Raw genomic sequence first — 72,089 nt, forward strand, 5'->3', positions numbered from 1 at the left:
TGAAACAACGGTAAACATTTTATTCTGTAAACTATATACATATAAACATTCTCCTTTTCATGCCCAGCTCCATTTTAACATACTTTGGAAGTCAAATACTCTGTAACAAAAAGAATATTAACAAGCATTAGTTGTGACCTAAGTAAATGCACTCATTTGCTGAAGTACAACCATGTATGTGTCGTTGTAGTGTCTCTGTTTGTGGTGTTTTGTGTTCTTTTAGTGTTTTTCTATAGTCTCTTTGCATATAAGGACTTTATCGCATCGGCGGAGGTCCTCCTCGTCCTCGTCCTCGGCCCGGTCCTGGAGGAAGCCCACGGCCGACCCCAGGCAATGGTCCTGGACCCCTGGGGCCCGGTGGGCGGGTCACAGGCCCTCGAGGATTTGCAGCAGCCAATGACACGTCCCTCTGAAGATTTACTCCTCTCCCAGTGGCTGCCGTCCCAGCTTTCCCCGTCACCTTTGGTGATTTACCGGGAGGGGCTTGCTTAGCTGGATTTTCTGAAATTCAAAGAGAAACAAACAAGTAAACCAAACAAAAAAGGTGTTAGTCTGCATTGTAGGAGTGTAACAATGCGTCAGTGTTGCATCAGTTTTGGAATGTTAGAATTGATAATAATAATATTCAGTATAGTTACGATACACATATATGTAAACATTGGATGAGCGGGTGTCCACAAACTTTTGGCCATATGGTGTAGATTATTTAATGATTTGCAAATCATCGAATTCTGTTTTTGTTTACATTTTGCACAGCGTCCTAACATTTATGGAGACAGGGTTGTAGTTGGTCCACTGTGAATTCAGTTCAAGTATTTTATGTTAAAAGGGATTTTCTCCCATTTTTCAAAAAGATCTGCATAGTTAAATGGTTAAGATGTAAACGAAGTCTTTCAGAGTAGTTTGCTCTGCTCCATTCTGGAGAAAGTGAAGGAACTGGTGATAGGAACTGAAGAGTTTAAAGCCTACATGTTTTAGCCCCCCTAAATGTTATTTAGCCCCCCTCGTCTATAGTTCTAAATCATCTATAGTTTATTCACATTCACAATATATTGTAATAGCAGGGCGCGACCTGGGGGAGGCGCTGCTGCTGCTCTAATGCAGCAATGCCTCTGCTGTAACGTTCAGCCAATCATATCAGTCCTCCCACGTTGTGAGCCAATCATATCAGACATCATACGTCGTAAGCCAATCATATCAGCCCGGGGCCGGGTCTCTGTTTATGCCCAACCACGCTGAAGACGGATTTTGGCTAAAAGCTCACTAAAATAAACGTTAGACTTCATTCAAAAGCTACAATATACAGAGTGAAACAGTGAATATATCCACTTACAACATGGATTTGTGGACAATTAGGGTCAGTATAGCTGGATATTTGTTTTACTTGGTTGCTTGTGAACTCTAGCCAGATAACTTTAGTTAAGTTTGGGTTTAAGTGAGGTAAACAAAGAGGCTAGGCTAACAGTAACGTTAGCTAACTAGCTCACAAGCTAACTAGTTTAACCTCGCTTCATAGTGAGAGTGAACGAACGAGAGGGACATAAGTAACGTTAATGACAGCTCCTTATATCTGCTTTTAGATTTCTCCTCAATATTTGGATCTACACCAGTTATGTGTCATAAATTGTTGTTTACAGTAAATTAATGTCAGTGAAAAGGACGAGGCTGGAGTTTCTTCCTTTTCACTCGATTCTTGTTTGAATTTCCCGCTGAGGCGCCAGAATGAAACAGCGTTTAAGGTGGAAAATTCAAACTGAAGCTGATTCAGCTTTGTGTGAAAAGGTCATTATACCAGTTTTATATCCCTCCATTCCTCACCCTGCAGATGGAAATTAACAGGCAGCAGCTCCATCGAAGGCCAGTCAGATGAGATGTTTACCAGTTAAAACAAAAAAGTTAAATTGATTGAACATTATTTTTCTGAGTTCTTGTAAATCTGACTGAATAAATTGAATGTATTATTACACACAGAAAGAGAGAGGGAGAGAGAGAGAAGCTGCAGGAGCAGATCTGATGAAGGTAAGTGATCACGAAGAAAGTGAGAGAGAGTCGTATAAGCTTTCAGTTAACATTAAACACTGAATTTAATTTAACTGAGAAAATATAATATTTGTCAATGACCATGAAATTCTGTCACCCAGCTCATTAAACATGCCTACAAAGCATCATTATGGTCTTTCTGATTGAACCAACTGAGACTGAACTGATCTGTTATCTGATCAGAGATACTTTAGTACCTTTGCCTGACCTGTGCCTGTTGTAAGTGGATAGATATAGTTTGTTTGTCATACTAGCTGTGTGCTTAATACAAACTATGAAGAGACAGATCTACTGTGTCCCAATTTGACCACATAACCATTTTTTTTTATATACTTAACACGGCTGATGTACTTGATATTTTCTGGTTGTTGCTACTCTGAAAGTGCATTATAAACATTTTGGGGCCATTAAAATAATTTTCTTAAGGGCATGATGCCCCCTGACCCCCCTGCTTAGCCCCTTGTCTATGAACCTCCAGTGAGGCCCCTGAGTGAGGCATTGTTTTACGATAGTTTAAACGATTTTGGCCTAAAACATACTTTTTAAAAATGTATTTATGGTGGGGAGATACATGCAGGCCATTATAAGGCAAAATAAGTGCCTAAAGAAAACTTATTTTTTACAGATTTATCGCTATTTTACCATTTTATCGTCAACATTACATGTAAAAACTCAGAAGACAAGTGTAGGTTTACTGGTGGTTTTGGATCGTAAATAAAATGGCTATATTTGTGTCGCACACATTGTGACCCCACAGTTCCTACCACCACCACTGCAAAGAATTTTTTTACCTACAGTTAACCATTTTACATCAGTGCACTTTAAATGACTTTGTTTTACATTTCAACGACCAAAGCATTACTGCATTTTTTTTACTTAATCTCTATCTGGAGCATCAGCCCACTGTCTTCTATTATAAGTACGTTTTGAGTCAATGGTTCTCAGTTCTTTTCTAAGCACCAATATTATGTCCATGATAATCGACTATATATGATGGTATGTGATGGGTAGAGATTGGCTTAGAAAAATATGGAGTGTTCCTTTGAATGACAAAAGCAGAGGTGGGGCTGCTGACCTGGTTCCTCTGCAGCAGGCGGTGGAATTAGAGATTTATTGGGCAGAAGATCCTCCAGATCCTTCATCACCTGGTTAGTGCTGTCTTTATTGTTCCTCCTGTTCTTCTCTTCATCTCTTTGCTAAAAACAAATAAGATGGAGATGTAGCTGGAGGATTTCAACAGATATGTTGTTTTTCTGTCTTTAATAACCGCTAACTATTAACCGTTAAAGTTGGAGAATCAGATTGATGCAATATTTCTTACAGCAAATGTAGTTAATCAGCCCCATCATGGATAAAATGCAGGCTTTTTTACCACCATTTCTGAAGTGTTTTTAAGTTCTCCATCTGATGGAAAGCATACTCTTTCATTGTAATCAGTGTTTAATCCATACCAGCTGCACTAGATGCCTGTCAAAACATTTTTCTTTCTTTATCTTTATTTTGTGTGCATAAGTAAAGCATAAACTCCATACAGATCCAGTAAAATCACATGCTTTCACTTTTTATAGTGGTTTAAACTGTATTTGAAATATTAAGTTACTAAAATGTTGGGTCTTGGTGGCAAAGCAGCTCCTGCGCTGTACTAACAGTGTGTGGAAACTACTGTTATGAAAAGGCTTTTATCTGAAATGAATAGCAATAAAAAATAAAAAAATTCTGTGATTTCATTGCATCGTTGCTAAATTACAGGCAAATTATACTGCCCATTGGCACTCATAGAATGCCTCTCAGCTAATCACATTGTGGTTGGAACTAACTCTGGTATAATTTTGACCTAAAAAGCCAAAGGACAAAATTCATGCTTCAAGATGGCCACTAACCACATAAGCAAGTCTATTTGAGATCACTTAACAACTTAACAATTATGTGATGATTTAGGTCTGCGGTTTGCACAGCGCTAACCTGCTGGCTGTAAGCTTTCGTTAGGCTACTTTTTAGCTACATTAGCATCATAGTTCCAGAGTAAAACTATAAAAGACACCAAACATGTCCTTGCTGATTGACTGCATTTGGGATAAGAATGCAAATAGTGTGGGGTATTATGACAGTATTTATAATTATTGTGATTATACACAATCATTTTTGACAGTATTTTAAAACTTAATAAACTTCAGAAAAACAAAGTAAACAAAATAAAAATGTCTTGAAGTATTGTGATATTATATTTTTGTCATATCGCCAACCCCTAGAAATAGTGTACACTGGATTTTTTTTGTTGAACTATACTTTTAATTAAAAGCAACAGTTCCAGAGTGGTAGAATATAACATAAAAATATAAACTATATAGACTGTATGTAACATAGACTAAAGATAAACTCCACCAACATACAATATAATATATACAATATAATGGTGGAATGTACCATAAAAAATAAAGACATTGGTTCATTATGAATGGAAGTGGTGTGTTTCTAAGCATATGACATGGTTCAGAAGTGGTATGCACCATTTGTATCTTCCTCTTCAAATCCATGTTGGCTTTCTGGTATGCCTTTGAGACTGTATTCAGGTAGTAAATAGCTAGCCTGCAAAAAAGAGACCATAACCAATTTCTGAATTTTTTCATAATTATACAATGTTAATTTAATTTCTGATATCTATACCATAATCTACACAACATTTTATGCTAATCTACTTTGTTAGTTTGATAGTTATGCTAACATACTTTGCTACTTTGCACAGAGCACAGAGGGTACTTGCACTAATCACTCACACCATGAGAAGCACGATGGATATGATGAGTCCTGGGTTGGACGCGTAGGTGAAGATGTTGGCCATAAACGGAGGAAGGTTCTGAATCGTCTCTATGACCACATCATACATCTTCTCTCTCCCACTGTGAATAAAGCATAAAGCATAGTCAATGAACTGCGTCACTTTAGAATGGTCAAGCTAGCCATAAACTTGAGCAAAGCAAATTATTGGTCATAGGTCATAAACATGATTTATTCATCATAAGTCTTGAATACATAGAGGCCAGCCTCCTGTAAGCTTTAGGTTTTTGCCTGACTGTGACATATGCTTTCCTGATGTTTGCTGATATATAGAGGAATCTATTTTTCTGTCGACTCATGCAGTGTTTCCTGTGCAACTGGCTGCCATACAGCCCCAAAGTATAATAGGTCCAACCCCATGGTTAACAGTTGGCAAGGTGTTCTTTTCATCAAATGCTGTATAGTATAATAATTCATTTGAAAACAAGCACAATCTGGCCTTAATGTTGCAGATGAAAAATGTTTAGTTGATATTTTGTAGGGCCCATTTGGCTGCAGACCTCTAACAATGTTTATCAGTACACAGAATTACCCAGATGGAATGGTTACTAGCTGAGGTAGATAATAATTTGTAAGTTTGTATGTGTGCGAGTGTGACCTGAAGGGTCCGCAGTCGAAAGACGGGGACATGGTCATCATGGTGTAGACCACGGGCATCAGACTGAGGAAAAGTACAAGCAGCAGGATGCCCATGTAGAAGTTGTTGGAGCGTGACGCCTTGAACACTCTCTCATGAGGGACGTTACTGCTCATCACAGCCCAGCACTGCAAGTACATGGAGGTTACCAGACGCAGAATGTTTATACCCATCAGCCCTGGAGCATAGAATGTGCCCATCCTGAAAAACAAAACGCATTATTTTAAACAGATGGTTTGGACAAAAATCAAATTTACACCATCCTGCTTATACTCTAAAGGTAGCCGATCGGCCAAGACATGTTTGATGACTGAAAGTGTCCTTAGTTTTGCACTGGAACAACGAGGCTAATGTTGCCAACAACATTATACCATGGCATTGTGCAACTGCATTCCTAAATCATCACACGTTTGCTTCAAAACTACTCAGATCAGAGTGGCAGGTGGGCTATGGAATTACCAATCCATAGTCCAGAAGGAAGACCTAATCTCAGCCTTTGCATCCCTCCGTTTGCTGCACTTCCTGGCTTTGACAGAAACTTGGAGGTCCACAAACTCTGTTGAGATATACAACATGTGCCTCTTACTGTGTGTGATTGGTGGATTCATGTGTCCGTCCATTTTGTGTGAAACTGACCAATGGACACTTAAGAGATCACTAAGGACTGACCCATCACGCCGGAAATCCCTCATTCTTTAGTCAGGTGACATCGAAGACACTGTGAACTGGCGTGCAAAGAATTTACAGCCAGTAAAATTGCTGCAGTGGTTTAGAAAGCAGCGCCAAAGATAACAGAGCATTTTGATATGAAACATATGGATATCATGTACTTTGTAAGTACCTTTTAAGGTGAATTTAAGTAGATATGTTAAAATTGAGAAAAAAGCTTCTAGATCTCAGAGGATAAACTTCTCCCATTCTCTGAGAACGACTGGCAGGGGTGGTGGCACAAGTTTGCTTCTATCTACAGTGTGGGATTTCACTCTATTCTCATTCTCTCATCTTTCAGTTTTCTCTTTTCGGTGCATGCTGTTACTGTATTTTTCCCACTACATTTCACATCGTCATTTATCGCCCTATTTGTTTTCTAGGTAACTTCCTAAATGAGCTAGACATTCTTCAGAGTCTCTTTCTGATCAGTGACGCCCCACTCATTCTCCTCTGTGACTTCAGCCTTCCTTCAGACAAGCTGCAGTCATCCTGCCTCCTTCCACTGTTATCATCCTTTGGCCTTAGTCTCAACACAATAAGCAGGCAACATTATGGACCTGACCTTCAGCAGACTTACCCCTGCGCTGGATTTCACAATAACCTCCCTTTGCTGCTCAGATCATCACTTTCTCTCTTTCACACTCTCCCTCCCTGGACTTCCTGTCCATGTCACCCCTTCATGCTCTTCCTTCACTCACCGCAGCCTGCACTCCATCCCCCCCCCTCGTCTCTCACCTTTCCCCACCCTGACTCATTTTTCTCTCTTTCCCTGGATACAGCCACATATACTTTTCTTTCTTCATGTTCATCCGCATTTAACCTTCTTTGTACTCTCTCCTCCAGGCCAGCAAGATCTTTGCCACTTGCCCCTGGCTGACGGGTGTGCTGTGCAGCACTTGAAGTTCATCTTTGGTGAACTTTGGCATATGAATTTGACCAGTAGCCCAGTTGCTTTGGTTTCATCAATCTCTGAACACTGTTGGATGGAAGTACATTTACAGATGTACAGATTTACAGATGCAAACGTACTTCTATACAAAGATAGAAGTACACTTACAGAAGTACTTATCCAGAGTGACTCACAGTTTGATCATTTTACACAGGTAGGCAAAGGTAGTGTTAGGAGTCTTGCCCAAGGACTCATATTGGTATATGGTGTAGGGTGTTTGCCCAGGCAGGGGATGGAACCCCAGTCTACAGCGTAGAAGGCTGAGGTGGTACCCACTACACTATACCAACCCCAAGCAGCAACCTGAGAGAACTACGACTAATAGAAGGTGGAGGAAATCCCAGCTTGACTCCGATCTTTACTCCTACTAATCTCTCAAATGATTTGTCACCTTCTTTGAGGAAAAGGTCCGCAAGTCTTTTTCCACTTTCTCCTCTCCCTCCGTTAGTCCTCATCCTCTTGCTCTTAATTCCCCAACCTGTTTTTCTTCTCTTTCCACTGATGATGTTCTACAGCTACTCAAATCTAGCAGTCCAAGCTGGATCCCATCCCATCTGCACTGCTCCAGTCAATCTCCATTGACCTACTGCCCTTCATCACTTTCATCATAAACAGCTCCTTGTCATCAGGTAATGTTCCAGCAAGCTTGCTAGGGTGGTACCCATCCTGAAGAAGCCCATGTTTTACACCTCCAGTGTTGGCAGCTACCAACCAGTACCACTCCTTTCTTTCCTCTCAAAAATTCTTGGCTTTTAACCAGAACACTACAGAAACTGCTCTCATAGCAGTGACTAAGAAGGCCCAGGAAACAGGATCAGCCAGTCATTGGTTATGAGCCTTCAGCATGGTCAACCACAAGACCCTCCTGTGTGTTCATCTTTGTAGACAATAATACATCATAAATTGTCAGAAACTACATAAACAATCCCACTTAAGATTACTTAACAACTCGATAACAGTTTGAGGCACAATTTAGGCAGTTAGCACAATCGGTTTCATTACTTATTAACTACATTAGCAGCCTCATAGCTCCAGTGCAAAACTTAAGTAAAAGCAAACTTCAGACAGCAAATATGTCTTGGGGAAAGGCAGAAAACTGAGTGAAAGTATTTTTTTTTTATCAGTGAAAAACTGCAAATTTAGATGAAGTTTCTAATTCTCACCAGATCATTCCCTGGTTGAAAATAAGCCCAAGTACGTTCCCACTGATGTCAAACTCTGCATATGAGGGCTGTAAGAAAAAAGACACTCATTGTTTAATGGACAGCAGAATGGGCTATGGTAAAAGATTATCTCTCTATTTCACCAGTAATCAATAAAATGTGAAATGACAGACACTTCATGACTCACAATATTTAAATACGCACAAGGCAGTAAAATACTCCCAAGAGAGATTACATGCTGTACCATGCGATGGAAATATTAGCATGGTTGTAGAACATTGTGTGACTACATTAGCATTTTATCAGTCTAATAGCAACAGAAAGAAGAGCAATGTGTTGTGGTAAATGATACTCAGCTTGTGCTCTCTCTCTCTCTCTCTCTCTCTCTCTCTCTCTCTCTCTCTCTCTCTCTCTCTCTCTCTGTAATTAAGTGACCTGAGTGGTGTCCAGTGTCTTTGTGTTGCTCTGGTTGTTATGTATCACCTATCACGCCAGGGTGACGTGTTAGCTGTGAAGGAATGAGCTGTATATGTACTGAGGGCAACAGGATAGCACGGTAAACATAATATGGTATACTAGTGTTTGTAGTACATAATACAGTAGAATACGTAGTTAAGTTCTTCACAAAGCACTTTGCTTTTGTACCTGATGAAGTACTACTGTACAAAAAAGGAGCTTAGATACTTAATTTAGTACTTTAGTACTTTATAATAAAGTACTAAAGTTAGAGACCATGCTTTTGTTTGGCCAAAGAATTTCACAAAAGCCTCAACAATTAAGCATAATCTAACATTTTTCAGTATTTATTGTGTCCATCCTTTGCCTTTATTACAGCTCTCTGTTGTTGTCAGGAGACTTGCTTTCAGTTTTTCAAAGAAATCTGCAGGGATATTTTCCACACCTCCAAAGTTCAATCTTATAAGTTGGATTCATTTTCTAGTAATCACAATTCAGATCAGCTCATTTACAAATTTAGACTCAACAGTCCTTAAAACCTTTCTCCACAAGTCCAATTTTGTTGTTTTACTGCAAATGTTCTTCTTTGTCTGTCTCCTTTTCTCAGTTACACGACAGCTACACATCCTTTCAGATTCATAGCATTGAGTTGTCTTGTGACAGTAGAAGGATGGACAGAAACATCACTGGATTTTTTCTGATCTGAAGCATGATTTTCTCCTCTCTCTCTCAAAGATGAAATCCATAAGTACTATTCGCACTGTTCAGAAACAGTTTGTTTTTTTGTTTTTAAAATTTGTTAATGGAGCTTAGTCTGTTCAGCTCTGGAAGTGTTGGAAATTGATAGCTTGAAACCAAACAAGCTATTTTCCAGTCAATTCTAACAGTAGTTATGGTGTATCTGTCACCTGCATCTTCTATTACATCTCATAGTATTAATGACAATCACAAGAATAGTGGGGACTCACAAAGCCGGCCTCCAGGTCCCAGCACCAGCAGTAATTGAGGAAACGCACGATTAGCGCTCTCATGAAGTCTCCAATCAGGATGGTCAGATATGTTACCTCAATATCTGACACCGTAAGCTTCACAAACTCCTAAAAGCAGTAAGAGAAATGTAAAAATTATTATATGAATGAATTTTGTTACTTTATGTACACAACAATCACTTGCACAATACAGTGTTTAAATACTGTAATGGAAAGTATCCCATGCATTTTCAGAATGAGATGTTAATAAATTATGTAAAATAATACACTGAAATTGCAATACACAGTGTTCTGTATCTGTAATTTTATTATAACTTAATTCATTCTTTTTTATTTTAAAGAAAAAAAAAGAAGAAAAATTGATAATTGTGGCATGTGTAAATGTTCAAACATTCTGCTAAGGCAGTTTTTGAAGCCAGCCAAGAGTCTTTCTACTATTTTAGATTTTCTTCCACTTCTTGTTCTGTGATATTCTTGGGCCATTTTGCATCTACAGAACACTTAAGATCTAATTGCAGACTTTTATAAATGTTCAAGTTAGGGTACTCTGAAGTAGTTCACAGGTATGTTACAGATTTTGAGCTAATTTCTTCTCTGTGTTACATTTGTTTCAAGAATTTGCTGATATTTAATGGAATCCATTCTTCCATTGACCCATGCAGTGTTTTCTGTGCCCCTGGCTGCCATGCAACCCCTAAGCATAATAGATCCACCTCCATGCTTAACAGATGGCAAGGTGTTCTTTTCATCAAATGCTGCTCCTTTTTTTTTCTCTAAACATACCTTTAGTGTTTGTGGCCAAAGAGTTCTATTTTAACTTCATCAGTTCTCAGCACTTCTTTCTCAACTGCCTCTGGCTTATCTAGATGTTTTGCATACTTCAGACATAGACATGAGGTTACAGGTAAGGTTTCTTTCTGATGTCTATGCATATTATGTTTTTGCAAGCAACACAGCACAGCAGAACGGTACCTTCCAACAGGTCCTTTGCTGTCATATGGGGGTTTTGCTTTACCTTTCTGGCCAGCATTTGAGCAGTTCTATCTTAGAGTTTTCTTGGTCTTACAGATCTTGCTTTGACTTCCACAGTTCCCCTTAACTGCCATTTCTTAATGACATTTGTGAGCTGGACACACTACGACATACTTTTATAGCCTTCCTCTGCTTTGTAGGCATCAGTCAGCTGCTTAGAGGAGTTCATGGTTGTTAGCATAAGTTTGAAAAGTCAGAGAATTTTTTATGCTTTGGCATCGATGCTGCTTGACCTGCCAAACCGATCCTAATGAAGCAATTGAGGCATAACGAGTCAATTAAGTTCTGAGACTACTTACAGTTGGAACTAAAAACATTTGTAGTTTGTTCTTTTTTAAATTTTTTAAGGTAATCAAATATAAAGTAACTTCGCATTAACAAACTAATACATCTGTGCACTAAATTGTGGATGGATTGAAACATTTTTTATATTACTAATTTAAATGTATTATGAGAAACAGTGTTTACAAAATCAGATTTCAGTACAATATAGTATTTGATAAAATGTGTTAAACATGTTGGAAGACATTTTGTGGCTCATGAAGTGGGCATAGCTAAGGGTCAGAATAAGCATTATTACAATGATTTTAAACTTTTATCTTTATAAATAGTTTTTTCAAATGTTTGCAAGGATCTTGCATGTTTTTACTATTATTTCCAGCATCTAAAACTGTTTTTTGTTTTAATATGTGATTAATATACAGATGTTAATGCAAAACATGTGTGCACCATAACAATAAAAGCCTGGTAGTGATGGTACCCACAATGCCCACTTCAGTCTCCCAGCAGGGTCCCCTGATGACATCAGCAGGGGCTATCTCTGGCGGGGGGATGTTCTCTGTCACATTGTGATACAGTGTGTAGTTAGCGTAGTACTGGTTCAAAGCCCAGATGGTTTCATTCTTTATCACCTTCTCCTTCTCCAACTGTGAAAGTAAAGCAGCAAAAATGCAGTGGGTTTTTAAACAAACAAACAAAATATGTATTTTAAAACTGATGATGCCTCAATGTCTTGACATTAGGTGACAGCCTACTGCTGACAGTCATTATCTAACCTAATCCAGCACCATAATAACAAGACTGCGTACATATCAATAAGAACACAGGCGTCATTTAAATCTGACCGACACTCCAACACCCTTCACTATAAAGCAGGCTTCTGCTTGCTACAGACACAACTTTATACCCCAGTGAAGACCACATAACTGAGTTGAAATCAGACAGCTAAAAAAATAAGTTGTGCAACAAAGTTAAGGAAAACAACACCAGAAGACATAACCTAAATCATCAATAATCATAAGCTGAAGCATACTGTCATTGCAGGCATGAAAAATGCTTAAGGATCATTGGCTCTCGCTTTTACAGGAGCCTCTTTTGGCCATATTTGGAGATCCAAATTCTAAATATATCAATAGGAAATAATGTACCTGTCTGAAGATCTGAAAGAGCACATGAGCTAATGGTAAGTAGTGATTTATTTGGGTATATTTAAAGCAATTTTTTGTCTATTCAGGCCTCTCTGGCCAGCCCAGGTAGAGGGGGCTTGAAGCCTTCTCAAGATGGGGCTAAGCCCATCCATGCCCCACCTAGACGCCAGGCCTGAATCAACCATATTTTTGCTAAACATTTTATTAATTAGCACTTTTTTCATTTTTCATGCTAGCAGTAGTAAACAGACTTTACATGGTTTCAAAAGGGGGAGCTATTCGATTGAAGTATTTCATACCTTCTCATTAACATCATCAATGAGGGCAAACAGGAATGTATAAAGGTTTCCCAGAAAGAGGGCGAAGATGCGGGCCAGCTGCCACTTCAGGGCGATGCGGGGGTGATAATCCTCCAGCTCTGCGATGGTCTCAAACAGAGGCGGACAAACCAAGCCCAACAGTGACATCACAAACTCCACCTGAGGGTGAAGAACTCTTTTAGCAAAGACATCTACTCATTCATAAAAAGACAAAAATTACAAAATTACACAATTACAGAGAAGGAATTAAGTCAATCAATCAAAAATATATCAACAAAGTAAAAAATATGTTACTAATAAAAGCTGTTAATAATATTCAATAAAGAATGTACTCAGTTTTGGCCCAAATACAATTCTAATAGAAAAAAAAATTATATTTCACTATTTTGTAACTCACCAGCCACATTGGTGTATTCTGTGTAATTTTAAGACTCCTGAATACCGTCGTATGCAAAACTTTAAACACCCCTGGTTAAATTACATATTTTGTTGATGTCATTTTTCCGAATATTTTAGGGCACAACTTTTATTTGCTGAATTTAACATATTAAATTTAACATATTAAAAAACAGCATGAAATATAAATGTGCCATTACTTTTGCACAGGCTACATTTGATGTTTTTTTTTTTCCTCATTCCCATATGTTAAATTGAACAAATAAAAAGTAACTATTTTAAAATGTGACAAAGTGCATGCTCCGTAGAGAATGTGTTAACTTATTCTTACTTGAATAAAAACATGAATAAAACATGTCATTTGACCAGGAGCAGATAAACTTGGACATGACTGTATAAATTGAATAATATAAATCATTCAATAAATCATAGCATCATTCATTTGTCTCTTTTAGAACAAGAGTAACAATAAAAAGAGTTACCTCATTTTTCTGATACCAGGATAACTGACTGCTGTCCAGTTTAGCATAGTCTTGCGATCTTTTCACTACAAAGTAGATAAGATATCCACTGCCTCCAAGACTGCATGTGATCAGCACGTTAGCGAGGACGCGCAGAAACCTCCTCAAGTGAATGTTCTCGTCCTTCTGATTCTCCTGCTCGTCCACTATTGATTCCTGTTGGCACAGAGTCAAAGGTCAGACAACGTCTGCCAATAATTAAAACTAGTACTGCAAAAACAGTGACTAAAGGATTTCTTTTTTTTTTCCTGAGAGTGTCGCAGGTAATTGTTGTTTAATGCATACTTGTTCATTTCATTTTCAGTCAAAATGGCCATGAAGTACAAATTATTTATTTTTTCAGGAGATGTTTCTGAGATTAGATATAAGATAATCCACTTATATACAGATGGAAAAGTCATAGGAAAATAAGTGAAAAAACAGGAGTTTCCAAAATAGGAGTCCAGAAAATTGGACTCCTAACAACCACCTGCAAGACCTGGCAGACCACCAAAACTGTCCTCATCAGATAAACAGCACTAAAAGCTTTCATCTTTGAGAGAGAAGAGAAAATCAAGTTCCACTTTTGCTTCAGATCTGAAAAAATCCACAGGTATTTCTGTCCATTCTTTCACATCCTTCCTGTGAGAAGACAAGTCAACGCTATGGGTCTGAAAGGTTGTGTAGCTATCAAGAAGCTGCTACTGAGGATGAGAAAAAGCCCAAAAATAGAAGATCAAAACAAAGAAGCTGCTGGTGTTTCCAGACTTTAAGAACTGTAAAGTGTCACACCTCCCTTCAGCCCTGTAGTCTCTGACACTTCCACTGTCAACCGCCTCCCGAACTCCAACTCCCAGAATCCCTCTGGAGATCACGAGTCACCTACAACCAAAGCCTATTTAAACTGTTTCATTTCTGGCTTTGCAAAGTATTGCCAGTTTCACTGAGCATACCCAAGAGTTTATCTCATGTCTAGTTGCCTGTGTTTTAACCTGCTTTGTTTCCTGGTATCTGTTTATGGATTTATTCTCTGTTCTTGTGCTTATCAGTTTTTTGACCCCTTTTTGTCCCTGATCACTCTTTTGATGTCTGTGTGATTGTCATTAGTTGTTGGTTTTGACCTTGACCTGTTTTACAGCCATGACTTTGGATAGCCCTTTTATTAAAGCCTCAACTCTGAGCACCTGATGAGTTCTGTTGCATTACAGAATACTTCACCAATTATGCAACTATGGATTTTGAGGCTCTTCAGAAGGCCTTTTCTTTTCAGTTGTCGGGGCAACACCAACTGCTCTTCGAGGGTTTACTTAATCTGTGGCCCAGCAAAAGGGCAAGCAGCATCTCAGTTATCTCAACTACTTTCAGTTATAAAGGATCTGAATTCCCAATTGCAATCCCTCAGTTTATCCAGTCTTAGCTCACCTTCACCCCTCTTACTTTCTAACAACACCTTTTTTGTTAGTAAGCCTGAGAAGTTTGCAGGATAAATGTTCTTACCTATGAACAGTTTCTGAAAGACTTTAAAGCTGTATTTGACCACTCACGTGAAGGTAGAGCAACTGGAGAGTTACTGACCCAATTACAACAAGGTAATCAATCTGTATCGGAGTGGTTGGAACGAGCCAGCTTTAATAGTAGCCTTTTTCTATCGGCTGAATTCTGAAGTTCTCACTGAGCTAGCTTGTAGGAATGAAGGATTTTCTCTGTATCAACTCATTGTCCTTGCTATTCATTTGGATCAGCTTCTACTTAAGCCAAAATGTTCTAAAATGGCCAGCTCTTTTTTCCTAGCCACAAACCAGTAAAGCTCATCTCCAGGGAACCACAGGAAACCCATGATGACAACCCCTTAGCAAAACCCATGCAGTGTGATTTATCCCGCCTGCCGGTCAAACAGAGGCATGTGCATGTGTTGTGGTGGTGCTGGTCATGTTCTGTGGTCTCTGTGCTCTACACACAAAATGTGTCTCTATTCTTGTTTTGGACTCATCTGAATTCTCTATAATATAAGTGTGGCCATGGCTAGAGAATCATAATCCCCTCATTTTATGGTCCCACCAAAAACTATTATTCTGGTTGTCTCACTCTCTAGAGCATGGTTTATAATTACCATCCTTAGCTATCTGTTCCACTTCCATAGAAAGCCCAGAGACAGAGAGGAAAGTAAGAAGAATGCCACCAAGCTCCCCCTTCATCATCCCTATGACTATTGACTATGCTATTAAACTAATACAAGGGTCCCCTCTCCCCAAATCTCAAGTGTATCTCCTTACTCAGGAAGATGAACAAATGTGAAGGAGGACGTCCAATAGGCATTAGCACAGGGTTTTATTTGTCCATCTACTTATATCTACTAGGCTTTTTCTTTATTGAAAAGAAAGAAGGGGGGCTCCGCCCTTGTATAGACTATCAGGATCTTAATCAAATCACCAAAAAAATACCCCTATTCTCTACCACTCATTCCTGCAGAACTAGAACAACTAAGAGGAGACATAATATTCACCAAATTAGATCTTAGAAGTACTTACAACTTGGTTAGAGTAAAGTAGGGTAAAGCGTGGAAAACAGCCTTTGTCACTGCTAGTGAGCACTATGAATATTTGGTAATGCTGTTTGGGCTCTCTAATGCCAGTATTGTCTTTAAAGCTTTCGTTAATAATGTCCAAAGAGATATGATTGGACTAATTGTTATTGCTTATATAGATGATATTCTGATGTATTGCTCTGACCACACACGTACAACATGTTCAACAAGTTCTCCAGTGTCAGCTAGATCTTCAGCTATATGGGTGAGATGTGTGAATTTTATATATATAAACCCTCTTTTTTGGGTTACACTATCAGCCCAAATGGTATAATGATGGATGATCACAAGGTTGAAACAGTAGTAAACTGGCCAATACCCACTTTGGTCAAGGGATTACAAAGATTTTTAGAATTTGCAAACTTCTACAATCGTTTCATAAGGGACTTCAGTAGCATGGCCACTCCCTTCACTGCTCTTCTCAAAGAAGCAACCAAGAAACTAATTTGGTCCCCCCAGGCTGAAAGCACCTTTCATGCACTTCAGGAGACGTTTACCTCGGCCCCTGTCTTGAAACATCCTAAACCCTCTTTGCCTTTTATTTTCAAGGCGGATGTCTCCAAGACCAGTGAAGGGGCGGTCCTGTCCCAGCACTGTGATAATCCTCAGAAGCTGCACCCGGTAGCCTTCTATTCACACAATCTCACCTCTGCAGAAAGACTTTATGGTACTGGAGACTGAGAATTGCTCTAGAAGATTGTACAGTGCCCAGTCATTGTCCCTCAGACAAGATCTGTTTCAGAACAGTTTCATGACCGCTTAATTAATTGAGCACATTTTTCCTTCATATCAGGTCACCCCAGTTTTTACTTGCTCTATTTGCTCACAGTGTAAAACTCTTAGGACTTTGCCAGTGGGCAAACTCATGTCCCTGCCAGTGTCTGATCGCCATATTCTCATATAGCCTTAGACTTTGTCACTGAACTTCTTCCCTCACAAGGTAATACTATTATTCTCACAGTTGTTGACAGATTTTCCCATGGTGTTAGATTTATTCCATTTCCATCCCTACCTATGGCTTTTCAGACTGCTGAAGCCATTTTCGTTAACATTTTCAGAAATTTTGGTATACCTGAGGACATTCTATCCTATAGGAGAGTCTCAATTTACCTAATTTTCTTGTGTCTGGTCCAAATTTTTTTTAGCAAATAGGGGTAACTAATAGGCTTACTTCTGGATATCACCCTCAATCCAGCAGAGAATGTTAAAGAGTAAATCAAGAACTCTGTGAATTTTTGAGAATATTTTGTCATGATAACTCTTCTGACTGGTCAAAATTTCTTGTGTGGGCAGAAATTGTACAAAACTCATGTTAGTTTAGCCACAGGGCTGTCTCCATTTCAGTGTATTTTAGGATTTCAGTCACCAGTGGCTTCGTGGACTGCTATCACCAGTGACGTCTCTGCGGTTGATAATTGAATGCAACATAGTAAGGAGGTTTGGGAGTAGACTCACTAATGTGTGGAGGAGGTCCTGCAGTGAAATATGGCACTGGCAGATCGTCATTGAGGAGCTACTCCCTTCTACTAACCTGGGGACCGGGTATGGCTTTCAACCAGGGACTTCAGATTTGGGGAGGGATGCAGGAAGCACACTCTTAAGTGCATTGGCCCCATTTAGAATCCTGAAAAGATTTAACAATGTTACTTGCCAGCTTGACTTGCTTCCTCAGAACCATGTTTCTCATTCCTTTCATGTGTCCCTTCTCAAACCTGTGGTCCGCTGGATAATGTGTCACCATAATGTGAAGGTCACTGGGTCTATGCAGTATGTCAGTTGGACCAGAAGATGCGGAGGGGTGCTCCAGTACCTTGTGGACCAGGAAGGATAGGGCTGGAGAAACAAAGTTGGGTCCCTGTCTGTGATGTGTTGGATTCTGGTTTGGTTGCTGATTTCCATAGTTGGTACCCAGGTAAACCTACTCCACGCCCTAAGGGAAGCAACTTTCCAGTCTGCTGCTGACGCTGGACATCGCTCCAGTGGTCATCCTGGGAGGTCTTCATCAGTCCAGGCTCTGATGACAGCCGCGAGAGCCGGCAGGAAGGCGGGGCCAGAACCCTGAGCGCAGATGACAGCCCGTGATGACAGCAGGGAGAGGATGATAATCCACAAGGGGTGGGGGGGTGGCCCACCTCCTGAGCACCACCTCCAGTCCTGCAGGGAGGCCACTTTAAAAGACCTCATAGTTGATCCCAGGGACCTCGAGCTGGCAAGCTGGGGAGCTAGGGAGGACTGGAAAGTCTAGCTTGGAAGTCACTGAATTTGGCCAGCTTTTGGTTGTGATTTTGTTTTGTTTCTGTGTGTGGAAAAATAAAGGTCAAGTGCTGGCTGCAACCCACATTCCTGCCTCCAGGGTCATTTCTCCTTCCAGGGTAGCACAGGCCATGCTACAGTCTGGTGCATTTATTTTGTAACATGCTAAAACTGTGAACTGAAGAAAAACTGATGAAGAAGAACGGTACCAAGGGAAACGGAGCCCTAGTATACTTGCTGAATACTGTTGGACCCTTAAAAGAGATGCTTCAAAAGCAAAATATAGCAAATCAACTACTGCAACTTTTAAGATAATGTAATTATGGTTTGCACTAGTCACTCTCCAAGCTCACTGTCTGAGGCATGGAAGCCTTAAACAGTTGTTTAAGTAGTAGTATACAGTTACGTAGTCATGTGGGACCGACCTTGAAACTAGTTGTGATGGAAGCATACTTGTTGTCAGCCGTCTCTGGGTTTCCGATGAGGTAATCCCAGCTAGTGAAGAGCTTCCAGCAGAAGGTAAACTCACTCTCTTCTGCCCCGTCACCACCTTCATTGGCGTTCCTTGCCATCCTATCGGAGAACATACAATTACTTAAACCGATGACATATGCTTTCGCTGTGTCAGCAATGAACCACTGCTAAATTCAGTAGATAATTTCATTTGTCTGGTGTTGGTTGGGAAAGATGTAACTTGAAGTTACTACTTTACCTTAAGTCAAAAGTAAAAATGAAGGCAGGATTTCAAGAATTAAGGGCATCTAAGAGTTCAATTTAATTTGGCCAGATAATATAGAACTGTTATTGTAATAGTTATTACTATTATTAGTGTAAATACATGTCCCTTCATCATTATTTTCCAAATGAAGTTGCTTTTCATTTAAAATCCCCAGACTTATAGACTACACTTTAAGTTAGTCAAGTCATGTATTCCGCATCATTGGAAATGACCCTTCGCTAAGCCCTGCCCTCTTGGTTACTGTTGCTACGTGTGTCAAGCTTTGGAGCTAACGTCATCTATAGGGTTTTTGATAGCATTCAGTATATGTTTGAAGGCTGCATACAAAGCACTGTGATCTCTCAGTGGCAAAAAAGTGAGAAACGTCATATATTAGTAAACAAGCAGCATTGCTGCTAAATGCACGGTAAGTAAAACATATGGAACAAATAGTTGAACTGGAAGGTACTTATACTATTAATCATCCTCATAAGCCACAGGGAAATTTACTGGATTAAAGACTAGGAAGACCCCTTTATGATTATGTATTTTGAGGGTGGGATGAATGTCAGAGGCTTTGGGGTGGATTTTTGAGAGTGAGCAGTGTGAAATTCTTTTTTTTGATGAATGTGGAAGGCAGCCAGATAGCTAATGCTACTGTTAGGCGAATATCTTATTGTAGCTGCATAAGACTATTAGAACAATGTTCCTAATAAAAATCATTCACTATAGATTTCCACCAGCGTCCAAATTCCATTTTAGCCCCTAAATACATATAGTGAAGAGATTCTTTCCAAAATAATGTATATTCATTTGTAACAATTTTGGATACAACAGGTTTTTGAAAAGAATAACAGCTGATATATAAAGAAAAACCTTTTTATTTTTCTAAAAAATATGATATTACACATAATATAGCACTGATATTTCTTGTATGCCTGTATTCCACTCCCAAGGACATATAATAATTCATTTATATATTGAGGAACCAAACACTTCAAGTATTATTAATCAGAGTTCATCTACGACTGGGTCAGATGGAAAGTTGCTTTTGCACCACAGGAGCTATGTTTGCTAAGCAATTTGTTTCAATTAATTTAGTATGCCTGTTGTATTATAATAAAATTTCTTCCCTTTCAACATTAAGACATAGAGAAGTAAATACTGAATAACAAAGAACTCACGTCCTAATCACTACCATCAGGCTGTATCCGAAGATTCCTATTCCGACTAGGAAATATGACAGTGGCAGGCGGAACTTGAGGAGTCCAATGGTATTCTGGTTGTTATAGTAACCATAAAAGATAACTGAGTACTTGAAGTAACCCTTTTGAAAAGGAAAAAAAAAACATATATTAGTATTTAATTTAACAGACAATTATTTCTGAATACTTCCATTTTCTCACAAGAACTGAGAGCAATGAAAAGATGTAAATCCTTACGCCAAATTCAGAAAGCACAGAGAAATCCATGGCAGTGGCCTGTTCGTCTCTAGGGACAGTTTTTCTGGGGATGGAGCCTTGGGGTAAACCCATCAGGACCTCCAGAAACAGAGAGAGAAGTGACTTTACAGACTGATTCTCATAATAAATCTAATTCTATTGTGGTGTAGAGTTGCACAAAACTTTTTCAATACTCCAATGGGGCAAACAATTCATTAATCTACAATGCAAATGTTTCAATTCTATATTTAAACAATCTTGCACTAGCTTGACATTGTATTTGCCTATATCCTTAAAAGTAAAAGGGTCCTTACAAGCTATGCCAGAGAACAGCATCTTCCTACTCCATTCTGGAGTACAATAAATACATAATCAAATATTGGTATGGAACGTTGGTCAAACCTAATCATCCATCTGATGCCAAAAATTAATATCTGAAGAATCTCCACAGAATGTAAAGGTGCTATACCAGGGCTCAGTACTAGAAGTTGACTTTTTTTGCAGCGCCCACTCCCTTTACGTCCCACACAGTCCAAAGTGTCCCTTTTTTGAGCATTTTTAAAGAGGTGGAATTATCTAAAACTAGGGGTGTGTCTTTACTCTTTAAGCTTTAAATATCCAAACATGTTTCTGTGTTCAATCAAATAAACATTTGGTGAATTTATTATACCATAGCATCATTTTCTGTCCAGCATTTTCTGGCCATGGCATCATGACAACCCTATCGTGGTGGCCACAGAAGTTACCTACTCAAAACTGCACTAATTTGGTATAATCATAAGTAACAAACTGAACAGACAGAATTAATGAGTTTTTGGCTGTTTACAATATACGATTAGTCAAGTTGCCAGGAATAGACTTGTTGGATCCATTGATCTGTTGATTTACTGAACTATTGGTTGGGGAATCAGAGGACTTTAGCATCAGGACTGGATTCAATCTCTGGAATAGAATATCCAGAAAACTAATTCAAACCCATGCGGAAAAAATATAATAATAAAATAACTTTTGCAAAACAAGGTATCATGATCTGTATGTTTACCTCAGGTATGATAACAAGCCCAAACATGAAACCAAAGAGAACAAGGTTGAGGCCATACATCCACCTGAGAAAGATGAAGTAGGAGGCTACAGAAGAGCCAAAGTGACCTAAAAAGAGCAGAAGAAGACAACAGATCAGTTGGGTCTGACACGTTTCACAAAGCATATACATTATAGCATATAGGTACAGAGAAAATCAAATGAAACCAACTTTCTACTTCTTTAATTTTCCTCTCCCATGGAATACATGCTGTCTTGAAGTTCTCAAAGTCTCGGTTGAACTTGATCAATTTCTGAAAGAAAACAAAGAAAAAACAGACAATAATCCCAGGATCTCTTTACCATAGACTATAATCCATAATGCTGTAGGTAATACTGTACCTTGGTCATCATGACCTTGAAGGCGTAGAGCTTCCTCCCTTTTCCTTTGCCCAAAGCACCTTCAAACTTCTCCACAAACTCCTGGGCCTCCCTGACAACCATTCACACAGAACCTCAGCTTTTGAAGTGTTTTTCAGACCAAAGATCATGTCTTTGAAGTTCCTTTATGGATTATTACTACATTCTGTAACCCAATTTAGTTACTGTCACCCATTATCCTATAACACAGTGAGGCCCAGCTGGTAGAATGGGGGCTTCCTCCACTTGAAGCACCATGGCATCTTTTCAGACTGCCACTAACACAGTGCCTTTGGACAGTTTGACACACTTAGGGGACAAAACTAACTTCTAGTTCTGTTACATCAGCTAACAGACACTGTAGCTTTGTGGCTAACTTTGTGCTAAGTAATAAGAGACTATCCTACCATCCCACCCACCTAGAGAGCACCAGGACAATTATGCTGTCTGAGACATGGCTGTGGTATGGATGTGCTGAGGATCTAATTCACAATCTCCTGCCTTTATTTCCAACACTTACATGGTTATGACACTTGGGAGCCCCATATTGAATGTTTTGTGACTACTTTGTTTTTTGTTTAAGGTGTTATCTCTCATGGAAGGGTTTAGATAATAGAGTTATGGTCTCCCAGTCTGTAAATCTTTCTGGGCTAATGCTAAAGTTAGTATGAACAACAAACAAATGAGACAGAAAATAATAACCAAATCTTATGGTCCACAGCTTCATGTGAAGTTTCTGGCATAGTAAAGCAGCAGTGTGTGTAAACACATAAGATGACACCAATCCTGGAGTATCAGATTCCACCCACTGAAACCTGAAACCTCAGCCTATTAATTAAGTCCTGAACTGAGCATGAATGTGAAATGTACAGACAGTTAAATGAATAACTGGATTAATTGATTGATGCTAGTACACTATGATGAGATACTTTAAACATATTACATGAAAAATATAACACCGTATTGTCATTAGAGCAAGGTACTCAAGAAAAGGCTGTCATATGGCTTTGCTAGTATTTACATCCAAAATTAAACAAAGTACCTAGTGCACATTTAGTACTTTGTTCAATATTCTTAAATGTAGTAAGTGTAATTAAAAAGTCATGCCCAACTTCTATGCTATACACAGAAGAAGGAATGGCAGTAGATGCAAGCAAATAAGAAGAATAAAAATAGGAGCCCAGCAGCAAGCATGGAAAAGGAGTGTACCTTTCCTTGTGCATCTCTGGCCCAATTCTGGCCCAGCTAGCTAGCAAATCAGCAGGAATGTTCTGTGCTAGCCAATAACAATGAACCTCTGCCAGGTACCCAGCCGGTCACTGGAACCACCAGACATATATTCCACCAATCACAAAGATGCCCAGACCGGAATCCCTTTCAAGTACCCTGTCAATCAAGAGATTCCCTTGCCAGGTTTCCACCCTCTCCATCTGGGGATACATTTCTCTTCCTACAACTCAGGTCCTCAGGGCAGCGAACACAAACCCCAGAAGTTCAACCTCCTGCAAAGGCTATCGATGCGTTCTTGGGCAGTGTTTGTATCTACTACCTCTTAAGGGCACTTGTCCAAACTCCAGGCGCCTACTTTGCCACCAGACCGCCTGGGACAGTCTGAGGTAAGGGTTCACTTAAAGGCCATGATGTAAGGAAATCAAGGGCATGATCACTCAGCCAAGCCTGTTCATGGAGGTTCAGTTTCTACTACGGTCTGGGTGATTTCTTTAGGATGCAAGCTAAGTGAACTTTGTTACTGGTTCCCACATGCTCTCATTAGATCAAGTAGTTCCCCATGTTCCCCTGCTACTGCATAGCAGAAAAGGAATAGGCATAATTACGTCATTGCAATTCTTTAAACTTTTGGATGTTTAGTACAGCAGAACCTACGCTAAGGTTCGCAAAATTGTTTTGAATCTGTGGAAGAGGAACACAAAGATGAGCAGTACATCGCTGGAGAGCTTTAATTAAGCACAACAAATCACAAAATCAAGACACAGTCCCTGCCAATGATCATTACAAAGGCAACACAACATCTTACAAAGTGTTGATGGCCTAGGTTAGCCAACAAGCCTAAGAGAGATAAGAGAAGAAGCCATTTTACTTTAAGTTTTGGAGTCTTCTCTTCATGCGCCATGGTTTGTTCCTCAGCGTTGCAATTATTTTTTTCTTCTCCTCCACTTCCTCTTTCAGACGAGCCATTTCACCTTCCGACAAAGACTCAGCGTCCGACTCGTCGGATGAGGACGAGCTGCCAAAGAGGGAAATCAAAGTCACAATACCATAGTCCATTTGGCCAGGACTGAACTATGTATTCCAAATGGATCTGAGATATTGCAGAGGGAAATTGAATTGAAGTCTTGATGCATAGTGATGATGGTGCACATTACGGATGGTACAGAAAACCAGTAGTTCATTACAGTTCAGTGAGTGTTGAATTTGTGTAAGGCTGAAAATGTAGGCAATCCAGACAGGATGAGCACTTCCAAATCTTCCGATGGAAGGCAAAAGTAAAGTCATGCAAATAAGTGTCCAAAGGCAGAATCCACAGCAAACAAGCTGGGTAAAACATCCAATAGTAGTATCAAATAGTCTTAAGGGCAAATAAAGACAGGTGCACACTAAGTATTTATTAAACAATCAATTTGAATTAAGCATGCAATCATTAGTTCAGTCAAGTAACAGAAAAACATTAAACCAAAAAGGACAATCAGATATTTCAGTAACTGAGATATGAGGTATGATGTTTTGTGCACATGGCAATTTCAACACAATGCACTATATTAAACAGAGGCATCTATATAGTAGAACATGACTGCAGTGGACCTGTGGGTCCAAAACAAAAAAATTACACCACTGGACATGAACATCAGGGCCAGGATGGTCCCAATTGAGGCCATTGAAATGAACATGGCTAGAAAGCATGGCTAGAACAAACATTAAATCAGTGCATTTGTTTAACATTGTTTTTTATAGTGTTTTATACATCACAGTGAAACATTATATTTGCATTAAGTTTAGTCACAAAGATCTGACATATCCAGTCAGTTGTTTATATATTGGCATTGAATTCTGGTCTTGAGGTAGCCACCATTTTAATGAGGTATTAGAGGTATCTCCAGTTAAACTTGAATCCCCAGTACTGCACAGTCTATAAGTAACTAGACGGTGACACATTTTCACAGTTTGTTTGTTGTTTTTGCTCTGTATCACAGCTGACCAAGAAGCAACTAATCTGTCAAAGTATTGTATAAAAAGGGTTTTAATTCCTGCATGGTTTCCCTAGTACAGATGTAAAGCTGACATTCTGCTAACATTTAAAATCCAGTGAGGTAGACAAGCAAAGTAACAAAACTAGTCACTGTCATGTTGACATATGAGTCTTAGCTGCCCAGTGTGTATCTGGCATGTAAAGGCTATCAGTTATTAGCCTAGCACAGCACTAAAAAAGAGAGACCTATACAAAGAACTATCAATATCTTTGTCCTTGAGGTTAAAAAAGCGCATCAGCTCAAGAAGGTACGGGTTTGGTTTTGATTTGAATCCATAAGCAGGGCACTACAATGAAAGGCCTGTACAAAAGGGGATTGAAAGTATCAATATCTTTGCCCTTGGGGTTAAGTGTCCCGAGAAAGGTACTTCCCAAGGGGGTATTGGTTTGAGGTACTTAACCCCAAAGTTGTTTTGGTTTTAATATCTGATTTGGGCAGGAATTATTTGTACAAAGAGGGTTGAAAGTATCAGAAAGTATTTGTCTTAAGTGCCAAAGTATCTGTCCATTTCTTTGCCTTTGGAGCTATGTGTCTTGGTTTGGGAGAATGGTTTAAGGTACTTAGGTCCAAAAGGGTATTGGTTCATATTCCTTGGTACAAGTTGGGTACCCTAAATGTAGATTCACAAAAAAAGAGAAAGTATGAACAGTGTCCTTGCGATTAAGTGCCCTGAGAAAGGCACTTAATCCCAAGGGAGAATAGGTATGAGGTACTTAACCTAAGGCTCGTATTGGTTTGAATACCTGATCTGGGCAAGAAGTATTTATACAAAGAGGGTTCAAAGTATCAGAAGGTATTTGGCTTTTGGTCCAAAGTATCCTTTCATATCTTTGTGTTAGGAGCTATGTTTTGGGGGAATTGGTTTGAGGTCCAAGAGGGTACTGGTTTAAATTCCTTGGTAGATGTTTGGTACCCTAAGTGTAGATTTATACAAAGGAAGTTGAAAGTATGGATAGTGTTGCCCTTGTAAGTAAGAGCCCTAAGAAAGGGTTACAGGTGCTTAACCACAGGGTGGTATTGGTTTGAATTCCTGATTTGGGCAATATGAGGAATGATTTATCGAAGAAGGTTGAATTTAATGTATTAAATCAAATGTGAATATCATTGCCCATGAGTTTCGCTCAACACCAAAGTATCAGTATATCTTTGCCCTTGGGTATAAGTGCCTTGACAAAGTGGTATTGGTTTGGGGTTCTTAAAGTTGGTTTGAATCCATGAGGTGGGAAGAATAGAGATTTGTACAGAGAAAGTATAAACTCAAATTCAGCTCCAACTTTCTACACCTTTGATATGATATTGTAAAGAACAATAATCATTTGTAAATTAAAACCTGTACTAAATGAGGTTCAAGTTGTTAATTGTTGGTAGAAAAAAACTCAGATTCCTTATAGCAGACCAGTGATTATGTTCCCTTACAATACCACAGTAATCATGGGGAAAGTTGGTATTAAATGCCCTTCTCAAGCTAACGACACTGATACTTTCAAACCTGTATCTGTATGATGGTAATCTCATTTGGAAACTGCTTTGAAATTAAACCCAAACAAAAAGATGATAAAAAGAGACTCAGAGAAGGTCAAGCCTACAGAATACTGCACCTGCTGGTGTCTCCTTTCTTCTTCTTGTCATCACCCTTTTCTTTCCCTCCTTTTCCAGCTCCTTTGCCATTGCCTTTCTTCTCTTTGTTGTTCTCTTCCTCTTTCTCCTTTTTGCTTACTGCTTTTCCTTTCCTCTTTTTCCCTTTCTCCTCCTCACTGTCGGGCTCGGAATCCTCGGCTTTAGCAGCCGCCTTCTTCCTGCTTGCCACTTTTGCTCGGCCACGGGGACGCTCATCCTCGCTCTCCTCCCCACTGTCCTCTTTCTTCTTTCTGCTTTTCCGCCTGCGTGGAGCCTCTTCCTCCTCCTCTTCCTCCTCACTCTCTGGTGGCTTGGCCTTCTTTCCACGAGCGGCTGGTTTGGCCTTCCTCCCACCTCTTGCTCTCCTGTTGGAGATCCCTGGAGACCCACGTAGGTACAATTATAGGTACAATTCTACAAATAATAATTCTAAGTTAAAGTTAGTTTTGCCCTGGAGCTAAGAGGCTAATTCCATTACTTATTAGCTATATTAGCCTCATTTTACCTGTCTTGGCTGATCACCTACATTTGGGATGGCTTAAATGACTTTAAATCACACTATATGGACAAAAGTATTGGGGCACCAACACATTACACCCACAGGAGCTTTTATGACATCCCATTCTAAATCCATAGGCATTTATATAGAGTTGGTCCACCTTTGCAGCTTTCGCGAACTGAGTACATGACTACATCCTTTTACAGTACCACACTTGAATTCAGTGAGCTCTGGAGAACGACCCATTCTTTCACAAATGTTTGTAAAGACAGAATGCATGGCTAGGTTCTTGATTATATACACCTGTGGCAATGGGACTAAATGAAACACCTGAATTCAAAGATTAGGCCCTGTGTTTCAATACTTTTGTCTGTACAGTGTCTGTTAACAATGTATCCCTACACATGTCCCGGTTTAAATGTATAATTTACATAGGAAGTGTAGTTTATTTGGAGCCATAACAGGTGTTTTGTGCGTCTCTTTTTGCAGACATCTTGCACAGGCTATATCTCAGTTGTTTGAGTCAAATTTCATGTTTAGTTGAAATAAGTTTGAATTTATTTGCTTACTTATTCTATTGAGAAAAAAAATATATATATATAAAATGTGCCATAACTTTTACACCAGGCATTTTAAAATTTTCTGTTTTTTATTTTCCCAATGCGTTAAATTCAGCAAATAAACAGTAATTGTGCATTAAAAGACATTTATTCTCTATAGAGGATGTGATAACTTATTTTCACTTAGAAAATCAACTAAATATGTAACTTGACCCAAGGCACACAAATTTTGTATATTATTATATAATTCCTTTGCAAATATGGAGATTCTGTACACACAACAATGTTGAATTAATCCATGAAAGTTACAAATAGAGCCCTCTTAACAATAAAAGACAATCCCATATTTCAGCTGTATGTTTTATATGACTTACCATCATTTTCACTGTCATACTCGCCATCAAACTCCATCCCAACTACAAAATAAACACACATACACACACACATAATATTTTACTAATGGCAATATCTAGACTGATATCCTGTTAATACTGCAATATAATGCTGCAGTTTAATGCAAAACAGTACAATGCATTATAGCTGACGACTTCTATAGACTCCATGTATAAACGCAGCTGCAAAAAAGTTGGGAAAGTATGTGAAATATCAATAAAAACAGAAAACAATAATTATTAAACTCTTTTTAAACTGTATTGAACTGAAATCAGTACACAACCAATATTTGGTGTTTTAACTTACACACTTTAGAATATTTGTATTCAAAAGTTTGTGAATTTGTAAATATATGCTCATTTCTAATGTGATGCCTGCAAAATTTTCTGAAAAAGCTGGGACAGGAGCATGTTTTCCACTGTGTCACATCACCTTTCCTTTTAACAGCACTTAATAAACATTTGGGGACTGAAGATCCAAACTGATCCTGTTTTGAAAGCAGATTTTTTTGCCGTTCTTCAGCTATACAAGTCTTTGTTGTCACATTTTGCACTTCAAAGTATGCCCAATGTTTTCAGTGGAAGACAGGCAGGCCAGTCTAGCACTGGCACTCTCTGATTACACAGCCATGCTGTTGTAACATGTACAAAATGTTTCTTGTTGTTGTCATGTTGAAATAAGCATAGACGTCCCTGAAAAACACAATGCATATGTTGCTCCAAAATGTGAATATATCTTTCAGCATTAATGTAAACACACAGATGTGTAAGTTAACCACTAACACCCCCCACATCATGACAGACCCATGGATTTTGAACTTTATGCTGGTAACAATCTGGAGGGTCCTTTTCTTGGCCGGAGAATACAACATCCATGATTTCCATTAACAGTCTTAAAGGTTGAGAATACATGTTTCTGATGTGCATCAGTCCATTTCAGATGAGCTTGACCCTGAGAAGTTGGCACTATTTCTGGATGTTGTTAACATATGAATTCAGCTGTGCATAGTGCAGTCTTAACTTGCATTTGTGGATGCGGTGATCTGGTGATATTCATCACAGCATGGTGGTTTTTAATACTGTGCTATCTGAGGGATTGCAGGTCATAGGTGGTGTTGGCCTTGCTTTTTAAGCACAGAGATTTTTTTGGATTCCTTGAATATTTTTATTGATATTTTGCACTGCAAAGGGTGAAATACCTAAAGTATTTGTTGAGGAATGTTGTTCTTAAACAGTAGGGCTATTTACTGACACTTTTTGGCAAAGTCTTGACCCATTCTTGCCCGTTAAAGGTTTAGGCTTTTCTCTGGATGCTCCTTTCATACCTAAGCAAGGTTACATTGCTTCTTTTAAAATGTTTTCTGAACATTTAACAGTGTTCCTAGTCTTAAATTGCTTCTGCCTCAACTTTTTTGGAATGTATTGCAGGCATCAGGTTCAGAATAAGCATATATTTACACAAAAACAGTGAAGTTGATAAGATAAAACATTACATATTTTGTCTTTGTGCTGCTAAAGTGGTTTTACAAATCATTGCTTTCTGTTAACATTTCACATGCTGCCCCAATGTTTTTGGAACCGGGTTTATAGTACTCCAGCTTTCGAAAGCTTGGAATTTTTACACATTTTACATTACCAAAGAGCAGGATTAGACTAAACAATGATGTGACAGTTTTCTTTTCCAAAAGATTGTTTAAAAGCACATGTTGCCAATGCAACCCATTCATAAATAAAGCTACTTCTTATTTGTTACACTCAAAATCATACACAAATAAACAAAACCCAATAATCCATAAATTATACAAAATTATAGCTTTCTAATTGTAGGATGCTCTCAGTGAAATTAAGTCATAATTTTACAATATCTTATGGTTTCCATATGCGCTCAGCATAGAGTTCAGCTCACCTCACCAACCAGAAAGGAAAAGAGAAAGAAATAAACATTGACTCAAAATTTCTGATGTATTATAACAATGGAATATTTTATTTTGTCAAATTTACCATAATTATACAAACCCAATTCCAAAAAATTTGGGAAAGTATGTCAAAGTAACAACAAACTTTCTAATACATGCTATTAATTCTTATACTTTAATGCACTTGTTCTTTCTCACATTATCACTTTTTTGTATTATTAAGCCAAAATCTTCAGAAAATAAGTTATTTTTAAAGTTATTATTATTTTTTTTAACCTGTTGAGTTTGAAGATGGATAAAAACCTTTCCTTCTATCTGACAAAAAACTGGCTTTAATACAAAAAGCATGTGAGCCAAACAGGAAGCTAAATTGTGCTGCTGTGTTAATAACAAATTCAGGCCCGAGTTCATTTGCATTACATTTCTTTTGTTAGCTGCTAAATTGGCTTCCCCACCAGCGTGTCAATCATTTCTTGTTCACAGAACTCTTGAAATGTTGAAAGAAATGACTAAAAATAGCATTTGGTGAGTAGTTTGTAGAATCGTAATCCATACTGTAAAAGTTATTATTGTAAAAAATGGTCAATATGACAGGTGATTCCAACAATATGATGACCAGGGTTGGTTTTAGGTTCAGGTTTTGGGTTGAAGTTAAGGTTAGTTTCCAACTTAAAGTTCAAGTTCAGTTGCATTTAATACATATTTAGATGAAGGTTAGTTAAAGTTCATTAAAACAACATGAGCATCTACAAAGCATCTACAGCAGGCTCTCAAAAACATGTTTCCATGTTCTAACTTCTTCTGTTACAGCAACGAGATTTAATTCCAGGTCATTTTTACTCGTCAATGTGTCATTAAATATTTACACGCTATACAGGACACTGTGCATTTTTACATGATGTTAAATAAAAATAAAAACTCTGGAAAAAATGGAGGCTTCCTTACGCATATCAGCACTTCAGAAATTCAATAAATATGCCAAAACAAAAGGTCTGCATCCTTCAAATACAAACACTCCCTTGTGAAAGACAAACGCACTTAAGTGTACTTTTCAAAAGTGTATTTAATTTGAAAAGTACATACAATTAATATTTACACTTTTAACATACTTTAATACATACTAAACTGTATTAAACGACTTAAATGTTTTTTACTTTAAGTGCTTTTTTTAAACAGCTTAAGTTACACTTAAGTAAATGTAAATATAACTTACGTATAACTGTTACTACACTTGGAATATATTAGTAATGTACTATTGGATGTACTGATACACGCCAGTGCTACTTATTGAATTATACTGCAGATAAAATGCACTTAATTGCATTTCAAATTATATTTCACGCTTCAGTCCATTCAACCAATAAAACGTATTTACTTATATAAAACATAATTAAGTACACATTGCTAGTTAGATTGAGTTATACTGCAACTATATCTGTACTGAAGCATACTTTCAATGTCATCGCTTTAAAAATACTTTGAAATGTTTAACTAAAAGCATACTAAATATAAAAAGCACGTATAATTTGAATGTTTAACTTAAAAATACACAGAAAAGTATGTTTAGTGTATTTTCCATAAAATATATGAATTAAAAAAGGAACTCTATACGCAACTAAGGATACTACTGATGCTTCTTTTTCACAAGTAAGCAGAGAATCCTCAAAAAACAGTCAGTATGAATGAAGGAATTGAACTTTAATGATCTACTCACCGTCATCCATAGTTATTGCAATATCACTTTTCCTGCGCGGCATTGTGGCAGTTGCGCTGGCTTCAGTCAATGTATTCCCATAAACAGCAGTTTCTTGCTAGTGAAGGCATCTAGGGCAGAGCACCTGAGTAGCGCCCAGCTTCTGTGTGCAGCAGGTGCGCCTCTCCACGGGCTGAGCATCAGATATCTCCTTGACTACGGCAAATGATATTGCCCTGGAGATTCGTATCAAAAAAAGGCCTGGGGGGGGAATCACAAGCAGAAAATGGAAAAAAATACTGGACAAATAACCTAAGACTGAACCTGTGGACATCCTAAAACAAGCACGTCATAGAAAAACCATCTTAACATCTAAAACATACATTAATGACCATGTGGACTAAGAAATGTAAGCAAAAATAATGTAGAATTTACTCAGTGTTTTATTTGAGGTACAAGAACGGAAGGGGCTGTAACAATGGACAGTGGAAGGATGGTCAATGGTCTATAGAAGCATAGGTAAAGGTAGATTCTATGAGTACCTACTTAACAACTCTGAGGTGAAGTCTAAGTGCCAATTTATGCAAGGCATGTAATGGGTGTGTCTTAATACCTAGTAAGCTGCCCTGCTCCCTACTGCCTATATAGCCAGCTAGTAAAAATGACATCACTGCCACTTGCATGGCTGTCAGAACCACAGGCATTTGACCCACCACTTTTCAAAGTACTTGGGTGATGCCCTACCAATTTTTCATTAAGTTCAAGTTGCTTACATTCAAACATGGAAAAAAATCCACTATCGATTTTTTACTAATTAAATTTTTCAGTACGTACTGAAATTGTTACACCTGTATTTGCTAGCTAGTAATGTTTAACAACAGGATCGTCACAACCTAGCTATAGCTAGGTCAGCTAACCAGTTATTTAGCCAGCTGGACATTCAAAACAACAGCATGAGGTGACAGAGCTAGCTAGCATGCTAATCTATGAATACCTTCGATGTGGCAAAAACTGTAACATAAGTAAAATCATAAACAAAATGATATTCAAGAATGATAAAAATTTGTATGATGAACAAAAGCAAGTAAAACACCAGACAGTGGTTAAAGTAACTTGTCAGCTAACAAGTTATTTAGCCAGCTGGACATTTAAAATAACAGCATGAGGTGACGGAGCTAGCTAGCACGCTAATCTATAAATACCCTTTATAGGCAAAAACTGTAATGTACGTAAAAAATCATAAACAAAATGATATTCAAGAATTTTTACGATAAACAAAGCAAGTAAAACACCAGACAGTGGTTGAAATCCCTTGCATTTGAAGATAACTTCACCGCTAACAAGACGACTTCATGAATGAATTGGAAATTGAAGAGAAAATATTCCAGAAAGCTCAAGAAGGTAGTAAGCAGCACATTTATGGTAGACTTCCCAAAGAATAAACAAGGCAGAGATCCACAGCCTGAGGTGTAAACAAACCTCACGTTTTAACGTGAGTTACACTGAACAAAGATTCTAGTGCTTTCTTTGGTTTCTGTTTTTGACCTGTAGCTGGAATGTCTGATTTTTGGATGTTTCTTTAATTAGTCGAACACATGTCCGCTTATGTGGACATAACCTGGCCCTGTGAATAATTCAGCAGCAATTGGACACCCGGCCGCGGGGTGTGGAGTCATTAAACCGCCCCGTTCCTGGAATTATGGCTGCGCTCCTCTGTAAGCTCATCTTCATGTGTCCCTGTTGTTCTGCTCCGTCACTGCGAGGACTCACATTTCTGTTTTCTGGTGTTCAGACAGTCCATGATAAAGCGTTTTTAGTAGAAGCTTGGAGGAAAAAAAAGAAGTAGACCACTGCGTTTAGCATTAGCCAGAAGCACTTGAGTAATTTAGCATCAGGCTTTGTACTTTTTACAAGATTTTTTCACATTTGCTTTTAAAATAAGTCATCATATAACAGTTAGTTGTGATGGCACAATCTGTTAGCGCTCTAACAATGCTTCTTTGTACTCCTCACAAGAGTAGCTATGTTTGACTATGTTAGTATCAAGCTAACAGCGTTAGCTCGGCGGATGGGGTTTTTATGTCAGTTCTACTTCAAATACAGACACTTTTTAGCTCATAACAGGCATTTAATAATCTTTACTTTGTATACTACTAGCCTACTAACGAGGACAGAATCCATTTATGAAGAGAATATAAAGTTTAAATCAGCTAAAGTGAGTCTGTTAGGAGCAAACAGTGATGTTCAACTAGCAGTTCGTCATCTGGTTGCATGTTATGAGTGCAGATTTCAACTCTAACAACTGGGCTTTTTCAAGGAGTCATTATGAAGCCGTATTAACATGTCTGTTGAAGCTCTCCTGTTTATGCTTGTAACATTGCTGTTCTTGCCAATGATTTCATCTTCACCCGGCTGTAGTGAAAGCCACAAACTGCACGTTGTCCCTGAATGCCTTGGAGAAAACAATAACTTAAAAGTATGCATACTTTCTTTGACTGCGCCAAAAACGGTAATGAATGACCGGACATTTCAGCCATAATCTTGAAATACAATGGTCATTTGAATAATAATGTAGATACCTGTACACTCTCAGAAAAAAAAAGGTACAAAACTGTCACTGGGGCGGTACCCCTCTTGTCACTGGGGTGGTACCCTCAAGGTTACAATTCAGTACCTTTAGTCAGCGAACATAATTGTACCAAAATCCACTGAAAGTTGTATGGACTCCACACACCCCGTCTCGTCTCCGGTCTTTTTTTATCATTCAGCTTTAAAACATTACATTACAAATATGTACTTTTCACTTGGGAAAAGCGTGTTTAAGGTACACAATTGGACCTTAAAACCACTGTTGTACCTTTGAGGTTACATTTACATTGTTTGTACCTTGATAAACGAAAAATGTACCAGCACTGTATCTTTATTTCTAACAGCGTACCTCTCCACTGATCACCGGTTACTATGAAATGGATCAATTTATGCTGCAGCTAACTGTTTCTATTTTAGCACATTAAAAACATAAACTAAATACATTTGATAACTTCTATATGATAATATTTGACCTATCTCTTCAGAGAGTATGACTGCAGCACAACATCAAATTCTACCTAAGTAAGTGGTTTGGTTGGAATTAGCCAGAACTTTATGTGTTTTACAGACTTTCCAGGAAAAAAAAAAATCATGTTAATCTGGTAAGAATTGAAAAAGCTGAGGTGAACCTGATATTGCGACAGTTTGACATCAGCAATGGTACTACTTTTTAGGCAGAAGGAATTGCCAGTATTAAGGCACTGTAGACAATGTTTATGGCTTCTTTATGTTACATTTTCTTTATTTTGCAGAAATGTTGTATTAAAAGCAATAGAAAAGTCAAGGAAACATGTTTTATATTGAGTATTAATGACATAGCAACCACCTGTTATAGCATAGCAATGGCGCAGCAATACCTATCATAGAACCACCACTGTTTAGGTATTATGTTGTGGTGGATCAATTCTCAGCAGTGACTCTGACATGGTGGAGTTTTTACACATCAGTATCACTGCTAGGTTGAGACTTTTTCAAAAACGATGAACTCTTTAACTGTGACCTCTCCTAAGAGTGTATTTACTTACATTTACATTTACGTTTCTTGCAATTATGAACTTTTACAGCACACTAAGTGCTGGACTTTCCATTCGCACTTTAACACACAGAGTGATTGTGTCTCAGTCTGATAGATTTCAGGAAGCCAGTCTGTCATAAAGTGGCATTGATTGGCATTAAGTGTCTTGAATTAATCATCTACATAGTACTACAGCAGCATCCGATAACATCTGAGAGCTATGCGCTGATGGGCTTGGATGTCCCCTTAGTACGGCAGTGAAAACAAGAAGGATAACATAAATGACATCATATGCATCAAGAAAGCATTCATCCTTGCTTTATAATCTCTCTGTTTGCGAGATTTCTTGAGCCTCAGTGGAGCTAAGCTTCTTTAATGTAGCATTTGCTATCAAGTCTTATGAATCCACTTGCTACCTGAATCCAGAGAGAGCAGCAGCTCTCAATTAAGCAGGGCTTACTTAAATGAACAAATGAACAAAAATCTCAAATGTCTTGGATTAATAGTTAATGCTATCTACTCATGCATCTTGCATGAGCACCTGCAAAGTTAATGAGGCTTATGCGCCAAGTCTCCAATGAATAAATGTCAAGATTGCATGAAATTTATGCAATCAATCCATAGCCAGGTATCTGTATGTATATGTTTAGACTATGGAGATCCTATTATAAGCAATGCTTTCTAGGTCCCTGACAGATGTTCCATGCTAAGTGCTACACTTTGCCATACTGAATGGCGTAGTGGGGGTCACAAGAAGATTAGTGAACCTCATATCTTAGCTGGCAAATCTCTGGCAGGGGGAAAAAGGATCTGCATGTGGGACACAGGACACCCAGAGTTGAGAGTGGATTCGAGAAGGCAGCTTACTGCATGGACACAGCATGGAGCATCTAAAAGTGGATTTAAAGAATAAACTAGAATAAACTTTTAGTTGGCTTGACAAAGCCATTGCGGTGCTATCCCAGGTGGTTGTTAAGGTTTTGCTAGGCCGTTGCTATGGTATCCCAGGAGGTTGCTAAAGTGTTACTAATATGTTGATGTGGTGGCTTTGGTTGGCCGTCATTATGGTATCCCAGGTGGTTGCTAAAGTGTTGCTAGGCCATTGCTATGGTATCCCGGGTGGTTGTTAAGATTTTGCTAGGCCGTTGCTATGTTATCCCAGGTGGTTGCTAAAGTGTTGCTAGGCCATTGCTATGGTATTCCGGGTGGTTGTTAAGATTTTGCTAGGCCGTTGCTATGTTATCCCAGGTGGTTGCTAAAGTGTTACTAATATGTTGATGTGGTGGCTTTGCTTGGCCGTCATTATGGGATCCCAGGTGGTTGCTAAAGTGTTACTAGGCCATTGCTATGGTATCCCAGGTGGTTGTTAAGGTTTTGCTAGGCCGTTCCTATGTTATCCAAGGTGGTTGCTAAAGTGCTACTAAATGTTGATGGGGTGGCTTTTGTTGGTCATCATTATGGTACTCCAGGTGGTTGCCAAAGTGTTGCTAGGCCATTGCTATGGTATCCCAGGTGGTTGCTAAGGTGTTGCTAGGCCATTGCTGTGTTATCCCACGTGGTTGCTAAAGTGTTACTAATATGTTGATGTGGTTGCTAAGGCTTTGGTTGGCCGTCGTTATGGTATCCTAGGTGGTTGCTAAAGTGTTGCTAGACTATTGCTATGATATCCTAGGTGCTTGATAAGGTGTTGTAAGGCTGTTGCTATGTTATCTCAGATGGTTCCTGAGGTGTTACAAGGCCATTGCTATGGTGCCACAGTGGTTGCCAGGGTGTTGCTAGGCCTGCTGCTCTTGTAACCCTGGTGGTTGATAAGGTGTTACTAGGTAGTTGCTATGGTATCCCAGGTGGGTGCTAAGGTGTTGCTAGGCCATTGGTGTGGTATTCCAGGTGGTTGCTAAGGTGTTGCTAGGCCTTTGCTATGCTTAACTTAAAATAGTTGAGACAGAGCTATAATTTAACCATTATTGATAACTATTACATGCATGTCCTTAGTCTGAATAGTATTTTGAACCCTGAAGAAAACACAACATGTTCCAGTGTACATTACAAATTAGCTAGCTATATAGAGAAAATATATATGAAATATATAATAATATTCTTAAAATATTTTCTATGATAAAAATATAATGACTGTTTAACTGTCATGCTGATGTGTGTTGTGAGTGAATAGACAGACTTTTCCTTTCTCGTTTAGTGATTAAAAGGTGTGCATTGCCACCTACTGTACAAGAGTAGCAACTGTTTTAAGTTAAAATCTATTCTGCTAATGCCAGACTGAGGAACTAACATGCATAACGAGATTTTGATCATTATCACTATTGCCTGAGTAAACACATACACTATGGCCCAAAGTATATGGACACCCTTCCATAGACAGAAACTGGCATTACAATGGGTCATACAGAAGAGCTCAGTAAATGTGGCACAGTTGTAGGACATCACCTTTGCCACTAGTCAGTTTGTGAAATCTCTGCCTTGCTAGGTCTGCCCTAGTCAACTGTAAGTGCTATTATTGTGAAATGGAAGCATTTAGGAGCAACAATAGTTCAACCACAAAGCTGCATTACCACAAGCTCAACCACAAAGCTGCACTTCTGCATTAGCATTTCTGCTTGTGGAATGTGATGCTAAAGTGTTAGCCCTAGAACTGTGGTCCTATTTAACAGAAATACTCTGGGCTTGTGGAGTGAGGCGTTTTGTTCCTGGTCTAATTGACGGTGAGTTCGGCCAGAGGAAACTCGGCTAATGATATGGAGAGGTGGAGGCGTAGTGCAGAGGTAAACCAAGACCTCAATCTGTCACAGACGGTTTCATTTCCTGATCTGAGAAGCTTGACAGGACTTAGAGTCGCACATCTGAAAGTGCTCAGTAACTAGGTAAAGAAATAGTTTGGTGAAACATTAAATTTACACAGTTTTCCCTTACCCCAACAAGACGTTTGGTGTCTGAAGTTTGTTTCTTTCGTTCTGTACTGGAGCTACAAGGCTACTGAAACCAATTAGCATTGTGCTAACTGCATGCTTGAATCATCACACACTTGCGCTAAAATCTTGAGTTGTTAAGTAATCTCAAATAAACTCACTTTTGTGGTTTCTGGAACTGTATGACATACTATTATATTAAAAATGGACAAAAGTAAGTACAAACTTAAGACTTCAAGATGGCTGCTGTTACTGTTTTCAGCAATGCTAACATAATTTTGTCCATGTGTTTAGATAACTGTACATCATATAGTGTGAAAAACCACATAAGCAGTCTATTTGACATTACTTAACAACTTGACAGACTGGCGCAATGCTAATTGTTGAAGTATTAGCTTTCAGTATTTATTAGCTACATTAGCTTCATAGCTTCAGTACAAAACTAAAGAAGCACATTTCAGACAGCAAACGTGTCTTGACTTTGTGATGTCATGAAATCCAACACATTTAGGCCCAATCCCATTTCACCCCTTGCCCCTACCATTTAGCCCAATTACCACTCCATTTTCGCGTTCATCAAGGGTAGGGTGTCCCGATTCTTGTTGAGATAGAGGGGTGGAGCGAAGTGTTAGGGCTACATGCCCTCCAAATGGAGGTTTTTCAGAGGTTCACTCCAAATGTTATGAGAAAAAAAGAAAAAAACCAGCAAGATGGCTGTGCAAGCGACCAAACAAACCCACAAATGTGAGTATTTTCTCCTTTGAGAAATGACGATAACCATTGTATTATCTTGGTTTAATGTTGTTTTAATATATTATGGTCCTTTTCTTCATAACACACATAACAAATCATTAGTAGTATGCTGATGTCTCATTTGCTAGCTAGCTAATTCTCCAATTCCACCTTAAATGGTCCTGTTTGAGGTGGAACAGGAAAACGTGAACAACAAGCTGGCGAATAGCTGACTTCAGCTTCATATCACTGAAGAATTAGGCAATAATAAATAATTGTCACATCTCCCTTTTTGAAAGCATATGATGCCCTAAATGTAACTAAAGCCCAGCAGCGATGCTGCTGAACTTTACCCTCCTCTGCTATCACTGCAGACTGGCAGTGTCGCCTACAGAGCAGCTAGTAGCCTGTTAATAAAGCAATGTTCTTTTTTATTTGATGGTCCCATTTCGTAGGGGAAGATTTCAACCACTACCCTTGTAGCTCAGTTCCAAGGGGCAAGGTAACACTTGAAAACAAGGGGTTTGGGTAAAAATAAGAAATGGGATTGGGCCTTAGACACATCTGGCCTACAGCTGTTTAGCCCCGCCCCTTAAACCTGAAGTAATAAGAAGTGTTTCAGTCCGGTCTGTGTTTTGAATCAAGCATAACATGAGGGCAGCCAATCAGAACAGTGTTCATTTACATATACCAGTCTTGAAGGCCACAGTAGCAAAAACAGCATGTTTAATTGTTAGGGAAAAGGGAGGTAATTATGTAATTACGTTTAAGCAGTATAGCAAAATCTTAGTAATATCTCTACACTTTGAAGGCTGAAACTCCAAGGGAATTCCATATGTTTTTTCAAATGTTAGCATAATTCAATGTATTGAGATGTAAATAAAGTCATTCAGAGTGGTTTGATGTGAAATGGTCCATTGTAAAAAAACGAATCGACTCACATTTCACCATAGTGGTGGTGATAGTAACCAGAGCTCACAATGTTTACAATGCAAATATAGCCATTTTATTTACATTCTGCAATGTTGATGGTAGTAAAATAGTAGTAAATCTGAAAAAATCAGTTTTTAATTTTGGGGATTATTTTGCCTCACAACACTCTAAATTTATCCCTCCACCCTGACTGGATTTAAAACATGTTTTAGGCCAACATCTTGGCTCAAAAACTACCATAAAACAATGTCTCAGGCATCAGGTAGCGTATTCATAACCTTTTCATGTAATAACTTTCAGTGAGGGAGCTTTTAGAGGTGGATGTCTGGTTCCTATCACAACCACTGTGAACAATTCTGACTCTTTACGTTTCTCTAGAACAGAGCATTTCACACCAAACCACTCTGAATGACTTTGTTTACATCTTAACCATTTAATTATACAGAAATTAAAAAAATAGATAAAAAAAACAGTGAACATTCAGGCTTTGCCTCTCTAGCAGACATTCTGTCCCTTATATTATTAACAATGAACAACAAACATCACTCTATTGTTGCAGTTTTCCTTCGAGGTAAAACATTACGTAACTCGAGAGGTCATTTCTCTTTCACCGAGATAAGAGTCTGGTCAGTCTACAGTTACAAAGCCATGATACATCCAACTCCTGCTAAGACATGCAAATAACCAAAAAGCATGGTGATGGCCTCAGAGTGCCAGTTCTTATTATCAGTAGTATTAGCATATGTAGCATTGGTCACAGGAATGTTAGTAGTAGTAGTAGTAGTAGAAGTTCTGCAGTCACAGGAATGTTTTATGTTTTAGCCAACAGTTATTTTCCAAAGCAGCGTACTGATACCAATCACAGGGACATGGAACAGCCTTGGGTTAAGTGCTTTGCTCAAGGACACAAAGGCAATGGAAGGACATTATCAGTGGGAATCAAACCCATGACCTCATAGTTCATGGCTGAAAAGCATTAACAGGACGAAACAGATACTGCATCAACCATTTATCTCCACTGATATAAGATTTCCATTTATCAGAGGAAAACAATGAAGTAGGATAATAATACTGGTCGGCTGGTTGACTCCTCAAGCTCTTCTACACATGGCACCATCCCAAAACCTCCTTGTCCATCAAATCCAGGGTCCCTTGTTCTTATCCATTCACCGTAACCATGGTTCTATGTTTTTAAGGTTATTTAGTAGCATATACAGTCATATAGTTTGGGTGGCTCAGCTCAAATAACATGTTTTGTTGATTTTCTAAGAGAAAAGAAGTGAATCCTCTGCAGAGAACGTCTGCACATTTCAAAGCTCATTTACTGTATATTTGCTGAATTTAACATATTAGTAGGAAAACACTTATTTTCACTTAGAAAATCAACAAAACGTATAACCAGGCGTGTTCAAACTATTGCTTATGACTGAAGTAGTAAAGGATCCAAATTATAATACTTGGGCAAGAACAGAAATCAGATATATATATATATATATATATATATATATAAACACCATTTCCAAAAAAGTTGGGATGCTGTGCAAAATGTAAATAAAAACAAAATTCAATGATGTGCAAAGGTCTGGACTGCAGACAGGCCAGTTCAGCACCCTTTTAATACAGAGTAATGCTGTTGTAATACATGCAGAATATGGTTTGACATTGTCTTGCTGAAATAAGCAAGGCCTTCCCTGAAAAAGATGTCGTCTGGATGGTAGCATATGCCATATTGACCAAACCTGTATATATCGTTCAGCATTACTGGTGCCAAGATGTGCAAGTCACCCATGCCATGTGCACTAATGCACCCCTATACCTTCATAAATACTGGCTTTGAACTGTGCACTCATAACAAGCTGAGTGGTCTTTAGCCCAGAGGACACAGTGTCCATGATTTCCAAAAAGAATTTCCAATTTTGATTTATCGGACCACAGGACACTTTTCCACTTCCCCTCAGTCCATTTTAAATGAGCTCAGGCCCAGAGAAGGTGGCAGCATTTCTGGATTGTGTATATATATGGTTTCTTCTTTGCATTTTAGAGTTTTAACTTGCGTTTGGATGCAGTGATGTTTTCACAGACAGTGTTTTTCAGAAGTGTTTCTGAGCCCATGCAGTGATTTTCACTACAGAATCATGTCCATTTTTAATGCAGTGCCATCTGAAGGCCCAAAGATCATGGCCAGCAAATACTGGTTTTTGGCCGTGTCCCTTGCATACAGAGATTTCTCCAGATTCTCTAAACCTTTTAATGTTTTTGTGTACCGTAGATGATGAAAAGCAAAAGATCTTTGCTATTTTATGTTGAGAAACGTTATTCTTGAATTGTTGCACTATTTCACCGAGCAGTGATTCACAGAGTGGTGAACCCCTCCTCATCTTTACTTCTGAAACACTCAGCCTCTCTGGGATGCTCTTTTTCTACCCAATCATGTTATTGATCTGTTGCCAATTAACCACCAGGTGTTTTTTGAAGCATTACACAACTTTACCAGCCTTTTGTTGCCCCCCAACCAAACTTTTTTGGAACGTGTTGTTGGCATCAAATTCAAAATGGGCATATATTTTTCAAAAAACAATTTCTCATTTTCAACATTTGATATTTTGTCTTTGATAGGATTTACATGATTTGCCCATCATTGCATTTTATTTTTATTTAAATTTTTCACAGCGTCCCAACTTTTTTGGAAATGGAGTTCTATATATATATTCCTTTCTGCTTCTGTTGCTTTGCTGTGTTCTGCGTTGAGCATTTGTGCTTTCTAGTGGTATCAATTCTGTAGTGAAGCGACGTTGTTTTGCAAACAACTGTATCTCTATTTTTTTATATTATTTATCCGCTATCTAATTATTGTTGCTACACAGTAATTAAACCAGCACTATCATTAAAAATGTGAGGCTAGGGACACTGGGTAATGCTGGACAGTTCAGGTCAGTTTCAGACTGGTTCTGGTTGGGTTAGGTTTGGACAAAACTTTGTTGGGCTTGGGTTGGGTGTTGACTTGATGATGTGGTTCGGGTCAGATTGGACAGGAAGTTCTTGGGTTGTGTCCGGGTTCAGGACAAAATCACAGAGAATGTCTGCAGAGTCGAAGATAGCTGGCCAGCAGATTCTGGCTAGCTTGTGATTTTTAGAAATAGCAGTCTTCAGATCAGTCAATTGTGTTTGACCACTCACAGCTCCGCCCATACACCCCAATTCTGCACAGTTGGTATCTCAGCAAGAAGGGTAACCAAATCTCACTCACCACACTCAGGTATGGTGTTGTTCACTTGGCAGTGAGTAGCTACAGCACTGCCTGGACAAAAACGCCTTCTGACTTACGGGTCTAAACCCAAAGTACAGTCTTCAGAGGCAAATTCTGAGTGGCAGTGCCATTTAATCTGTGTCCAGAAAATGAAAAAACATTGCTGCATCCAGTTCAAATGTGTGATGATTTAGGCCCCATGCTAACTGGTTTACATAAGCTTCCATTTCTTGTTAGCGATCGTAACAAAAGAAGCAAAGTTAAGGCAACAAACATGTCTAAGCTGATCGACAACGTTTGGGTAAATTATGCAAACTCTGCAGGACGTTGCATCTCCAGGAGCACACAGGACCAGGGACCTAATCCTATCATAACTTTCTTCTCATGTCTCTGTAAACAGCAGATGTGGTGATCAACTCCTACTTGAACGCGAGCTGTCCTGTTTTCTAGGCCCTGGTTGTCTGGGATGTCCTGGTAAGGGTCCAGGCGTGTGGTAGGCTCTGGGCGCAGGAGGTCTGGTGGAAGGAGTGGTGTGAGAATGCGAGGGGGTGGAGCCTCGGGTGCCGTGGTAACCCTGGACTGCGGGAGAGAGATGACCACTACTCTGTCTGCTGTTCTTACTGTCTTTTTCTGGAGAGAGGGAAGACATGATAATGCTATAAGCTTAGATCCATTTTACTGTCTAACACCATTTCCATTTACAGAAAAGGCATATTTAGCATAACAACTTCACAACAATGACATTTCATACTTTCCCTTTAGCCCAAATGTATTCCAAGACTTGTTTGGAGTCTGAAATATGAGCCTGTTTTGAACTGCAGCGACGAGGATGTAATGTTGCTGGCAAGTAATGGAAATTCTTGCTGCATTCACTCAAACTCAGCTTCCTACCTTCCACCTCAAGCAACGTCAGCTGTTAAAGCTGTTAACTGGATGTTGACAGCAATCTAGCACTTATTTGGCTGCTGTTGTTGTATAAATAACTTTTAAACCTTTTACACTACAGCTGTTTATTTAGTGCAAAAAAAGTCAAAGTAGACTGTGGCAGTTATTTTACTATAGCACCAAAAATAGCATGAAAGTGCAGTTTAGTTAAAAATCTTGTGGAAAATGAGTTAAACTTGCAGTTGTCCAAGTATCTCACTGCATTTAGTGATATTACAAGAAAATAGACACACAAAAAAACTCTGACAATAAAGCCAAAGCACACTAATACAAACCCAAATCCAAAAAAGACAGGACAGTAGGTGAAATGTCTCTAGTCTTAAGCTGCTTTTGTCCCATTTTGGAGGCTTCAGTTTCAGAATGAGCATATATTTACAAAAAAACAATGAAGTTGGTAAGATAAAACATTGTCAAAAGTGGATTTACGAATCAATGAGTGCCTTTACATGCACTTAATAATCTGATAAATGCAGAAAATCAGATTTTGTGAGTAATCCGATCGAGTTTACATGCACTTAGGTAATCAGATGGGAAACTCCGGGTCTACATAAGTCAGGCAGTAATCAGATTTCTGCTTTGCAACCAGCCAATAAACTCACAGAAGAAGACGTGACGTAAACGTAACGTAAAACTCAAACTTCATGCTGTGGCTTTTTTTTAAAACATCGCACCACTTTACTAATATAAACATACATCATCTAGAAGATGAAGAATATTTGAATCTTTCAATTCGGTAAACATGTAGTTGGTTTCAGTGTCTCTCCAAAAGTGTTTTGCTGCATCTCATGGCAACACTCCTTGCTTATTTTCAAGTACAGCAGTCTGTTTTCACACATGCGCAGACTGAGAAATCTGAAAGAAATCAGAGTAAGAGTTCACATGCACTGAGAAATCTGATTACTGAGCTAAAATCCAGCTCTTTATCAGATTTCTTAATCTGATTTCTAGATCAGAGTATGTTGTTTACGTGACCATTTGAATAATCGGATAACTGCAGAAATCCAATTATGATTGGATTTTTGAGTGTATGCAAACACACTCTGATTCAGTTTTTATTTTTATTTTATCTACTGCCCCAACTTTTTTAATATTGAGTTTGTATATTTGAGTTATCAGATGTATATCAGATATATATATCAGATTACATACATATCTGTATCTATATGAACTTTGGGGATAAGGAGGGAAAATATTGTGTAAATTTATTATGTAATTGTTATGCCAAAGTGTTGCTTAAAAGCAGTATAAATAATTCTTCACTCTTTGTATCACCTTTCACTGAAGCATTGTTATTGCTCTGTTTCTCCTGCTGCTCAGTGGCAGCCATGTTTTTAGCTTGCTCCAGATCTTCAGCTGCCTTCTGCGCTGCCAGTTTGTTCTTCTTCTTATTCTCCTCGCTTTGCTGTTTACAGAAAAACACAGTGTACACACAAAAAAAACGAAATGTTGGATTTACTTAAAAATATTATGTCAGGTGGGACAATGCAACTGCGTTAAGCAGCTTCTAAGATACTTAAATGAGTAATATGTAAATAAACTAATTCAAGTAAAACTATTAAACTAAATTGTGGACTTATTTTTATATATTACACGCAAATATATTGTAATTAAAAATGTTATGTCAAATGGTTCAATGCTATTGTGTTAAGGAGCTTTCAAGATGCTATATTGAGTAACATGTGCTCAATTTAATATGGTTACAATTATATAAATAGAAAAAGTTAATAGGCCCAAGTTAGAGCTACATGATTTCTTAGTTATTACTATAGAGCTATTGTAGACTTATACCTAGCAATAGGTTACATTGGTAACCATTGGCTCTTACAGCCAACAACAAAGTTGAAGGACAGTTAACCATAGAGAATAACAAAGATGAACACACAATGGAAGGTTGGCCAGGGGAAAGACAACACAAAGAGGGGATGTAAAACAATATGCAAATAGATGATGTTGCCAGGAGCCAATGGGAAAGATGCTGAGTTTTACTCAACAAGATTACATTGACCAAACAAATGCTTATGAAGTAAATCTGACAGCTCACTTTGTTAAGTAATATCATTGAGAGAAAACTGATTAAAAGCAACAACAGAACAACTGAGTGTACACAGCAGTGTTATGTGAAGGCAGAAACTGTGCCTCATGTTTGTCAGTCTGTGTGATTTTCTTTAATTGAAACTGTCACCATGTCAATTAATGGCTGCAAGCTCACAATCACTGCAGCAAAGTTACCTCATTCAGTCAATGTATACCTTTAAAGATGAAAGAACATTTTGTGCTGGTTTCCTAAGGCAAACACAAACATAATTCCCAAGGGTGATGAGCAATTTAGTCCAAGATTAGGTCTAATCCATGTCCACAAAACCCACCTTTTATGTTTAATACTGGACAACAGACTAAAGCGATGCTGCTCTCTTCTGGATAGTGTAACTAATGACATGCTTACTGAAACTTTGTCTTTCAACTTACAGTCTGGAGTTTCTTTTTCAGCTCCAGGTTGGCGTGTTTGTAAGTTTTGGATGTGGAGTGGAGGTAATATATCGCCAGACTGAAAGGACAGAAAAGATATCCATAGATTATTTTCCTGATTGCTCATTACTGAAGTGCAAAAAGATGGCCAAATTTGTGGCACTCACACCATGAGCAGTAGAAAGGGCAGGACCAGGCCAGGGTTGGAGGCGTAGCTGAACACTTTTCCGAACCAGGCCGGGAAGTCCGTCTCCAGGGTCTCCTGAATCACATCGAACATGCGGCTTTTCCCACTGAAACAGCAGCACAGGAGCTTTGGTTACATGGCTCTACTGGTTGAAATTGGGGATTTTTGTTTTGGTTGTTATTAATGTGGAAGCTATATATAAGTGAAATATATTTCTGAAATTATTTTCCTTATAATCATGAAGACCGGGAATTCTGATGATCCTAGATTAGCATAAGTGGATATATAGTTGGGGTCAGGCATTGAGGCAGTGAAGGTAATTTTGTATTGGCCTCTGGCGCCCTCTTGTGGTAAAGTAGAAGATCTGTAGAACTTATTTTGTCTAAAAAAGTCCTCTGGTGTGTCTAATGTAAAAGTATTTAAACTCCTGATACAGACGACATAGTAAGCCACATCCACCTCATTCATAATTGCACATGTTTAGTTTCTAATACAGTGGTCACTGACCCCCCTGGAGCTCTACCTTCCTGTAGGTTTCACCGCCAACCCAAATCTAACACACCTCTTCCAGTTAATCAAGGACTTCTGAAGGCAGTAATAAGATGGATCAGGTGGAGTTGATTATGGTAGATCTTCAGCAGCAGAGTTGGTGACCACTGTTCTAATAAAATATCTTACCACTGCAATCTGGAAAAGGGTTTTTGTTCTGGACTCACTGTGTGAGTCACTGTTAAGCCATCTACCTTCAGATCAGAAGGTTCTAGGGTCAAAACCCAGCTGAGCCATCACTGGCATGTAAGAATTATGGTGCTCAGAACCTGATATCATGAAGCAGTTAATGTGGCGTAGTGGTTAATACCTTTGCAGCAGGCTGGTGTTTGAGTCCCTACCTGAGCAAGGACACCACTAGAAGTCCTAACGCTACGTTCACAACGACTCAGGGTACCTGAATGGTCCGCAATCAAAGGATGGAGGAATGGAGACGATGGTGTAGATGGCGGGCAGTGTGGACAGGAACAGGATGACCAGCAGCATGGCCATGTAGAAGTTGTTGGAGCCGGAGGCTTTGAAGACACGCTCCTGAGGGACATTACAGCACATGACGGCCCAGCACTGCAGATACATGGACACATGAAGCCGGAGCAGGTTCAGAGCGGGCAGACAGGGGGCATAGAACGCTCCCATCCTGCAATAGACACATACACAAACACATATATAGATGGAACAAAAGTATTCGGACACTTTGTTTTTTTGAGATTTAATTCACTTCCAGTGCATATAACCACTTTGAGTTTTGTCTTTTGACTTTGTGCTTGAGAATAGGGGTGTTGTTAGGCCAGTTTTGAATATTATTTAGCCCGCTAAATGAACATACATTATTAGTCCAAATCATCAATAGTATTGTGCATTTATTCTTCATTTTTAAACTGTGCCATTGTGTCTCCAAATTTAAAATATACTGTGATAACCGGGTGCAAACTGGGGGATTGGTTTTATTATATATACCTAATACTAATGTTGTGGTGATGGTAAGAGTTTTATATCCTTGAATTTCTTAACCTGTAAATGACAATTAAGGCTAGTCAGGTGTTTAGATTTTTGTCAGTTCAATTAAACAAACAAACTTATTTATCCTTGAGTTCTTGTATATCTGCGTTCAATAAAAATAACGTTCCTAATCACAGGTGTGAGGAGAGAGAAAGAACCTGAAGAAGAGTGACAGAGCTGAGGAAGCAAGTCTGATGAAGGTTAGTGATCAAGAAGTAAGTTCTAAACGTTCATGATGAACAGATATTTTGAAGCCATTAAAAACATCCTCTTATGGCCTAAAGCCCCCAGACCCCCTTAGGGCCCCCCCTTAAGGCTTAGCTCCCCGCTCCGTAAATCTCTAGTGACACCCCTGCTTAAAACTGAGCATAAAAGTATATGAAGGTTAAAAATGAAAATAACTTGGAGATATAATCCCTCCAGCGGGTCCTAGGATGACCTCAGGGTTTCGTCCCAGTGGGCTGTGCCTGGTAAACCCCCACTGGGAGTCATCCAGTGGGCATCCTGATCAGATGTCCGAACCACCTCAACTAGCTCCTCTCAATGTGGAGGAGTAGCGCCTCTACTCTGAGCTCCTCCTGGATGGCCGAGCCCCTCACCCTAAAATAACTCAAGTTCTACATACTTATGCTGCAAAAAATAAAAGTAAAAATGATCCTGGTCAAATTGCACCTGGTGTCATTATAAAAGATGTTTCCATTGGTTAAGAAGTTTTTTATGCAAGTGAAGGTGAAGGAGTTTCCCAATGTTGTTCCCAGGGACATTATTAAACAACACTTGAATGGAAAAAGCTACAGAGCTGTAGCAAAGACCTTAAACATCCCTGTCAGTACAAGTGGTTCAGTAATATGCAATTGGAAGGTTCATGGAAAGGCCCTGGATAGGCATATCAAGCAAGAGTCCTCTCAGACTAAAGATAAGGAAAATTGAGAATTGTTGCAGGACAACCTGAAAGCACCAGGAACAACAGTTCCACAGAGAACATTAAGCACTGCAATTATCTCTGCTCCCCTGTGCAAAGCTCCTAAAATTTGCACATGAGCATTTAGACCAATAGGAGTGAATCTGGAACAATGTGCTCTGACAGAAGAAACAAAAACAGAACTATTAAGCAATAAATCAGTCATCTCTGGAGAAAGAGGGGTTGCACATATGATCTAAAGAACCCAAACCCACAGTGAAGTACGAAGGTGGGAGCATCATGATATGGTGCTGCTTCTTTGCAAATGGTACTGGAGCCTGACACATCATCAAAGGAAACATGAATGGAGTGATATTAGAGGAGATTAATCACATTGGCGAAGAAAGCTAAGAAGATGGATGTTTGAACATAGACAATGACCCCAAACATATAGCCAAAACAGCTCAAGACTGGTTTCTAAAAAAGAAGAGGCCTGAATTTTACCCCAATGCTGCAAAATGCTTATTACTTCTTACCGTAGACGACGGCTCAAAGCCATAATTACCAACAACAGCTTTGCAACTTTTTCATAGTTTATAGTCTCATAGTTTATTCTTATGAGTAGATCATTTTTTGGTTCGTATTTATGAGTGCAAAGTCCAAAGACAGTATGCGTGTACATTTGAAGTGGATATGCAATGGAAGTATATTAAATAACAAAAATATATACTTTGGAGAAAATTGGAGCAGGTAATGTAATGTTTACCCATAGATGAAATAAAATAAAGAACAAATTCATCCTACCAGATCATGCCCTGGTTGAATATGAGGCCAAGTACATTCCCACTCACATCAAACTCCGAATAGGAAGGCTAAAGCAGGACAAATAAGAAACAGAGTTACACTGACATAGAATTCACATTACTAGCATTTATACCAGTTCCAGGGATGATCAGCTACTTTGCAGTCTTCCCCAACTAAAGAACGTCTAGAAAGGAACACAATTAAATTATCCAACTGGTATATTTCTATTGAGGTAACCTACACTATGAAGCAAATTTCAGTTGCCATAATATAATTTACCTGTAAATGTTACCACAACTAAATCAAGTCAGAGCAATTCAGCTTGGTAGCTCTGCACTTCTTACTGATATTTGGGTCAAAAAGGCAGTTCCTCAAAAGACAAATTAGCATGATCAATTGATGTGTAAGACTGATAACTACAGTAGGTTAACAGTGGTTTATGATTCTGGTATGTCCCTTTATTTTTTTCAAGAAGAAACATTCTTAACCACCAAAGGGAATCTGAAATATTTTTAATATGCAAAATAGTCCAAATAAAACTGAGCAATATGTAGATAAACCTGTGTCAATATTGCTTTCTAACACCAGCTCAGCAAGCCCGGCAAAATGTTTTCCGCCTTAATTTCTACTTCACTTGGGTTCTTATTTGGCAGCTTTTTGTTCTTATTTTCCATTCCGCCTTAAATGGAGAAGGAGTTACATTCTGGCACTTGTACAAGCAGCTGAATGCAACTGCTTTATCATTTAAGGTGGAACCGGCAATTCAAATAAGAAGCCAACTTCAGCTTTGTGGAATTTCTCAAGATATTCCTCTCATACGTGTGTCCTATACACTCGCCGTTCCCACCTCTGACCATAAGACAGCTAGAATTTGGAAGTCATTAGTGTTTCAGTAGCAAGTTGTCTAAGACTTGTTGCCCACTGGTGAGTCAAGCAGCTGAGATGAAACAGAATTGCGGCATCAACAGTTTGATTTTCTTGCATAAACATGATGTAACTCACTGGTTAATTACCAGATTTAGTAGCTGCGTTCAAGCAGTAAGAACACCAGACTGGACTCTAGATGTTTTGCTAACGCTGGGGTGTGAATACTCACAAAGCCATACTCAAGATCCCAGCACCAGCAGTGGTTGAGGAAACGCACCAGGACGGCTCTGAGGAAGTCACCAATCAGCAGGGTGATGTAGGTGGTCATGGTGTCTGATATTATCAGGCGGACAAACTCCTGTGAGATAAGAACAGCTGCAACAAGTACCCACTGAAAAAAGTCATTGCTTGTGCCAACATCTAGTACTGTCCTACTGGCACTGCACTGAGTGTCTTAGAAATGGAGGTACCACAGCTAACCTAACACCCAAACCTCTGCTACTACTGTTTTTAGCTGTACCAACATATTTTTGTCAATTTTTATAGATCATACAGTTTCAGAAACCACCTAAGCAAGTTTATTTGAGGCTACTTAAAAACTCTACATGGTTTGAGCAAAGTGTGTATTGACCAAGGCATGAAGTTTGATGCTAACTGGTGGGGTATAAGCTTCCACTATTGCTACGTTAGCCTTGTAGCAAATAGTGTACTTTCTAGTGCAGGATATCAGGTCATAGACTCTTTAAAAATGGTTAGAGGGGTCTAGAGCTGGAAAGCCCTGGAAGAAACTGCTTGGAGTTTTAAAAGTTGAGCTACACTAGGCTATTTTCCAGCTATTTTAGCTCTTGTGCAAAACTAAAGAAGTAACTTTGGATGTGAATCTTGTTTCGGCTAAAGGCAAAACTGTATCAGTTGGCTGTTGGGTCAGCTATTGCTTTAAGAACACAACTTGATGCTAAGCAATGTCTGATGAGTACCTGTCCCACCATCGTCTCCCAGCAAGGTCCTCTAGGCACGTCTGCAGGGTCCACCGTGATTGGAAGTGCGGTGGAGTTTTCTGGTAGGGTTCCGTTATACAGGTTGGCCTGCCATATGGTCATGTTAAACTTCACTTTCTCCTCTTCTGCCCTCTGGGAAACACAAACAAACGAACAAAATAATATATATGACTGGCTAGAGATATTGTGCAGATTTTCAGACATCTCAACTAATTGCTAACATTTGTGTCATTAGGAGAAACTTTAAGTTACACAAGTAAAACTTACACAGGTAGTATCTGATTATATGGCTTGTCATAATAATTTATTTTTTCTTTTTTATCCAATTTTATCCCCAAGTCTACCTGCTTGCTTCTCGCCTTCTCAAACCACATAATGCTAGCAAGCAGGGAGGCTAAAGGCTAGTATGTGTCTCCACTGCATCTTTTCAAATTAGTGGCAGCACAATGTCATTAAACAGTTCAACACGCTTGCAGGAGAACACTACTTGCCAATTCTGTAATGTCAGCTAACAAGATGCCAATGTTGGCTGGCATTGCGCTGAGAGATGAGGGGAATGGGATGACCGTCATACCCACCCAGAAAAAGCTAGGACTATTCTGGTCTATTAAATTCTTGACTACAGATGGCAGCGTCATTGCTGTGGATTAAACTTGCAATCTCCTGATGACAGCGCCAACGCTTAGAGTGCATAACTTTGTAATTTGAAAAAATGTGGTCAGTGTCTCAACCACAGTAGAACAGAAAAACTGGTCAATCCTGGTCCTGGAGATCTACCACCCTGGAGAGTTTAGATCCAATATTCAGGTCCATCTGAAGGCCTTCATTCATTACCTTGATCAGGTTGTTAGATTAGATTTGAAGCCAAACTTGGTAGAATGGTGGATCTCCAAGAGTAGGATTGGGCACTACTGGTTTTAAAGGCTGTAAAGCATGTTTTGAAGTGCTCACCTTTAGGTTGATCTGGTCCATGAGGGCTATGATGAAGGTGTAAAGGTTGCCCAGGAAGAGGGCGAAGATGCGGCCCAGCTGCCACTGCAGGGCAATTCGGGGGTGATAATTCTCCAGAGTACTGATGACGTCAAATAGCATTGGACAAAACATCCCCAACAAAGACATGACCATGTTCACCTGGAAGATCATGATTAGAATAAAATGTCCCATATTTTCAATAATTGTGGTTGCATTGCACACCAAGTTGGACATAGAGGACACTAATTTACTTCATTTCTCTCCCACCAGCCATAGTTGTCCAGCCCCTCCAGGGCAAACTTCTGAGAGCGGCGCACCACGAAATAGATCAGGTACCCACTCCCTGCCAGGCAGCACAGAACCAAGAAGTTGGCCAAAACCCGGAGGAATCGCGTCAGGTGGATGTTGTCATCTTTTCTGCTTTCCTGCTCCTCAACGATGGCCTCCTGATGATGAGTAACGTTTGAAATGAGAGCAAGAGACATACACGATATGGCGAAAAGTATGTGGACACCGGACCATCACACCTGTCTGAGCTTGTTGGACATCCCATTCCTTCCCACATGCAATTTGTGGCTTTTTTAAGGTTTGGGAAATGAGTTAAAAGAACATTGTTGGACAAGAAGGTCTGGCTCACATTCGACATTCTAATTCATCCCAAAAGAGTTCAGTGGGGTTAAGGTCAGGGCTCTGTACAGGCCACTGGAGTTCTGCCACACTTAATTCATCAAACCATTTCTTTATGGAGCTTGCCTTGTGCACAGGGGCACAGTCATGCTGGAACAGGAAAAAGCCTTCCCCAAACTGCCACAAAGTTGGAAGTATAATTATTTTAAATATCTTTGTATGCTGTAGCATTAACACCACCCTTCACCGTAACTAAGGGGCCCGAACCCTGACCCATTATCCCCCTCCACCAATCTTTGCTGTTGCACTATGCATTCCTGTCGGTAGTGTTCTCCTGGCATCCACCAAACCCAGATTTATTTGTGCTTTACACCACTCTAGCTGACAACTGGCATTGAGCATAGTGATCTTAGGCTTGTGTGCATCTGCTTGGCCATGGAAACCCATTTCACGAAGCTCCCAAAGCACAGTTCTTTTGCTAATGTTACTTCCAGAGGCTGTTTGTGCAGTCTGCTGCTTCGTGATCTAGCACAGCAAACTAAGCTATAACAGTGCCACATTTAAAGTCACTGAGCTCTTCAGTACAACCCCATGTTTTTCTATGGAGGTTGCATGACTGTGTGCTTGATTTCGTACACCTGTTAGCAATGGGTATGACTGAAACACTTGAACTCAATGAGTAGGAGTGGTGTCCCCATACTTTTTCGCCATATAGTGTCTATACTCATACTCTACACAGTCACATAACCTTTAAACACAAAAATATCCTCACTTTGAAGCTGGTGGTGATGGAGGCAAACTTGTTGTCAGCTGTCTCTGCATTACCAATCAGGTAATCCCAACTGGTGAATATTTTCCAGCTGAAATTGAAGCTGGTGTCATCTCCTCCACCATCCTCTTTGGCATTGCGTGCCATGCTGTAGAGAAAATATGAACCGTCAGGGGGGGGTCTCTGACTTCTGCACTGTACTGTATATTTGGATACAAGACTCAAAAATAACTCACGTTCTGATGACCACCATGTAACTGTAAGCCACCGTGCCCACCCCGACCAAGAAGTAGGACAAGGGCATGCGGAACTTGAGCCAGCCGATAGCTCGCTGGTTGTTGTAGTAGCCATAGAAGAGGACTGAATACTTAGCATAACCCTGCAAGGGAGAAATTACAAATGAATTTTAAGATTAGAAAACTAACATTAAGAAATACAAAATGTTCTGACCTACAGTGAAGCTATACACTGATTAGAAATACAGTTATTAGAAAAACAATACATACTTTGTCTATTAATCCAAATCCCAGAAGCCACTCACCCCAAAGTCCCATAAAACAGCAAAATCCATGGCACTGGCCTGTTCTAGTCTTGGGACAGTCTTCCTGGGAATGCTCCCATATGGCCGCCCCATTAGTGCCTGCACAGAGAGAACCATTGTCCAGTTAAAGAGTAAAGTTCATACACCAACAATCATAGACAAAAGTTCAAAAGTTTGTGTTCATTTTATGCAAATAATAAAGTACATAAAGCAGTCAAACATTTCTTAGCAGCTAATACTAGTTTGTAGTGACATGAATCAAAGTCCTCATAGCAAAATGAGCAAATACTACTCATTCTGTAGCTGCCAGCCTACCTGCTAATAGTGTTAGCATTATGGCTTTGGGGCTGGCTAATGTAACAAATTCTTTTAAGAAGTAATTCTACAAAACAGATGACCATCAAAAAAGTACCCCATTTTACACTGTGGTGCACTTTGGTCATTAACTATGACTTTCAAGCATGATGACGTTCACCTGGAACAGTAAAGAACTTGAATAAGGCTGCTCATACAGTAAAATAAAGGAAAAATACACCCAAAGTCAGACACAGCTCAAGCTCAAATAGAGGTACTTTCCACTGTGTTATTTTACCCATTATTAGTTCAATGTTCTGCAAATTTAGTGGATGATTGGGAGCCATTAAACTAGACACACCCAGGTGTGATTACTGCCAGCCCTGCTGAATGTGAACATCACTTAAATTGAACGTTTTCAGCAATGTGAAGTAGACTAAAAGGTTTCAACAAGCAGCACACTATGCCACAATCAAAAGAAATTCCAGAAGAGAAGAGAAAGAAAGTTATTGAAAGGCTTACAAAGCCATTTCTAATGTTCTGGGACTCCAGTGAACTTTGTGGAAACAGTGGTGAATTTTCCCAGAAGTGGCCAGCCTACCAAAATTGCTCCAAGAGCACAGCAAGGGCTAAAGGCCTCACTCGCCTCAAAATCAGCGTTCATGGATCTTAAGCTCAGGCACAGTTGAGTTATGCAGCAAGACAATGACCTGAACACAAGATCAAGTCCATCTCTGAATGGCTCAGAAGAAACAGAATTAAAGTTTTGTAGTCAAAGTCCTGGCTTGACCTCTATTGAGATGCTGTGGAAGGAGGCAGTTCATGCTGGAAAGCCCTTCAGTGTGGCTGAAAGAAAAGCAATTCTGCAAAGACAAGTGGGCCAGAGTTCCTCCACAGCGATGTGAAGGATGCATCTCCAGTTGTTGGAAGTGTTTGGTTGCAGTTATTGCTGTTGACGGTTGTACAACCATTTATTAATGTCGAGGGGGCAATTACTTTTTCACACAGGTAACTTAGCTGTTACTGAACATTTTTCCATCAATATATGAAATTAATATTTAAAGACTGTTCTGTGTTTTGTCACATTCTCCTTGTCTTTTTTTAAATTTTGTGTGAAGATCGTAAAACATTTAGTGTGACAAACATGCAAAAGTAGAGGAAATAAAGAGGGGGCAAACACTATTTCATGGCACAGTATTTGTTAGCCTTACATTGTTAGCATTGGGAGGGTGTGAGGGTGACATTTAAAAGTGTAGAGCGCCATCTGCTGCTTGTCTCGGAGAACGCTTGCACATTTTAAAATTGGTGTCAGTCAGTCAGTTGGTGACTCACTTAGAGACTCTTGTATCTTATGTTGGCTCACTGGACAGCCAAGTAGAGCGGTAGAGAAGTTAGACCTTTTGAAAAATCATACTTTCACAGTTTCATCAATTCTCTGTCACTGATAGCAAAGAAAAAAGCTTTTTGAGTGGCTAAAAAACCAAAACTTACTTTGTTTTCATGCTTTGGCCCCTATAAAATCCAAACTAAAACAAAAGAGTCCCTCCACCCTCAGTTGTTAAACCACTAATAAATATTGCAAACTATTCTCCACACACTGCTCCATTGATCAGATTCTGAGCATAAGATTCACAATCAGATCAAATTACATAAATGCATTTTAAGTGAATTATTCTGTTATATATTTGCCTTGTACTGCTTTTGGCTTTTGACATGTAGGTCAGTGAAGAAAGCTCCCCAGACCCCAGCAATGGCCCAGTTTCAGCTGAAAGGCTTTTGAGACGGCCTCACTTTCAACTGCCCTTATGCCTGTTAGGTGTGCCGGCTCCCCCCATCGCATGTTAATGCAGGATTTCAAATGGCAGGTGCTGGATCCGGAACGTTCCTCACCTCAGGAACCATGACGAGCCCGAACGTCAGGCCGAAGAGAATCATGTTGATGCCGTACATCCATCTGAGAAATAGGAAGTAGGAGGCGACTGACGATCCAAAATGACCTGAATATTTCAGACAGAGGATGAAAAATGCATGGAAATCAGCCAGGCCTGAAAAAGATGTAGAATAGCTGAAAATATGCACTGTAATTTAAAGAAATGTTTTATATAAACGTACTTACTTAGCCAATAATTGAGTTTTATTTATGTGGAAATTATGTTACACATTTGAATCAAGCAAATTCATTGTATTACTTTTTCAGCATAGGCTTACTTTATGTGGTAACAAGCAGTTAACTGCTCAAATACAGTCAGGTCCATAAATATTTGGATGCCAACCACGTTATTGTTATTTTGGGTGTCTACCACATCATATTAGACTTGTTAAAGTGCATACTTTCAGCTTTAATTTGAGCCTATTTACATCCAGATCAGATGAAGGTGTACACATCAGTTGACCAGATCAGGAACAGGGATAAGCAACAAGTCAACAATCAAGAGAAGACTTCACAGAGGGTTTACCACAAGATGTAAACCACTGGTAAGCCTCAAAAACAAGAAGACCAGATTAGAGTTTACCAAAAAAACATCTAAAAAAAGACAGGTCTGGAACAACATCTTAAGGACAGATGAGGCAATTGTACTTGAGATTGTACCAGAATGATGGGAAGAGAAGGAAATCAAGAACAGAAGGAACTGCTCATTTTCCAAAGCATACCACCGAATCTGTAAAAGCATGTAATTCCTACACCGTTCACCCAATTTGGATGTAGATACACTTAAAGCTGAAAGTCTGATATTCATTCTTTAATTTAAACTCCAGTATGCTGTGGTAGGCACATAAAATAACAATAACTTTGTCAACATCCAAATAATTATGGACTGGACTGTGAATTATTTCAATAAAATCAAAGAAACGAGCACTGTTCAATTTGTCCGCATGTCACAGCGCGCCACTCAACATTTTGCCAGTACTGCTTCAAAGTAAAGTCGTATCGAGAGCACAGAAAAGCCACTGTAGATTACAAGTGGCTTAAAACTCCACAGAGAAACACAGCCACTTCAGATACATATGCAACTGCTGCTACTACGTTTACCTTACCTAACATAACTAGCCTAGTTATTTTTCACCTCGAAAACAACAAGTTTAAACGATTAGAGTTTAAAAGTGAACTTGTACTTGACGTTTTCTGGTTCTCTTACTGCGGTGCATTCTATGTAGTATAGCAGTGCTTTGTACTGTATCTGCGTGCGATGCTACGTGACTTATGTAACACTATGCTATGCAAACCATCCATTGGCCTTTTTGGTGAATGCGGCCACAGCAGTAGCACTACTGGTCAAGGATGCAAATTCTCATTTGCCACTGCTGGTCCACCCAGATTATTGTCCTGCATAGCAAGTTCTACCTAGTTTTTAATCTCTTCAAACAGATTTTAAATGGACATAGTCCTTTCATTTCAGAAAATAAACTCAGATAAATATTATAACAACTGAGAGGTAAAAAAAATGATGGCCTAATGTCAAATGATTTTATAGTGTTGTTGCTGTGTGTTGCTGACATTGTACTAGATTAAAATTCTTTACTCAACTAATTTACGAAGCCTAACTAAAGAAGGGAAGGAAGGAAAAATAAGTAAATTAGACTGTGAGTGGAAAATGAGCGATGATATATGGAATTTTGTCTATTACTCTGCTTATCCACTGGTGGGCCGCCCAGAAAACACTGAGCAAAACGTCAGTGGACCGCTGGCTTTGCCATTAGCGGGCCAACAGTGGTCCACTATCCTCTTGCTATCAGGGAAAAATCTGCTTGAGTGCTAATAGTGCTCTCTTCAATCGTCAGCCTGCTAGACATGTGTGAGTAACTAAGCTACAAGCCTAAAGAATAAAAAATATAAGCAAAGGAAAAATAATTTCCGAAAAATCTGACCGTTAGAGATGTTAAGAAATGCAAATTTAAACATACTTTCAATCTCCTTAATCTTCATCTCCCATGGGATGCAGGCCGTCTTGAAGTTCTCAAAGTCTCTCTGAAACTTCATCCATTTCTGAAGCACACAGCAGCATTGCAGACGCGAGACAACAAAGGACAGCTTTAGAAAGTGATATCTTAACAAAAACTTCACTTTAAGAAATAAATACACAAGATTTGATATCTTACCAGAAGTATCCACTACCCAGTACTCGAGAATACTATCACTTTAAGAGTATAATTTAGTCATTTTACTAGTATAAGTTAGCAAGATGCTAGAAGAAGCTAGTAAGGTAACTAGCATGGCTAACTATCTGAGGTAAATGGCTACAGTGGTCTGTAATTATCTCATTTTTATGTTGTTTTAGAACAACAAGCATGCTAGCTCTTTAGCTAAACCTAAAAACTGTGACTTACATCTGTTATTATCAACTGTGAGTACCTGTTAGCTAGCTAACTTAGCAAATGTGAACTAAGCTAATAGGCTAGCTCTAGTTAAGGTAGCCAGTGAAACTTTCAGCTTTAAGTATCCTTTCTGAGAGATGAATAACTAAAAAGTAAGTAAAATATAGTTCTTGCTAAAGCATTTTCTGAATTTTACTTGTTTTCTAGTAAACCTACACTTCTGCTGCATTTTAACTAGTGCTAATTTTTCGAGTTTTAGCACTAGAAGATGACAAACAGTCTATGAACAAGGTTTTCTGATGACAGTGGCACAAGTTCCTCAGGTTGGGAACTCTTACCTTCCTCATCATGACCTTGTAGGCGTAGAGCTTCCTCCCTCGGCCTTTCCCCAAAGCCCCCTCATACTTCTCTACGAACAACTGCGACTCCCTAAGACCGAGATGGAGGAAGAAGGAGGTGTAAGTGGTGAGAGCTGAATATATATATATTATTGTGACATGTAGATACTTACATATACATAATACTACATCAACTATGTGGCCAAAAGTATGTGGACACCTGACCATCACACCTATATGAGCTTCTTGGACATCCTATTCTAAAACCATTGGCCTTTATCATGGAGTTCCTCCACTTTGTTGCTACAACAGTCTCCATTCTTTTGGGAAGGCTTTCCACAAGATTTTGCGTCTGTGGTGATTTGAGCCCATTCAGTCAAAAGAGCATTTGTGAGGTCGGGCACTGATGTTGGATGTGAAGGTCTGGCTAATGGGGTGGGGTTGAGGTCAGGGCTCTGGAGTTCCTCCACACCAAACTGGTCAAACCGTCTTTATGGACCTCGCTCGGTGCACAGGGGCTCAGTCATGCTGGAGCTGGAAGGGGCCTTTCTTAAACTGTTGCCACGGAGTTGGAGGCCAATGTTTGGCAATGTCTATAGTGATGTTAGGCCCATGTGCAGCTGCTTGGCCATGGAAACCATGTGGGTGTGTGTATGTGTGTTACCTGAGAGTGGGCAGTTTCTTGCGCATGGGCCAGGGTTTTCCTCTCAGTGTGGTGATGAGTTTTTTTCTCTCGTCCACCGCCTCCTTCAGCTTCTCCAGCTCCTCCGGACTCAGAGAGCCCACCACAAACTCTTCATCACCACCCTGCTCCTCCTCACCCTCCTCCTTCTCCTCCTCCTCCTCTGATGAAGAGCATGTCTCAGACTCAGAGCTAGAAAAGCCACCAATCAGATGAATGAGAAAACAGCGTAACACTGAAAATGATATTATATTGTCCAGTTATCAAATTAATATTCAGCATGAAGTTCTAACAGGATGAAAATTTATAATGAAATCTGATAACATTATTATTCATGATGAAATTTGAATGAAATTAATATCCAAAATGAAGTTTTAATAAAATGGATATCCAGTTTGAAATTTTCATATATTTATGTCCAGAATGATATTATAATATTCTAAAAATTAATATCCAGAACGAAGTTCTAATGAAATGTATGTCTAGAATTAAATTATGATACAATCAACATTACAATCAACACCAGAATGTATTCTAATGAAAAATAATATGAAGAATGAATTCATATTAAAATGAAAAATCTGTTATAATATCCATAATTACTTTTTAAATATATAAAGAATTAAATTATAATAAAACGAATCCCCAGAATTAAGTTTAAATAACATTTACATGCAGAATAAAATTATAATTAAATTAACACATAGAATGAAAACAGAATGATAGATAGATAAAAATTAATATCCAGAATTATGTCTTAATAAAATTATTATTCAGAGTGAATTTCTAGAAAAATGAATATCCAGAACAAAAATGTATTAAAATGAATAGCCAGAATGAATTTCTAATAAAAAAATAATATCCAGAAAGAAGTTCTGATAAAATTAATATCCATAACAAAGTTCTGAAAAAGTTAACATCCAGAACAACAGTTATATTAATAAATAGAATGGAACTATTCTATTCTGATGTATTTACAAAATGAATATTGAGAAAGACGATCTAATAAAATTAAAATCCAGAATATTTAAAAAAATGAATATACAGAATTAAATTATAATCAAAAGAACATCCAAATGGAAGTTCTAAAAAATGAATAAAGTTTCAGTCAAATTTGCTGTTATAAAATGAATATTCAGGATGAAGTTCTAATAAATGTAATATTCAGAATACCTTCAGAAAACATTAAATCATTAAATCTCAAGACAGATAACTTCACAAAAATGATCGTTAATAAATAATTACTGCATATTTGTATCATTTAATAACTTCATATTGCCCCCCCCCCAAAAAAAAACATAAATAGAAAAAAATAAATAAAACATCTAGTGGTGATTGTAATATTGCAGTCTACACTGTATCAATGAAATGTATTAAAAATTATGAAATAAAATGAGAACAATTATTACTATGACAATACGTTAGTGTGTTTGACACAGCTTACCTGCTTTCTGTTGTCTTCTCTTTCTTTTTCTTTCTCTCTTTTGCTTTTTTGTCCTCTTCTCTCTTTAATTTCTTTCCGTTCCTCTCTCTGTCCTCCATTTTCTTGATCTGTTTATTTTTCTTCTTCTCTTCTTCCTCCTCTACCTCCACTACCTCCTCCTCTTCTTCTTGATGCGCTTTCTTTGCTCTCTCATTCTTACTGTTCTTTCTCTCTTTCGTGACCTCCTCTGTCTCTCCTTCTCTCTTTCTCCTTCGTCCATCCTTTAGCCTTCCTCTTCTCTCATTGTCTGCAGTGCCGTTTCTCTCCTCTGACCTTCTTCTGTTCCGTTTGGCTCCTCCTTTCTCAGCCTTTCTCTCTCTCCTCTTTTTCTTCTCTCTCTCCATTTCTTGTTCTCCTCCATCAGAATCCGCATCCATTCCAACGTAGTACAGGTTGAATTCACCTTCGTTTCCTGCAGAAATGTTTCCAAACAGAAACTTGGTTCACATGTATATATTTATTGTATGTCCATGCAATGGTCACTTTATTATTAACACCCATCTTGTACTTCCACTAACTGGCCACTTTATTAGAAACACCCACCTTGTACTTCCACACACTGGACAATTTATTGAAAACACCCGCCTTGTGACTTCCACTCACTGGCCACTTATTGGAAATGCCCACCTTGTGCTTCCACTAACTGGCCACTTTATTTGAAACACCCACCTTGTACTTCCCATGACTGACCACTTTATAATCTATAGTCTCTAAGAAACACCAGCAAGGTCGATCGACAAGAGATTCTCCAATAATGATTTATCAATATACCATTTGGAATGTACAATATATGAATATATTACAGAGCAGCTTTAAATAATATTATGACTTACCATCATCCACCTCGATGCTGACTGTAAAGACAAAATGAAAACAGCAGTTAAACATACTGAAGTGAAAAAACTGGTGAAGTGGCCACACAAACAATATCCTGTGGTCACCAACTCATATTAAAGTGATAGTTTAGCAGGTCAAACGTGATGCTGTAAAGTGATTACACAACAGCTTGGTAAACTATTGGTGCTGGATTACTCCGAAGTAAAAACAAAACATGTAACACCTGTTAATTTACAGGAAACAAAATGTAGATTAAGAAAAAAATAAATTATCAACTTTATCTCACAGACATTTGCGTTTGGTTGTTACTGTTATAATTATGGTTAAATATTGTTGTGAAACTGTTAAATTACAGTAAAAAAGCTGTAATTCTAAGAAATATTTTAAATATGTAATTTTACAGTATTTTACCATAATTAAGAAAACGAACGAGTTTTTTCTGGCACCCTTGCTGCCACTATTTTTACTGTTTCTTTCATAGATTTTTTTACAGTGTATGCAAATATACCTTTTGTTCACTTTTAAAGATAACAGTGTGTCCTACAGTGTCCAACAACCAGATAAGCAAATTTATTCAACAATGCTAAACAACACACCACAGTTTGAGGCGAGTGTGTGATGATTTAGGCATGCCCTTTGTACAGTGCTAATTGGTGGGGTATCACTTTCATTGCTTTCATTGCATGTTAGCTACATTCACTTCGTAATACAAAACTAAAGAAGCAAACTTCAGGCAACAAACATGTTTTGGCCGATCGACAATGGTGTAAATTTTTGCCAAACTATCTCTTTAATTGACTGTAGAATAATGCTTCCAATAGATAATGATAGAGCTCAGGTACACAATTGTAAAGATTCTCATACTTTTTAGTGTAATTTAATCTAAATTCCTGAGAAGGCTGAGTTAAATAGGCTCTATTCAGTTCAGCTGCACTGCTGGATTCTTTGTGTCCACTGTAACCTGACCTCTGTGTGCTGCGGAGGTCATTACAAGCATACTAGTGTCGGACAGCAGGCACACAGCAGCTTCAATGAGCCAAACTCTCTGCACTGTTGCACCTGCTTGACCAGACAGCGGCCTGACCGAGGGTCAAAGGGCAAGGAGAGTCAAGCGTCTCTCGTTTGATCGTGTTCCATAGCACCACTATATGTAGTACTATAAACCCAGTTTAAATGGATAAGATGATCTAAAATGATGATGCTACTCTAGAAATCCACCAAAGCTGGGAAAAATGAGGAAATTTTAAAGGGAACGGAGCTGCAGAAGAAAAATGCGTCCAAAATGAAGTCCATAATCCATAATGTCTGTTTTTTAACACGTTTTAAACAAAACTTGAAGCCGAACTTATCAAGAAATGACTAAGAAAAAATATATAACAGTATAGTATTTATCATTTAATAGCTTCTTGTTGTTCCCAAAGATAACCCCTTATTTTGATGGTCCATTCAGGGATAGTCAGACAGATGGTCCCCCTGCCGATCTGGTTCGCCCTGACCTCATCCAATCTAGGTTATTTCATTAGGTACTGTTTAGATGCCGCAGTGACGGCCTCTTATTTAACTTATTTAACACCTTATTTTATCTGAAACCTTATAACACGGAATATAAGCAAACGTCAGCCAATAGAACAGCATTGTTGATGCCAGTCAGACCAGCTCAGCAGGGGAGACCACTATGGTCACCACCAGACTTTTTTGGAGGGTCTTTAGTCACCACACCATCACATCAGTAGTCAGGGGGTATAGTTAATGAATTCTGAGAAAATCTGATTTAATGCAATTGATTAAGTGTCCATTCAAACAGCTTTCTCCAAGTGGCCACTCATGTTGTGGCCAGGTGCACCGAGAAAGAGTCAGTGGTGACCCCCAGGTCCACTGTAGATGCTTTGTAGATGCTCACCTTGTCCTTAAGTTAAATGTAGTATCAATCAAACCTAAACCTAAACCGGAGCCAAACACTTGTGAGGAAAATTTTGAATATATTATTATCATTATTATTTGAATATGGTGAATTATTATACTGTTAATAACAGCAGTTAGTAATGTGACAAGTGATTCCAAACTTTTAAACAGTAGTCAGTATAATTTAAGTTATTATATTATGCATCTGCCTGTTCTGGCAGTTTGCTATGAGCAACATACAGTGCATTTTATATCAGGCACACGTAGTAGCAGCATATGTTAAGATTAGGTTCACTTTGTTTATGCTGCCTGTCGCTATACAGGCATGCACAAAAAGAAGGTTTAGTGGAGCATGATGACTGGTTGGTGGGGCATCTCCCTATGAAATGAATTTCTGTTGCCGGGCCTTGAAGATCAGTTTCTGTGAGACACGGTTAAACTGGGAATTCCATAGATTTATCAAAATGTCTGCATAATTAAATAGATAACATGTAAGCGCAGTCATTTACAGTGTGCTCTTTTTTAGAAAAACTTAGAGTCAGAGTTGTTTACAGTGGTGGTGATAGGAACCAGACGTCTGGCTCATGGCTGAGACATTGTTTTACGATAGTTTTACAGTAAAGTTGTGGCCAAAGACATGTTTTTAAAAAGCGATTCATGGTGGAGGGGTACATGCAGGGTGTTGTGAGGCAAAATAGTCCCCAAAGATAACTTAGTTTTTCAGATTTACCAGTATTTTACCTTCATCAACATTACATATAAAAAAATGTGTAGGTTCACTGGTGGTTTAGGATAGTAAATAAAATAGCTATATTTGTGTCATGGTGACCCCTGGTTCCTATCACCACCACTGTAAAGAAATCTGAGACTCACTGCAATGAATTTCACACCAAACCACCCTAAATAAATTTGTTTACATCTCAAACACTGATTTATGTATATATTTTGAAAGCTTTGTGGAATTACCATCTAACTCATGCTTACTTATCTAATGCTCATTTTGAACATCAGTTAAACATAACGTTGGTAGGAAGGGGCGTTAATAACTAAAAGACGTTATTTAGCAAGATTTTCTAAACTGAAATGGATCTTGAACAAAGTTTTGCGAGGCATGTTGGGCCTCTTAAACATATTTGTAAAGACATATGTCTAGAAAATATATGGTGAGCCCAATAATGTGGTTTAGTTCCCTGCGGATTTTGCCAGCATGTTAGGTCATTTTGGGAAAGACATCTAAGGCTGGCTTTACATGGTGAAACTTTTATTCAACTAGTTGCATGTTGTGCGTTGCCTGCAACCTAATTTCTATGCAACTTGATAGATACATGAAGCAAATTAAAACAAAGTTGCATGCAACACATTTAGTTACTTCACTAGAGAGCTAAATTATTAGCTCGTATTTTTTAAACATTGTATTGTTATTGCTGTAACATACAAGGTGAATTTACATACTTGCAGCATTTTTACCATCTATCATCTATCTGTGGTTCTTCACTATATATTTGAGTTTTTTATCTGTTGTGCGTATCTTAAGCCTTTGAAAATGAGCGCTAGCTGGCTAAATAAACCAGCTGGCAAGATTAGCTTTGAGCAGCTCAAGTTTGAGTCAGTCGGGGATCTCCTTTTCAACTGTCCAGTGAATCATCTTCTGCTTAATTTTTTGACCATTGATCCTGTGAAAATCATTTGAATGTATGTCGTTCGACATGATCATATGATGTATTATTGCCGTTTTGGTCAGCTCTTTTATGAAACTTCGCGAAGTTGAGACACTTGCAACTGTTGCACTTTTCAAGTGAGTTGCAAGACACTATGTTGTGCAACTCAAGTGCAATTTAGTTTCTTGTAGGTTTTAAGCAACTAAAGTTACCTCTGAAACATGTCTGTCTCTTTGAATAAGAGGTTCTGCATTATCCTGTAAATTGGTTAAAAAAGGTTGTCCATTTTTCCCCCAGCCTCTGTGCACGGGCCTGATAATGATGTTTTTTTGTGTTTATGAAATAAAATAATAATGGCAATTTTTTAAAAGGCATTTTTTCCCCACAGTAAAACGTTGTCCATTCATACTCACATCATACACATACACTAATATTTAGAATTAATTAGTGAATCAGACTTTAACTATCCATACATTAATAGAGAAAAGCAGAAAAACAAACAAGCTCAAGGTAACAAGAAAAATAAGGACTTCTTACCATCACTCTCAGACGCGATGAGTTTCTCTCTCGGCATCGTCCTCTCCGGTGTGTGTGTGTGTGTGTGTGTGTGTAAAGAAGATGAGGCCGTGCACATGTGTGTGTGTGTGTGTAGGACAAATGGACCATACCCCGGCCAATCCATGGTCGGCCGGTGCTGAGTAATGAGCATGACGAGTTCACTTTTTGCAGCCATTGAGAGACTAGGCCTGGAACAATAAGCGGTGGAAACCCTAGAACCGCTCAATTTCTCCCCCTTCAATTATTCAGCACAGTTATGACTCGCTTTTTTTGAAGAGAAAGTGGAGTGGGGGGTTGCTGGACCACGAGCCAGAAAAGAGGATGATGATCTAATGTCAGTTCTATAGAAAGTGAGAGTGAAACAAGGCCCAACAGCTAAACTGACTCTAAATTAAAGGCCAACACAGAAGTAGGGGTAGGAGAAATGGTGAAAATATAACAATTTCATAAGACACATGTCTATATTTCGTTTTCCTGATGTTTGTAAACAAGTTAGAATGGACAACATAAAAATAATAAAAAAAAATACACTGTATAAAAACAAATAAATCCTTAAATGATCATGATGCATCAGCAGGTCTAGACTTCCACTCCTCATTCCTGTAAAATAAGAATAACGCATTGTTTTCCAAGTCGAATGCTGAATGATAAGCCGGTGGATGTAATAAGTCTGGGCATTTAAGGAGTCAATTAAATAAAATAATTGTTATAATAGACTGATACTGGAACAGTAACTTCATACTACTGTACTGTGCAAAACTCAGAGACCACCTTTTTGTATTTATTTCTAATCAAATTGGCCATAAAATACAAGTTATTAGTTTTTGCATTAAGGAAACATATTCAACAGACAATAACACAACTAAATATATAATTTTTCCAGTATTCAAAGTCCACAGTTAGCCTTTTTTACAGCTTCCATTCTTTTCAAGAGACTTGCTTTCAGAAACCTGTAGGTATAATGTTCCTTCTGTAGGGATAAAGTTCAGTCCTAGAAATTCGTTGCAATTTCTGTTTCTCAAGATCCAAATAATCCCAAACACATTCAACGATGTCGAGGTCTGAACTCTGAGGTGGTATGTTTGACCTCCTATTTTGCCTATTTCCATTTCTCGGCTACATATCCTTTCAGACTCACAGCGTTGAGTTGTCGTCAGTAGAAGGATGAACAGGAACCCCTTGTGTACTTTTTCAGACCTGAAGCAAGAGTGGAGCTTGAGTTTCTCTCAAAGATTCAAGATTTAAGTGCTTGTTATCTGCTGGAGACAGTTTTTTTGGTCTGCCAGGTCTTGCGGGTGGTTGTTAGGAGTCCCAGTTTTGGAACTCCAGTTACGGAAAATGCTGCTTTTTCATACTTTCCTTTGACTTTGTCCTTCTGCTAAATGCAAGTGTATTATCTTATATCTAATCCCCTTTAAAATCTCCTGAAAAAATAGATAGCTTCTTAATGGGAAATGTGACAGTACTGTAAATTCCTGTACAATTGGCCTAATTTACTTTTATGATCCATGCTGGTGTTCAATGTTTTAGTACAACTGATACCCATGGTATCTGAGAAAAGCATACAGTAATGTCATATAGCATGATAACAATACATACGGTATTTGTGGTGTCTAAATTTGTCTATTTAAAGTCTCTGTACAGTTGATCCCCTTAAAATTGAAGGCGTATTACATCCTAGGCCTTAATATTTAGTAAGGACATGGACTGTAATGCAAACTACTACTGAGTTATTCTTACATTTTGATAGTGTGTAAAGGCCTGGCCATGGGAGGTGATAAATGGTACTATGCATATCTACACTAACAAGCCACTTTATCAGAAACCCCTATCTTGTAGATCCACCTTCAAAATGCTAACCAAATGCTCAGAAGCAAGGAGAGCATGCAGAAAGGCAGGGTGCATATTACTGAGGCTAATGAGCACTGGAATGAGTCACAGGTGTCAGTACTCTGGAGAGGCAGAGCATTGGGGGCGTACTGCCAAGGACGTTGATCTGACATATAAGCTCTGTTCCAACTGGCGCACATGTAGTCTTGCACCTCTTGAGCATGCCAGGATCGGGAGCCCCTACAGTGTAACCCATTTCTCATTTTGGTGCCCACAATGTACACATGTATTCAGATATTAGTTAAAATGCTTTTGTTTATTAATTTAACTTAACACCATAGATAAACAAATTAGCTCATTCTCACCAGGTATTGCACATGCAGAGCTTGTACGTCACACAAATCTGTCCCAAATCCACACGATACCAAAGTGTGGACTTTAGTTTCACTGGTGCTACAAGGCTAAAGTAGCATGTTTTTCACTGGAGCTATGAGGCAAGCTTAAATCCCACCTATTAGTATTAAACTCCATGCATAAATAATCACACAGTTGCCTCAAGGAGCATCAAGTTGTTCAGTAAGCCCAAACAGACTAAGATTTCTGGCACTGTATGATATGACATCTATAACAAGAACATGAAGTATCATTGATGCAAATATGCAAATCTTGTAAACCATATTTTTAAAAGAAAATACTACAAAGACAACATATCAAATGTTAAAACTGAGAAATTGTATTGTTTTTTTTTAAATATATCCCCATTTTTAATTTGATGCCAACAACACGTTTCAAAAAAGTTGGGACGGGGGCATGTTTAGCACTGTGTTTCATCACCTCTTCTTTTAACAACAATCTGTAAGCATTTGGGAACTGAGAAGACCAATTGCTGTAGTTTTGTGAAATGTTTTCCCATTCTGGTTTGACACAGGATTTCAGCTGTTCATCAGTTCGGGGTCTCCTTTGTTGTATTTTTCATTTCATAATGCGCCACGTTATCAGTGGGTGACAGGTCTGGACTGCAGGCAGTCTAGTTTAGCACCCGGACTCTTTAATATGGAGCAATGCTGTTGTAACACATGCAGAAAGGCCTTCCCTGAAAAAGACTTCATCTGGATTGCAGCATATGTGGCCAAAACATGTATATATCGTTCAGCATTAATGGAGCCTTCACAGATGTGCAAGTCACCCATGCCATGTGCACTAATGCCCCCTAAACCATCATGAAAACTGGCTTTTGATCTGTGCATTGATAACAAGCTGAGTGGTCTTTAGCCTGGAGGACACAGCGTCCATGATTTCCAAAAAGAAATTCAAATGTTGATTTGTCGGACCACAGGACACTTTTCCACTTCCCCCAGTCCATTTGAAATGAGCTGGGGCCCAGAGAAGGTGCCAGTGTTTCTGAATCCTGTTTATATATGGTTTCTTCTTTGCGTTTTAGTGTTCACAGGCAGTGGTTTTCAGAAGTGATTCTGAGCCCATGCAGTGATTTCCTCTACAGAATCATGTTTTAATGCAGTGCTGCCTGAGGGCCCAAAGATCATGGCCAGCAAAACAGTTTTCTTGGCCTTGTCCCTTGCATACAGAGATTTCTCCAGATTCTCTGAATCTTTTGATGATATTATGTACCATAGATGATGAAAAGCAAAAGTTCTTTGCTGTTTACGTTGAGAACTGTTATTCTTGAATTGTTGCACTATTTGCTTATGCAGTCTTTCACAGAGTGGTGAACCCCTCTCATCTTTACTTCTGAAAGACTCAGCCTCCCTGGGATGCTCTTTTTATACCCAGTCATGTTACTGACCTGTTGTGAATCAACTACCAGGTGATTTTTTTTTAGCATTACACAACTTTACCAGCCTTTTGTTGCCCCCGTCTCAACTTTTTTGAAACATGTTGTTGGCATCAAATTCAAAATGGGCATATAAAAACAATACAATTTCTCGGTTTCAACTTTTGATGTGTTGTCTTTGTACTATTTTCAATTAAATATATGGTTGAAATGATTTGCACATCATTGTATTTTGTTTTTATTTACATTTTGCACAGCGTCCCAACTTTTTTGGAAATGGGTTGTATATCCCAAACCTTGACATGTGCTACTGTTATGAGATAATCAGTATTGTTCACTTAATAATGTTTTGGCTCATTGGTGTATACAACCACATGTTAGTGTTAAAAAACACATAAGCAAGTTTACAACTTGCTTGACATGGTTTGAAACAAGTGTGCGATGATTTAGTCATGCTATAATGCACAACCCCCAAATACTTGATGCTTATTCGCTAGCCTCGTAGCCCCAGTGCAAACTTCAGACACCAAACAAGTCTTGCTTTAATGACATAGACATAATGGCATTTGAAAAAGATTCAGATCAAAGTTTTTATTAAATCATTTTAGATTACTAATTTTTATCATTATTCTAATTACTTCAAATATACCAGAGTGCCACCTAAACTTAGAATCCGCTCAGAACCCTCTCTTAAAGCATGCATGCCACTCTGGAAGTAAATCTTGACTAACGCTTGACTCGTTTTGACTCAAAGCCGCTCTTAAAGGAACGACCGGAATCCCCTCAGGAGCAAAGAATGGGTGAGATTGATTTAGAGCTTATAAGCCGGGGATGCCTCTGGGACTGCACTATTGGGAACTGCAGGAGATGAGAGAAAGAGAAAAGCAATGAAAGATGGGGAAGCTACAGTAACAGAGAGAAGATTTAAAGATACCCTACACTCCAAAATGTGTTTTTTTTTAATGGTTAACTCTTTTTGTATGGCTTATAATGATTATATAGATTGACATTTGTGTCAAATGTGTTACCGTAACACATTATTCTATTGAAAATTCCCTGTTGAAAAAAAAGCACTTTTTAATGTTAGTTTATGTTAGTTTTAGCTGGTCTAGTATAAACTAGCATGGCCATGCTGGTTGACCAGCATACCAGCGTCCAAAACACATGTGCTGGTTTTGCTGGTGACCGGTCATGCTGGTCTATGCTGTTTTTTCTAGCAGGGAACACTGGTTTTCTTTATATTTCTGTAAAAAAAGTAATTTGTGGGGTGCTATGTATCAGCTTATTTTTGCACATCACAAAAAAGCCTGGTCCAATATATTAAAATGGCAAAGAGAGGCTTAAGACGTTGCTTGTAGCTACAGAACAAGCCAGAGCTAAAGTGGCTAATTTTGAGATATTAGGTGTGCATTAGCCATTAGCTAAACCAAAGCTCAATGACTATGATATAGGTCCAATTCTAGCACTGCACTGACCCAAGTCTGAGGGTATGAGCCTGTGTGTT

At 38.8% G+C, this 72,089-nt stretch overlaps 2 protein-coding genes across 2 annotated transcripts; both read right to left on the reverse strand.

The window, feature by feature from the left end:
• Positions 1-212: 212 nt before the first annotated feature.
• Positions 213-32,128, reverse strand: tmc2b (transmembrane channel-like 2b). Its single transcript, XM_036598986.1, has 20 exons — positions 31,857-32,128; positions 28,209-28,250; positions 26,757-27,153; positions 23,991-24,137; positions 21,875-21,965; positions 21,705-21,786; positions 21,495-21,601; positions 20,453-20,551; positions 20,195-20,337; positions 18,718-18,865; positions 13,438-13,632; positions 12,539-12,718; positions 11,577-11,738; positions 9,760-9,888; positions 8,336-8,403; positions 5,474-5,713; positions 4,815-4,937; positions 4,548-4,626; positions 3,116-3,236; positions 213-501 (listed from the first exon to the last, which is right to left on the reverse strand). Exons 1-20 carry the CDS (start codon positions 31,897-31,899, stop codon positions 257-259), a joined length of 2,841 nt encoding a protein of 946 aa, XP_036454879.1. The 5' UTR covers positions 31,900-32,128; the 3' UTR covers positions 213-256.
• A 13,260-nt stretch (positions 32,129-45,388) lies between these two features.
• tmc1 (transmembrane channel-like 1) lies at positions 45,389-62,608 on the reverse strand. Its single transcript, XM_036598985.1, has 18 exons — positions 62,122-62,608; positions 61,974-62,052; positions 60,508-60,688; positions 59,844-59,934; positions 59,095-59,176; positions 57,082-57,188; positions 54,898-54,996; positions 54,593-54,735; positions 54,360-54,504; positions 53,212-53,406; positions 52,940-53,119; positions 51,968-52,120; positions 51,220-51,348; positions 50,124-50,191; positions 47,817-48,056; positions 46,851-46,976; positions 46,684-46,762; positions 45,389-45,619 (listed from the first exon to the last, which is right to left on the reverse strand). The coding sequence occupies exons 1-18, from the start codon at positions 62,383-62,385 to the stop codon at positions 45,434-45,436; spliced, it is 2,547 nt and encodes an 848-aa protein (XP_036454878.1). The 5' UTR covers positions 62,386-62,608; the 3' UTR covers positions 45,389-45,433.
• Between the last annotated feature and the right edge of the window lie 9,481 nt (positions 62,609-72,089).

This window comes from Colossoma macropomum, unplaced genomic scaffold (genome assembly GCF_904425465.1).
Source record: "Colossoma macropomum unplaced genomic scaffold, Colossoma_macropomum, whole genome shotgun sequence".
NCBI classification, from domain to species: Eukaryota; Metazoa; Chordata; class Actinopteri; order Characiformes; family Serrasalmidae; genus Colossoma; species Colossoma macropomum.

Excerpts from the sequence above, each read along its gene's own strand:
- tmc2b (XM_036598986.1), bottom strand. The coding sequence starts at position 31,899 with ATGCCGCGCAGGAAAAGTGATATTGCAATAACTATGGATGACG. Across the intron at positions 4,938-5,473 it reads TTCGACTGCGGACCCTTCAG|TGGGAGAGAGAAGATGTATG; the intron begins GTCACACTCGCA and ends CTTTATTCACAG. Across the intron at positions 4,627-4,814 it reads TCCATCGTGCTTCTCATGGT|GCTAGCTATTTACTACCTGA; the intron begins GTGAGTGATTAG and ends TCTTTTTTGCAG.
- tmc1 (XM_036598985.1), bottom strand. The coding sequence starts at position 62,385 with ATGGATGCGGATTCTGATGGAGGAGAACAAGAAATGGAGAGAGAGAAG. Across the intron at positions 59,935-60,507 it reads AAGAAACTGCCCACTCTCAG|GGAGTCGCAGTTGTTCGTAG; the intron begins GTAACACACATA and ends TCTCGGTCTTAG. Across the intron at positions 51,349-51,967 it reads GGGAGACGATGGTGGGACAG|GAGTTTGTCCGCCTGATAAT; the intron begins GTACTCATCAGA and ends CTTATCTCACAG.